The sequence below is a fragment of the Solanum dulcamara genome, chromosome 9 (genome assembly GCF_947179165.1).
Source record: "Solanum dulcamara chromosome 9, daSolDulc1.2, whole genome shotgun sequence".
NCBI classification, from domain to species: Eukaryota; Viridiplantae; Streptophyta; class Magnoliopsida; order Solanales; family Solanaceae; genus Solanum; species Solanum dulcamara.
The window spans coordinates 5,545,278-5,617,366 of record NC_077245.1 but is presented as its reverse complement, the minus strand read 5'-3'; the positions used below and the strand labels follow the sequence as shown (position 1 = coordinate 5,617,366).

General features: G+C 32.8%; 5 protein-coding genes across 8 annotated transcripts in view; 2 read left to right on the top strand and 3 right to left on the bottom strand.

The window, feature by feature from the left end:
• The window catches only part of LOC129902363 (uncharacterized), an 11,620-nt gene extending 3,626 nt beyond the window's left edge, over positions 1–7,994 (bottom strand). The window contains exons 1-8 of one of the 4 annotated variants that reach the window (XM_055977589.1): positions 7,694–7,994; positions 5,420–5,606; positions 5,234–5,299; positions 3,235–3,341; positions 2,850–2,910; positions 2,569–2,628; positions 2,406–2,480; positions 1,168–1,314 (exon numbers count right to left, since the gene is read on the bottom strand). In XM_055977589.1, the coding sequence (XP_055833564.1) occupies positions 1,168–1,314; positions 2,406–2,480; positions 2,569–2,628; positions 2,850–2,910; positions 3,235–3,341; positions 5,234–5,299; positions 5,420–5,606; positions 7,694–7,725 (735 nt within the window). In that variant the 5' untranslated portion in view covers positions 7,726–7,994. Of the gene's footprint in view, positions 1–1,167; positions 1,315–2,405; positions 2,481–2,568; positions 2,629–2,849; positions 2,911–3,234; positions 3,342–5,233; positions 5,309–5,419; positions 5,607–7,693 lie in introns of all 4 variants that reach the window. The other 3 variants (XM_055977588.1, XM_055977590.1, XM_055977591.1) reach the window with 3 other exon arrangements.
• A 4,707-nt stretch (positions 7,995–12,701) lies between these two features.
• Positions 12,702–14,075, top strand: LOC129904676 (uncharacterized). The gene is made up of 2 exons (XM_055980255.1): positions 12,702–12,906; positions 13,877–14,075. The coding sequence occupies exons 1-2, from the start codon at positions 12,799–12,801 to the stop codon at positions 14,072–14,074; spliced, it is 306 nt and encodes a 101-aa protein (XP_055836230.1). The 5' UTR covers positions 12,702–12,798; the 3' UTR covers position 14,075.
• A 15,044-nt stretch (positions 14,076–29,119) lies between these two features.
• On the top strand, positions 29,120–29,727 carry LOC129904455 (phytosulfokines 3-like). Its single transcript, XM_055980026.1, has 2 exons — positions 29,120–29,271; positions 29,482–29,727. The coding sequence occupies exons 1-2, from the start codon at positions 29,164–29,166 to the stop codon at positions 29,608–29,610; spliced, it is 237 nt and encodes a 78-aa protein (XP_055836001.1). The 5' UTR covers positions 29,120–29,163; the 3' UTR covers positions 29,611–29,727.
• Positions 29,728–33,153: 3,426 nt separating this feature from the next.
• LOC129904183 (protein PHLOEM PROTEIN 2-LIKE A10) lies at positions 33,154–35,289 on the bottom strand. The gene has a single exon (XM_055979724.1). The coding sequence runs from the start codon at positions 34,687–34,689 to the stop codon at positions 33,406–33,408; it is 1,284 nt and encodes a 427-aa protein (XP_055835699.1). The 5' UTR covers positions 34,690–35,289; the 3' UTR covers positions 33,154–33,405.
• Positions 35,290–50,912: 15,623 nt separating this feature from the next.
• On the bottom strand, positions 50,913–57,505 carry LOC129902784 (uncharacterized). The gene is made up of 3 exons (XM_055978185.1): positions 56,813–57,505; positions 52,253–52,440; positions 50,913–52,043 (listed from the first exon to the last, which is right to left on the bottom strand). Exons 1-3 carry the CDS (start codon positions 57,399–57,401, stop codon positions 51,507–51,509), a joined length of 1,314 nt encoding a protein of 437 aa, XP_055834160.1. The 5' UTR covers positions 57,402–57,505; the 3' UTR covers positions 50,913–51,506.
• Between the last annotated feature and the right edge of the window lie 14,584 nt (positions 57,506–72,089).

The window sequence follows — 72,089 nt, the reverse complement described above, 5'->3', positions numbered from 1 at the left end:
ATCATGAACGAAGAAAGGCATGAGAGAAAAGCATATTGGCTAGTAATTGTGAAGCCCTAATTCTTGACTGGAGGGGACACCAAAGGCCTCTGCCCTTCCATCCCTTGGATAGATAGAGAGAGAGGGCAGAGCTTTTGGTTTTTTCATGTTGTCAAAGAGTTGAACAATGGTTTTTTCGTGTTGTCAAAGATTTGATCAGGTCATGTAGGAACAAGGTTCAAGTCTACCGATCTGTTAGAGTGCCTCTGCTGCATACATCACTGCACTTCCACTTGACACCTATCGTAATGATAAACGGCTCGTCTTGCCGTGACGTTCTCTTGAATTCTCAAAAAAACTTTTGTCGCTCCATCCCCGCAGGGCCAGAGAACCCGTCGCTGTCTCGGCTGCGCTACCGAAAGTTCTGGGGAAGTCGAAATAGGAGATCACTCATCTTGGGGTGGGCTTACTATTTAGATGTTTTCAGCAGTTATCCGCTCCGTACTTGGCTACCCAGCGTTTATTGTGGGCACAATAATTGGTACACCAGAGGTGCGTCCTTCCCGATCCTCTCGTACTAGGGAAAGGTCCTCTCACAACTCTAACGCCCACACCGGATATGGACCGAACTGTCTCACGACGTTCTAAACCCAGCTCACGTACCGCTTTAATGGGCGAACGGCCCAACCCTTGGAACATACTACAGCTCCAGGTGGCGAAGAGCCGACATCAAGGTGCCAAACCTTCCCGTCGATGTGAGCTCTTAGGGAAGATCAATTTGTTATCCCTAGAGTAACTTTTATCCGTTGAGCGAAGGCCCTCCCACTTGGCACTGTCGGATCACTAAGGCCGACTTTCGTCCTTGCTCGACGGGTGGGTCTTGTAGTCAAGCTCTCTTCTGCCTTTGCACTCTAGGGCCAATCTCCGTCTGGCCCGAGGAAACCTTTGCACGCCTCCGTTACCTTTTGGGAGGCTTACACCCCATAGAAACTGTCCCTTGGCCCGTAGGTCCTAACACAAGGTTAGAATTCTAGCCCTTCCAGAGTGGTATCTCACTGATGGCTCGGGCCCCCCCGGAAGGAGGCCTTCTTCACCTTCCACCTAAGCTGTGCAGGAAAGGCCCAAAGCCAATCCCACGGCAAGAATTATAAATACTATTCACTTCTAGAGAAAATCAATTTCTCGAACCTTTGAAGTTGGTGCTTTTCCAGAACTTGTATCACTCCTTGAAGTATCAGCAGGACTGCAGTCTTGTCGTATTCTCTCCCTTGGAAATGCAGCTCCATCATGTGCATTTAAAATTACACAATAGCAGTGATCAACATCAGTCAAGACCTGAAGGAAATATAATTCAGTCACATCAAAAGTGAACGAAGAAGTTTGCTCTAATTTATTTTCATGTGAGTGTTAATTTAAGCGATCAATGCCGATCATCACACTTGTGCCCTTTCGTGGAATGCTGCCTTGGATTTCATGTCTTCACCCAATTTAGTGGGGGAAATCAACCTCACACAAACTTTAAGCATTATTTGTTCTTCCCTGGAGATTAGTTGGAAAACACAAGAATTAATAGCCTGATATCATCTATTCTACTGCTCTTTCAGGCTGTCATTCATGGCAACTTCACATTGGATTAACCTGGTATAGGCCATCAAACTCTATTCCAAATCAAGGTACACTAACTGAAGGAATATCCAACCTATTGACAATTAAAGCCTTAGAGAATAGGGGTTCATACTCATTGATTTTTTCTTAATAATTACGCATGAGAGATTTTCACAAAAGATTTTACAATTCGAGGTGGCAATTATAAAGTAGCCAAAAATGATTTGCAGGACTCTATGAGCATGAGGCAAAATTTGAGAGATGTAAGAAAAGCTAGCTTCTAGAATTTTGCAATGTCAAACATGAAAATAAACTAGAGGTACAAAATGCTTGTATTATCAAAGGAAGGTATGTACAGTCTGAAACTATTAAAGATACGGATTTTGCATGCAAAATGGTAGACTACCGCAATCCATCAAGATGTAATTGTTTTCTTACAGATCAAATGGGAATGAAAACCAAGAGTGATTAACATCTCTATTACATGCAAAATGGTAGACCACCCATGATCCTTCAAGAGGTAACTGTTTGCTTACAGATCCAATTCAAATAAAATGTTAGAGTAAACATGAAAACCCAGGATGATTAACTGATCTGATAATTAAATACAACAACATACCCATTGTAATCCAACAAGTGCGGTCTAGGGAAGGTGTGTATGCAGCCTTACCCCTACCTTGTGAAGGTAGAGAGGTTTCCGATAGACCCTCGACTCAAGTAAAGCACATCAAAATCATGGAAAGGTTTCCAGTACATTATGCCTTTCATATATTAAGCCACATAGCAACTTAACAAAAGTGGTCTAGGAGTTGATATATTACCACTGCATCAAAAGTGGAATCATAGTCATCAACTGCAAAACATATCTCTGGGTAGGCAGAGGTTGTTTCTACTTCCTGAATATATATTTATAATGTCATTACAAGACATTTAAATCAAGCATAAAAGGAGTCATATGGATCTCTAGATATTAGACACACTTACCTTTCTTGAGTCCAAGTGAAAATTGATACGGCTTGGAGATGCATACACAGTTTTGACAACCTGAAAAAGTATAGAAATAAAAGAAGATATAACCATATTTGCTGTTCACTAATGAAAACTAAACTAGAGAGAGGCAAGGAGCCAAACATTTCACAAAGATTCTACTTGGCTATATACAGTAATAAAAAAGGGTAGCAGGTTTTATTTAACAACTACTTGAATAGTAAAGTGAATTAGAGTAGTATGAACACTAATAGGAAGTTTCTGATCTGCCTACTTGCCTTGTATATAGGAGATAATGGCCTGTCTTTTCCAGTCTGGTAATTCTGAAGGACCTGTTGACTAGCACAAAACCAAAAAAAAAACGAAAACCACTAAAAAGAATACTAAAAGTTGTTATTATTTAGCTGATGCATAAACATATGATACAATAACAATGAGATTCTGGCAAAAGTAACAGCAGTAGTTCCTCTTTGATCAAAAATCAAATAACAGAAATATCTTGAGAAGATACTCAAAATTTTATAGACGTTTTTCTGAGTATTCCCTTATTAACCAGAGTTCATGAAAAACTCAAGAGTCATATAAACTTTATTTTTCTCATAAAACACATCATGGAACATTAAGACACCACATCATGGAACAAAGAAAATTAAGGAATAGTACCTGCAAATTGCAACCGTCACACTAAAAGAAGTTTGAGCAATTAAGTTCAAGTAAAAGGAGCGCCTCCAATCAACATCTGATGCACTTGCACCAATTAAGTCATCCAACTGACATGAAGACAGTGAACAATAGATATTTGTCACCTTTGAAAACATCTTAATCATCTGGTAAATCCAGATGAAGGTAAATAACTAAGGGGTTGTTTGATAGCTGGTTTAGAGGTGAGTTATGCAGGTACTAAATCCAGCATAAATAAATACGACGTTTCGTAGCTAGTTAGGAAGTCAGTTATTCATATATAAAACTAATACGGCGTTTGGTTTACAATTTAGAAACCCACATAACTAATACATGTATAAGTTATGAAGGGATCTATGTATTCTTTTATGCAGAATAGGTGGAATAACTAATACATAAATAACTAAATCCTGCATAACTAATACTTGCATAAATTATACGTAGATTTCCTCATAACTAATCCCTATATTACAAATACTTGAATAACTCTAACCATCTACCAAACGACCCCAACTGTTATAAATCAATCTCACCTTTAATGTGACCACAATTAAATAAAGAGTTAACCAAATCTGAATTCATTCATTTTCAAACTTAACTACTAGGTTATCGAAGCAAAGAAGCTAGAGAAACCATCATCCCTATCAATTGCATAATTTCTTTAGCAATATTCAAATAAATTTCTTAACATAAAAATGTATCATCAATGTTGGAGTGAAATATATGTCCTCTAGATAATATCAACCCAAACTCAGGATGCCCATGAATACATAAAACTTGAAGATTCCAAAGAAGACAAGTGACCATGGAATCTGGACAAAATGTTTTCTGATCACAGTATCTTTAACTTTGCAGTAAGAATTTGGCTCTTTGGAGTACTTGACCAGTTAATAAGATAATTATATCATGTAAGCAAGTAGAACCTGTTACACCATAAATGTAGGGAACTTGAGAACCCATACCAAATATGTTTTCTATTTGGCGAAATGTTAGTAGGAATAGACTTAGAAACGAGAGTGAGACAGAACAGAACTTCACAACGAATGCAAAAGGAAACAGTACAACACTCTGCACGATGAAGAATGTCAAGTTCTTCTAGTGTTGCATGATCTTACAACACATAAAGGTGGAAATTCCTCATAGCATACTGCCACATCAATGGTCACTGGCACTCATCCAAAAACATAACTAGTATACAATCTTGAAAATCCATATCCACAACTAACACATGGTCCAAGTAGAGTGATGAACTAACAAAGTGAAATCATCAGGAAAACTGAATGAGCTCTTGGAATGAGTTATGGACACGCTTTCCTGACTACTAACCAGAAAATTAGGCTACAACTTCACAATGAACTTTTACAATATTCTAGTATTTCTATCTACCAGTTGCACATTGATGAATCACAAGCCTCTATTTAGAAGGACTCCTCGTGTATTGCCTATTTTGAGAGACGACAACTCATCTCGTCATGCAAGACGGGAAAATAACAACATCTCACCATCATTCCCCAAGGTAGCATTTGGCAACAGTTAATCAAAGATGTAGTGCGTCCAACATCTATCCCTTTTCAAAATCTAGATGTAATTCTCAAGTCCCATTCACTTGGATTAGAGTCTTATTTCAGGCTTAATCTAGAATCTTGAATCACCTTGAGTTTTTTCTTTGACATGTGTAGCATCAAAATAGACCTTAAACTAAAGAAGTTTATAGTGAAACAAGGACAAAAGATTCCACTTAACCATTGAGCTGCAAATTTGCTTAAAATCCAAATTAAACTAAACAAGACAATCTACATAAATAAAGAAGAAAAAGACCAAGCTTGACGATTCATAAAATTTCCAAGTTTGTTGGCCCGTATGGTTCATAATATTCTAGTGAACATACATCATACATTCAAATGATTAACACAGTCAATGAAAGAAAGCACTTTTTTTGTGTGTCAGAGAAATCTGAATGAAAAACTTGTGCTGCTTTTACCTTAGGTCCCCACCTGCGTACAAAGTATGGAGAATTTGCAGATTCATCTTCATTTGACCCATGTTTCTGCAAATGCTACACCAAAATATATCTTTGTATTAATTCACTTTCAGTAAACTGTTGTTCAGATTATGCAGATTGCAACTTATAACCCTATAAGAAGGAGAAAGTGAAAAAGAGGTGTACCAATTTTTTAGCAAAGAATACAAGATCATCTTCCTGACGCCCCCTAGACTCCCTTCCACGAATGAAATACACATCCATAACGCCATGCCAGAAAAGGGGATCTGTTTCAACATCTGATGTTTCATCTTCCACTATGGTTTTCCCTAACATCTTTGAATTCTTCTTCACCATACATAGCAACTCGGATCTGCGTGGAGTTTGAATTTGAGAAGGCAAACAAACACAAATAGAAGCGAACAGTATAACACTCTTCACTTCCCCTACCATATCTTAAGAGATTCATAATTAGGTATCGCATAAACCTAGAAAAGAAAGAAAGAAACCACTGATGAGGAGCAAACAAAGCCATTTTGAACCTTCTTATTTATCATCCAACGCCGATGGACCGAAGTAAAAGTCTAACCATCAATTCATTTCCAAAGGAAGTTCAAATCATATCGACTTGAAAACATGGAATGCTTATCGGAAATTCATCATCTAATTACCCAATTTCAGAGGGTATACTTGCGAAATTAGGAATCTTAGGAATCGTTATACTTGCGAAATTCACTTGGCAGATTCATAATTTCATTCAATTGACAACATAGACATGAAAGCCTATCAATTTTAGCTACTTGTACCTCCAACTAAGAATTTCATTTGATAACACCAAAAGAAAAGGAAAGGGGGAGAAACAACAAGACAAACGTCACCTCCTAACAGTTAATTCCCGACACAGCATATTCCCACTGGTAATGCTAGTCAAATCAATTTAGCAGGTTCTTTATGTCTTTAATAACAAACATAATCACAAAAATCTTTTGTCTCAAGCTACTTGTATGTTGTCTAATCCAAATAGGGGTTTCAAACAGAAAAAATTTCAACTCTAACTCAGTGCCAATTCGTAATGCTAGTCAAATAAATTTAGCAAGTTCATTACTTCATTATGTCTCCAATAATAACAATAAAAACATACCCAGTGAAATCTCACTAGTGGGTCTGGGGAGGATAGAGTGTACACAGACCCTACCATTACCTCGTGGAGGTAGAGATGTGTGTCTCCAATAATAACATAACACAAAAAGTTCTCACTCTGTAGATACTTGCATGTTTTAATCCAAATAGAAATTTCAATAACAAAATTTCAACTTCTAACTCAGCATCTTTGGAATCATAATGCTTTGGATTCATAATGCCAGTCAAATCAAGTTAGCTAGTTCCTTATTCTTCAATACATAACAACAACAACGTCAACATACCCACAGAAACCCCACAAGTGGAGTCTGGAAAGGGTAAAATATAGGCAGACCTTACGACTACCTCGTGGAGGTAGATAAGTTATTTTCGAAAGACCCTCGGCTCAAGTGCCGCAAATCCGGATACAAAGAAGAAGGAGACAGTGAAGAAAATATAGCAGGTCCCAAGGAAACAGTGCAAAGTCTACCAGAAGGGAGGAACAACAACAACAAAATAGTGCAATAATCGAAACACAAGAAAAAATATACCAGGATAGATTATAGAAAACATTGATGCATATCAAAAACAAGAGCTACAGTAATACAATGACAAACACCAACCACCCTAAGCAAGACAACACTACCCTACCTACTAATCTTCTACCCTAATAGTGTCATCCACACACTCCTATCTAAGGTCAGGTCCTCGGTAATCTAAAGTTGCGTCATATCCTGTCTTATATTTTTTTCAAAACTGTCTTCTGAATTGTAATGCTAGTCAGATCAAATCAGAAAGTTCATTATTCCTTGAATACATAACATAAACACAAAATATTCTCAACCTCTTAGCTACTTGCATGTTGTCTAATCCAAATAAAGATTTCAAGATCACAAATTTCAACTCCTACCTCAATGTCCTCAGAATCATAATGCTAGTCAAATCAATTTAGCAAGTTCATTATCTCTTCAATAAATAACGTAATCACAAAAGGAAAAATAATAATCTCCAGCTTCTTGTATGCCTTATCATCCAAACATATATTTTAACAACATCAAATTTCAACTCCTAACTCTGCTATCTTCAGGATCACAATGCAAGTCAAATCAATTTAGCAACTAGCAAATACATTATTTCTTTATTAAATAACCGAAACACAAAAATTTCTTCAATCTATAACCTGAACGCAAAAATATTCTCAATCTCCAGCTACTTATATGTCCTGTTCAAATGCAAAACTCTTCACTCAATATTCATTACGACCAATCCATCGAAACCTAATTAGAGAAACGGAAGGACAGGAAGTAAAAGTATAGGTAATAATACTCAAATTAGACTCACCGACTAGGGGTTTGGGCTCCATCCCCTAGCATTTTCTTCTTCTCTCTGTGAAAACTCTCCTTTCAACAACGCGGATTTGATACCGCAGACTCCGCCGCTCAAATTGATGAAGTTTCTCCGATAACGATGCGTTTCGGAGAGAACGAAGCAATGGAAGAAGACGAAGGAAGTAGCAGGAGTAACCGAGTAGGAGGAAGACACCTGTTTTGCGTTGATATTAGGAAAGCTGCGTAAAACTTCTCTGAAATTTACAAAGGGGAGTGAAACTCGTGCTGGCTACAGTAAAAATTGAATTGGCAAGTCTTTTTTAGCTACGCTTCAATCCTCTTTTCTCGTTAAATTCAGTTTCCCCGTTTTGTGACTTCATTCAATTAATACCCTTTTCTATTAAAATTTAGACATATTTTTCTTTGGATTTTTCATCTGATACTCATATTAGAATCCGACTAATTCTGACTCACCTCTCCTATGGCTCGCCTTGATAACTCCAACTAGAAACTTCTATTTACAAAAACGTATACATAATATGTATTTTATATTAATATACATAGACTATACCTATAATATATACGAAAAATGGTCAAATATACCCCTGTACTATTGGAAATAATTTAAATATACCCCTCGTTATATTTTTGGGCTAAATATATCCCTCTTGTTATACTTTTGATTCAAATATACCTCTCTCATTATACTTTGATACAAATTCGCCCTTAATTTTAACGGAATAACACTTGAAAAATTCAAAATTAAATAATTCATTCTCAATTTTAAATATCTGATTTTTTTAGGAATAAATAAAATTTTCAAGTACTAATTTGAGGGTTTTTTTCTTAGAAATAACCGTACAAAATACATTGCATAATTCTAAGCACTAATACATGAAATTTCTAAATACTAACTTGAGTTTGTTTTTCTTACAAAATGATAAAGACAGAAAATGCTGCAAATTATTTTGAAGCATTTTCTGTCTTATCATTTTGTAAGAAAAAAAGACTCAAGTTAGTACTTAGAAATTTCATGTATTAGTATTGTATTGTCATTTCTAAGGAAAACATATTCAAATTAGTTTTTGGAAATTTTATTTATTCCTAAAAAAATAAGATATTTAAAATTGAGAATGAATTATTTAATTTTGAGCTTTTCAAGTGTTCTTCCATTAAAATTAAGGGCGAATTTGTACCAAAGTATAATGGGAAGGGTATATTTGAACCGAAAGTATAACAAAATAGATATATTTAGGCCGAAAGTAAAACGAGGGATATATTTAAACTATTTTCAATAGTACAAAAGCATATATACACCATCAATAATCAAGTGTATATATAATTCAATTATATTTGGTAAGCTGGATGGCCGAATGGTATATGTATCGGCAATTATCCCCTATTTTAAAGTGAAAGTCACATTAATTGGACATTTCTGGGGTAGGCCTAAGTTATAAAGCCCACTGGATTAACAAGCTAAGTGGGAGTAGGTATTGGGTATGGGTAGCAAGTAGCAGTGGGCTTTTCAACATTTTTGAGCTAGTGAGATGTGGGAACATCTAGAATTTTCCAGAAAATAGGTGGATCTCACACTGAGGACCGTTTGCCCATGCGATATGAAATCATAATTTGAAATTATCGTATGAAATTATGAGATGAAGTTGAAGTTTTATTTGGACATGCAATTTGGACTTTTTGTGTTATATGTTTTCTCATAAACATAAAAAAAAACACAAGTAGTAAAACTATCAAAATTGTATCAATTGTTTATACAATCTTACCAAATAAGCAAAAAAAATTAAAATCGCATTATACATTATTACAAAGCTATTTTTTAAAAAATACAATATTTATTGATTAAATCTTAATTAATTTAATAAAAAATAAATTGAACATAAGTTGTAGTGTTCAAGTTGTTAGTATCTAAGGAGATTATTTTTGCAATTAATGTCATATGCCACAGTCATTAGTCTTCTCCACTCAATATAATGATGAATTTTTTTTATTATTAAACATTGGTTTGAATAAAGTAGTAGCAAATTTGATCAAAAATAATGAATTTGGTGAATATAAATGATAAACTAAGAATTGATTTGAAGTAAAAATAAATTTTATATTGGAGAAAATAATCGTTATATGAGATATAAACGATTTTAAAAGTAATGATAAGAATTATAAATTTTATTTACATATGAAACAAATGGCTAGTAGATGTGTATAAAATAAATATGAGTTATTTTTTCAAAATATAAACTTGTGGTCAGTTTTTGTATTCGAAAAATCTCATATCATGATTTGAAATTCACAAATCATGATTTTTGGTGAATTTGGGATTTCAAATCATGAGATGAAATCAACGTAAAATTGTATGTCCAAACATTGATTTCATCTCATGATTTCATATCAAGAGATGAAATCGCATGGCCAAGCGCCTATTAAATAAAAACCAGATTTGATATGCGCTCTTTTTTTAATTTTTCATTCGGTATTTGAAATCCGCACTGAAGCCTCAGTTAAATTCGGATTGTGCACTGCAGGGCTTATTTGTGGATAACACTTTTAACATGATTTTCTCTATACACAGGACTCGAATTCAATACATCTGGTTAAGACTGAAATAATTTCATCACTGCACCATAAATATGCGCAATAAAAGATAATTGTAGATCCAAACTTTGACTGTTGAAGCATTGGTAATACACTAACAACAATAACATCAATAATATATTTAGTGTAATCCCACAAGTAAGATCTGAAATGAATAATATATACACAATATTATTCATACCTTATCAAATAGAGAAAAATTATTTTTGACAAACAATATATTGACTAAGTAAAGCATAAAATGAAAATACAGGGGTGGTAATACACTGGCTACACTAGGAATATTTTACATTTACATTGACCAATGGTTGTTTGTAAATTAATTAAAGGTAGGAGCAGAATCAAACTCATTCATGAATGAAAGAATTTTTTTTAAAAATAGTTTTCTTTTAATTTGGTTTTTAATTATAAATTCAACGAAAAGGGTCAAAATTACCCTTGAACTATTTGAAATAGCTTAAATATACCCTTCAATTATTTTTGAGATTAAATATACCCTCGTTGTTACTAAAAGAGACCACAAATACGTTTTCACTTAACGGTTGACCGTTAAAGCTGATGTGGCAGTGCCACATGGAAAAAAAATATCCACATGAACGGTCACGTCAGCCTCTTTCCCTCTTCCTCTTTAGTTCAAGTGTATTTTTGACCCCTTTTTTATAAAAAAAATTTTCTAAATTTTCCACACCACCACATACCCCCTCCCTCCATAACCCCACCCACTTTTTTTTTAATTATTAATTATTATTTTTTATATTTTCTACAACACCACATACCCCCCTCCCAATTTTTTTCTAAATTTTCTACACCACCACCACATACCCAGCCTTCCACCCCCTCACCCAAAAAAAAATCTGAAAAAAAGTTTTAAAAGTTGTTTTTTGAATTTTTACACCACCAATCCCATGATCCCTCCCCCCACCACACACTCCACCATCCCCTCCAAAATTTTAAATTTTTACCCACTCAAACTTTTAATTTCTAAATTTTTTTTATAAAAGGTAAATTAAATATGAAATAGATTGAATTTTTATTTTATTTTTTACCCCTCGAGCCCTTCCTCCACGACAGATACCCCCATTCCTTTAAAAAAAACATTGAAATTTTTTTATTTTTGATTCTCTATACCCATTACCTGAAAAAATGTAAAACTTTTAAAAAAAATAAAATTGGAGAGGGTTGGGGGGGGGGGAGTATATGTTGTTGTACAAAATTTTTAAAAAATAATAATTAATAATTAAAAAAAATGGGTGGGATTGTGGAGGGAAGGAGTATGTGGTGGTGTAGAATTTATTTTTTTAATAATTAAAATTGTAAAAAAGGGGTCAAAAATATCCCGGAACTAAAGAGAAGGAGGAAGAGAGACTGACGTGGCCATTCATGTAGATATTTTTTCCATGTGGCACTGCCACATCAGCTTTAACGGTCAACCTTTAAATGAAAGGGTATTTGTGATCTCTTTTAGTAACAGCGAAGGTATATTTGATCCCAAAAATAGTTGAAGAATATATTTGAGCTATTTGGAATAGTTCGAACACAATTTTGACCCTTTTTCGCAAATTAAAAAAAAATGAAATATCTAGTATATTCTTGTTGCATTCTGCTTTTATAGGTGATTGGGGGTGTTCGAATATCTCAAAAAATTATATAACTGCTATCTTAACAATGATGGTTCATTATTTCAATCATGTAAGTTGAATTTAGAAAAAAAATATTTAACAGATTTGACACTATTATTGTTGCAACAGTTATTTTTTTGTGTGTTTTATTCAAATATATTATTTGATTATATTATATTTATATTGTCTTTTATAATGAAATCGAAAAATCAAAAAAAAAACTCCGTACCATTAAATAGACGATATTTTCGGATTGGGTGAATTTTTTCAAAAACAAAAACAAAAATATCTAAATCAAATAATACAAAATTTAATCAAAAAATTAGCCGGGGAGAGGTGGGCCAGCCGTTGGTAAATTAAAGGACAAAATGAACTTATATATGAAAAGTTATAAGGGTAAATTACCCTTTTACACATATTCCCCTAATATATTTACTTTTATTCTCATATACACCAAAAAATTTCCAAATTCCCTCTTTTTCCTTTCTCTCTCTATACCTCTCTGATACATCCGCCTATTCCTTTATTCTTGCCCTAATTTGCTCTAGTTAATTTGTTACTCTTCATCTGTTAATCAATTTCAAGGTTCCAAATAAGGTATATTTCAATCTTTCCTTATATGAAATTTTACTTCATCCTCATTCAATCTGATTTCTCCTAAAATTTGTATATTTTGATTTCTTCTGAAAATCTTTGAAAAATCTTCTAAATTTTTATCATTTGTTTTCTTCTGTAAATCTTTCTGTTTTTGTTTCTCATTCTTTCAATGGAATCCGTTCATGGTGTCAAACAGTCCACTAAAAATCAACGAATTCTTGTTTCTCCTGGTTCTGATTCGTCTTGGAAAGGTTACGACGAAGTTAGATCCAAACATTGTAACGATCCAACAGTGATGAATAAGCTACGTGAGAAATTGAAGTCGAAAGCTACAGTTAAACATGCACCCAAAGAAATAGACAACAAGATTGAAGGGGTTACAACACGCCCTAATCTCCCAAAGGTATGTGTTCAATTACGTTTTTTGTTTTAGAATGAAAATTTTGTGAAGGTTTTAATGATTCTGATACATATCATTTATGTATCAGATTCATAATGTATTTTTAAAAGAAATTTTTTTTGGAGATTTTATATTTCTGATACATCATGTTTAAGTGTCAGTTTCTGTTGTTTTAATTTTTAATGATTCTGATACATATACATTTATGTATCAGATACATAATGTCTTTTTCAAATGTATTTTTTTTTGAGATTTTCTATTTCTGATACATCATGTTTAAGTGTCAGTTTCTGTTGTTTTAATTTTTAATGATTCTGATACATATACATTTATGTATCAGATACATAATGTCTTTTTCAAATGTATTTTTTTGAAGATTTTCTATTTCTGATACATCATGTTTAAGTGTCAGTTTCTGTTGTTTCAAGTTTTAACGAAGCTGATACATATCATTTATGTATCAGATACATAATGTCTTTTTCAAATGCAATTATTTGAGATTTACAATTTCTGATACATTATGTTTAAGTCTCAGTTTCTGTTATTTCAAGTTTAATGATTCTGATACATCTATATTTATGTATCAGATACATAATGTCTGTTTCATATGTAATTTTTTGAGAATTATTATTTCTGATACATCATCTTTAAGTCTCAGTATTTGTTATTTTCAAGTTTTAATGATTCTGATACATATATATTTATGTATCATATACATAATGTTTTTTTCAAATACAATTTTTTGGAGATTTACTATTTCTGATACATCATGTGTAAGTGTCAATTTTTGATGTTTCAAGTTTTAATGATTCTGATACTTCTACATTTATGTATCAGAATATAATATATAATTGTTTCTGATACATCTTCTGTATGTATCAGATTCTCATCTCATGCATCAGATATTTTAATGCATATGATACATCATATTTATGTATAAAGTTCAAGTTGTATTTAACCATTTTCAATGCAGGGAATGAAATACGTCATCAAGAAGATCCCGTCCCACCCATTGAGATTCGGAATGGCATATAGGGCTAATTTTCTTGATGATTTTGAATCATCAATAGGTGGAAATATTGTTGTCAGAAGGCCATGGATGGTTGTGTTAGCGATAACGACGATCCAAAAAAAACTAGGAGAGACATCTCTCCAAACCAAGGAGAACTGATTGATGTCCAATAGTTTTTTTTTGATAGTAAACATTTTAGGTGATTCTGATTCTTTTAATGTATCTGATACATAAACTGTAATGTATCAGATTTAATATGTTTTAATATTTTCATACATCAGATTTACTATGTTTTTCTCTGGTGTCAAAATCGAATATAAAATCAAAGTTTATGTTTTATATTTCTACTGTATCAAACTTGTATCGAGTATAATATTCATAAGTGTCACATTTTGTGAATTCTGATACATGAATCAAGTTTTATTTATTATGATACATCATGCACATGTATCAGATTCTCATTTCTCAATATTTAATGATTCCGATACATTAATTTTTAAAATTCACGTACATAACTGTCGCCTTCTTTAATAGATCAGTAATTGATATAAAGAGCCAATCTTTTATCCATAAATAGCTGATGTGCATTAACTATTCTATAGCTAAAGTTATGTATCAGATACATAACTTATGTATCAGCAAAAGTGAAAAAATATCTGAAATCAAATTCGGTATGAATTGATGCTCTGTTTTTTCCATTCGAGACGACGCTCTGTTTTTGGCTTGAATCTTCATGGACATAACAATTGATTTTTTTAACAATTGATGTATCAGATACATAACTTATGTATCACCAAAACTGGAAAAAAAATTGAAATCGAAGTTGGTTTGAATTTATGCTCTATTGTTTTGGCTTGAATCTTCAACTTCACAACCGTTATTTTTTTAACCAAATTAATCCCATTAATTAGATTAGTAATTGATTTAAAGAACCAATCATCCCTTATATTAAGATATTATCCATAAATAGACGATCTTCATTAATTACTCATTAGATAATTGATGTATCAGATACAAAATTAATGTATCAGAAAAGTTGAAAAAAAAAGGGATATCGGGTAATTTTGATACAATGAGGAATGTATAGTAATTAGACTTTTTCATTATGGGATTTAGGTAAAGTTTACAAGTTATAATGGTCTACAAGCCAATATTTTTTCTTTTAGGTTTATCATGCATTCAGTATTTGAAACTCGATTAATTAAAAATTAAAATTAAAATTTAAAATTTTTAAATATAATTTTTTTTTAAAATATTTATAACTCCACTTATTTCTAAAAGACAACATGACAAGTAATGATTGGAAAAGTAAATCTAGTGAATAATTAAAGTAGCTTTAGTTTTGCTTTATTTTACAAGTGTTTACTTTCGTTACAAATTGTTAATAAAAATATCGACAAGCATGATCTGTTATTGCTGTCCTTTTGGTGCCTGAATAGTCCAGTAGGTTGACCTCTTCCTCGTATAAAAATACTTTTTAAATTTTATTTAATGTGATAATAATATTTGATTGGATATAAATTTTTAAAATATCTATTTGAAAAAAGAATCTCAAAAATAAAAAGATCCAGCCATATTCAAAGAACAGAGATTAGTGGTGGTGGTCTAATAGATCTATCAATGATTCCAAATCTTGGACCCATTTTACTTAGACCAGACTCGTGAGAAAGAAATTTGAATAAAAATTAATGTAAATAATTAGATGAATTTGACAATATATATGGATATTAATTTAATTTGCTTCCAGGCATTAATAGACGCAAACAATTAAAAAAATGCTAATTGCTTCTTCTCTGAAAAAATATTAAAAGTAATTGTTACTTAAATTCTGATTTTGTAATTCAAAATTCAGCTTCTAAGGAACCCCTCTGAGGGAGGTTTAGCCTAGTCTTCAGGTCCTATAAAAAAATGGACCTTATCGATTTATGGAATTAAAAAATAGATGTGTTCGTGCTCCACGCACTTCACTCCCTCAAGAAGACACATAAAATTACTATTTCGATGTTGAAGGAAAGAGGAACTCATGAATTTAGTTGATACAAAGCTTTATGATAGCTAGTTTTTTTAATTTCTTTGTTGGTATATCTATATTTACATCACGGCTAGCTACACTAAGAATACGCTTTCTAATCTCACTCCAATCATATTTTTTTAGGATCACACGGATAATACTTAAATTCTAAATATAGATGCTCATAATTGATTCTTACCCTTCTAAGATTATGGACATAGTAAATTATACCGATTAACGACTGCTTCTTTATCATGTGCTTTGCTTTCCTCTTTTTTTTTCGAGGAAGAAAGAGATTGATTCTTTCTTGATGAAATAAGATTTTACTTTTGCCTCCATTTTCAACAAGATGGAAAAAGTATAATTAGTAAAAATCCAAATGAAACTTGATCTAACTTCTTGGCAAAATCTCTTGTATGGGCGAAGTGTAAGATTGTCAAGGATCAATTATTAGCTTTGGGAGGGATAGAATTCTTAATTAAAGTTCTCAAAGTCCAATTCGGAATTTTTTTTATTAAGAAACACCTCTTTTGATTTCGACCCCGATGAAAATTAATATCAAATACTGAGTAAAAAGTTTATATTGTAAGTACATAACTCCAATAAAAAGGACGTAAAATTCAAAAGAACCATAATTAATTATAATAGAGTAACAGTTTCAAAACTTTCAATTATATTCACAAAACATGAAATTGATTTTCCATATTCAAACATATTTATATCTAGTAGGAGTAATAATATAAAAAAAGCAACATACTTTTTCCCAGTTGCATCAACTTAATTAATTACCAAAACACAACAAATTTGTAATGCATGGTAAAATATATACTAATAAAATACTTCATTATTTTTCTTTGCTTTAGTCATCAATATTGGCCTTCTGCTGCTACATGAAGTAGTACTGCTGGAAATTCCATAATTGCCATCATTATACATCAAGGGTAAATCATTAGCATCTTCACCTTCATCCTCATGAGTAGCAATGCGGATGCAAGAACAACGTTGTAACGACGCGAAAAACGCGGCAGATACACCGTTGACGAACCACATCGCCATTCCATCGAATTTTCCGCAGCCAGGCGCAGGACTGGCTGCGGAAGACCGAATCCTCGGTTCGATAGAATTTGATCGGAAGCTGAAAAAGCTGCCACAACTACTAGTGGTGGTAGCTGCCATGATTTTAGAGAGAGAAAGTGTGGTAGAGAGAGGTGTCACAAGAATTATAGGAAGAGAGTGGGTGACAAAGGTAGCTTTTTATAATTTGTCTAATTTGCCTTTAAAGATTTTTTTAAAATAAATAAATTATAAGGAACATTTTAGTTGTTACATGTTCATCAATCATCATTACAATTTTAATATTTACGCATGCCCTTCTTCACCTTTAGCTACCTTTTTTTTACATTTATAATTTTATTTTTTTTGACGAAAACACAAAGAAGGGAATATTGGTATTTTGGTGTGAGACACATTAAGGGATAAATATTTACAAACTTTAGCACATATGGTCAACATCCAACTTAAGGGTTGGTTTACGCAAATATCCCTTTTTACGTCACTATTCAGATTTTATTTTTATTTTAAAAAAATATGAATATATATAAATTGAGACCGGCAAAACATAAAAAATAAAAAATACTCATTTACTATGCTACTATCCCAAAAAAGCCATAAAGACACAACCTCCAAAAAAAATTTGCAAATTAAGTGACAAAAAGGATTAAAGAGGCTCTCTAATTTCTATTTTAATTTTATATCACATAATTAAAAGGAAAAATTATTAGAAAAAATACTTTTTAATAAATAATTACTGATTTTAGCGATACTTTTTATTTATTATCATTTATAACAATATATAGCAATATTATGATATATCTGTCATGTATTAAAAATGAATTATGCATGCAATATAAATGTATTGTAAGCGTTTTAAAATTTATTATACTTGTTTGGTAAGAAATTGACACAATGTATTATAAGTGTATTAAAGTATGTGATAAATATATTATCCATGAATAAAACTTGTATTATATGAGTTTTATAAATTATTCTCGCTAATATGTATTAAAATTGTATTATAATTGTATTATAAGTGTTCAGTGAAAAAAATATTATTGCTATAAATGGTAAATATTTTCTTAAATTAGTATATTTATGTAAATTTCCTAATTAAAATATGATATATGACTCAACATGTATTTGAGCTTTATTAATTAAAATGTGTGGTTTTGATTCATTTAGGTAGGATGTATATCATATTTGAATTATATATCTTTAAAAATATATTATCCTCTTAAATGTGAAGTAACAATGGGAGTATCACGTAACACATGCGTAATTAAATGGTGAAATGTTATAATAATTCTAATAATTTGTAAATATTCAACTAATCATGCTCACATTCCATCTCTATCGAATTTGAAAATTAGAATAACACACAGATATAATTAATCATAATTTGATAGAGTAGATCCGCCTTAAAAAAAGAAAAGAAGAAGATGAAAAGTGCATATTTTAAGTGATCCACAAGGATTAGAATTTGAATTTATTAATAACCGGTGACCAAAAATTCTATTAACTAAAGAACTTATCTTTATATTTCCCCTTTCCTGGTATATATATTTTTAACCCTAAACAATTTTAGAGGAGTTTGTAGATATATATTTAATAAAATATGACACATATATACCTCTTACAGAATAAAATAATGAAAGACATGAAAATAATAATGGTGAGAATATGGACAGTATAGAGCTAGGCCTTGGCATGTTCAAATGCAATTATGAAACCCAAATGTGTAAAGATGCATCATCATCATTAATAATAATTCATACCTTTAAATAATTAGACACTAACCTGGCCTACACTTGATATTTTTTTTTGATAAGTCCAATCCTTTACAGAACAAATAATAATAGAATCTCTTATGTTTTGCTCTATTTTCAAAGAACAAATTCAAATTATACACTCTTCGTCCCATATTAGTTCACTATACCAAAAATGATCAACAACAACAACAACAATCCAATTTGATCCCACAACATGGGGTCTGGAGAGGATAAATTATACGCAGACCTTATTTCTACCAAGGTAGGACGGCTGTTTTCAGAAGACCCTCGGCTCAATAAAGCATAAAAAAGACGTTAGATAAGGCTAAAAAGTGGAGTGGTCAATAAGTTCAAAGCTATATGATAAAGCACAGAACGGAGACGCTATAAATAAAATAGAGTAATCAAAGTACGAAAAGTACGTTAAGTAAAAAGTAATAAGATAATAGAAGACATCAGAGAACAAAAAAAAAATTATAGTGTGCTAAAGCGTCTACTAATACGACAGACTACCGTGACTATGTACTAACCCTCTACCCTAATGTGGGTCCTCCACACCCTCCTATCTAAGATCATGTCCTCGGACAGCTGCAGCTGCGCCATGTCTTGTCTAATCACCTCTCCCCAATATTTTTTCGGCCTACCCCTACCTCTTCTGAAACCATCCACGGCCAGCCTCTCACACCCTCCGCACTGGGGCATCTGGGTCTCTCCTCTTCACATGCCCAAACCATCTCAATCGCATTTCCCGCATCTTGTCTTCCACCGAAGCCATTCCTACCTTGTCCCGAATAGCCTCGTTCCTATTTTTGTCGCTCTTGGTATGCCCACACATCCATCTCAACATTCTCATCTCGACAACTTTCATCCTTTGAATGTGGAAGACCTTAACTGGCCAACACTCCGCCCTATATAACATGGCCGGTCTAACCACCACTTTGTAGAACTTACCCTTAAGTTGTGGTGGCACCCTCTTATCACATAGCACACCAGAAGCGAGCCTCCATTTCATCCACCCTGCCCCAATACGGTGTGTGACATCCTCGTTAATCTCCCCACTTCCTAACCTTACAACTGGCACTGAGACTTTCCTTTTTCACTTCTGTTTACTCAGACGCCTCTTTCTTATCGAAGACTCTGGCAGCTGGAACTCATCGGCAGCGACTCTTACCACTGCAACTAGTCAAAGGACAGCCTGCCTTATTCTTCTCCCGTTCGGGACCCCTATTTTCTCGGAGATAGCCTGGTCTCTGCCTTCTTAACACGCGGCACACCAACTTGAAGTCTGATTTGAAAATCTCTCTCTACCTTCACAAAACTTCTCGCGCCCTAAGCAGAAGGTTGCTAAGTCAGATGTCTAGTGAACACATTCGTAATGAGTATGGGTCTAGTAGGTGTACTAGTAAGGAAGCGAGGTACTGAGTTTAGCGTCGACAAGGCAAGTAGTGGATCTTTATTATCGAATGGTTTATCATCATCAGAACAAAGATCAGTCTAGGTCGAGATATTTAGTATTTCGAATTTTATTTAGAAATTTCTAAATAAAAAAGACCCAAGGTACTTGAAACTACTTTTCTTTTGGATGACCTGGTCTTCAAGCCTAACTTTCGCGCCCGCTTCCTGAGGTGTCTCACTAAACTTGTACTCTAAGTACTTTGTCTTAGTCCTACTCAGCTTAAACCCTTTAGACTCCAGGGTATGTCTCCAATCCTCCAATTTAGCATTAACTCCACTACGAGTCTCATCGATGAGGACTATGTCATCCGCGAAAAGCATACACCATGGCACCTCACCTTGAATTTGTCGTGTTAATCCATCCATCACCAAGGCAAATAAAAACGGACTGAGAGTTGATCCTTGATGCAACCCCATCACAACTAGAAATTTCTCTGAGTCCCCTCCTACTATCCTTACCCTGGTTTTGGCACCCTCATACATGTCCTTGATCACCCTAATGTACGCCACCGGTACATCTTTAGCCTCCAGACATCTCCACAGTAACTCTCGTGGAACTTTATCGTAAGCCTTTTCTAGGTCAATGAATACTATATGCAAGTCTCTCTACCTCTCCCTATACTGCTCCACCAATCTCCTCATAAGATGGATGACTTTTGTAGTTGAGCGTCCTGGCATAAATCCGAACCGGTTCTCTGAAATAGACACTCCTCTCCTCACCCTCATCTCTACCACTCTTTCCCATACTTTCATAGTATGACTTAGAAGCTTGATACCTCTATAGTTGTCGCAGATCTGGATATCCTCCTTGTTTTTGTATAGGGGGATCATTACGCTCGACCTTCATTCTTCGAGCATCGTTGCTATCTTAAGGATGACTTTAAATAGCCTAGTCAGCCACTCCAAACCTATCGAGCTTGCACTCTTTCAAAATTCCACAGAAACCTCGTCGGGTCCGATCGCTCTACCCCAGCGCATCCTACGAACAACATCCTTAACCTCCTCCACTGTAATACTCCCGCAACACCCAAAATCGTGACGCCTCCTTGTATGCTCCAAATCTCCCAAAATAATTTCTCTGTCCTTTTCTTCATTCAAGAATTTATGGAAATAGGACTGTCATCTCTATTTAATGAGTGTCTCATCTACCAATACTTTTTCATGCTCGTCCTTAATGCACTTCACTTGATCTACATCGCGTGCCCTTCTATCTCGCGCCCTGGCTAGCCTGAACAATTTCTTATCCCCATCTTTCTCTTCTAGTTCAGCGTAAAGGCATTCGAAAGCTGCTTTTTTTCGTCAAAACTGCCGACTTCGCCTCCTTTCTTACTATCTTATAAACCCATTCGGCTACTTTTCCACCTCATCCTTGCTTTCTGTCAACTTCGCATACGCCATCTTCTTTGCTTCCACCTTCCTTTGTACATTTCCATTCCACCACCAGTTCCCTCGATGCCGACTACGACTATCTGTCGAGACTCCCAACACTTCCCTTGCTACAACCCTAATACAACTAGCCGTCTTAACCCGCATACTGGTCACATCCCCACTACTATCCCAGGCCCCCATATCCTTCAATTTCTCAATCATATCCAGGGCACTAGCCGTGGTAAATCTCCCCCATTTGATCCTAGGTCGGTCATCTCCGACCCTCTTCTTTCTCGTGATCTTGATCCCTAAATCCATCACCAAAAGCTTATGTCGGGTTGATAGGTTGTCGATCGGAATGACTTTATAATCTTTGCACAGACCTTTATCGTCCTTCCTAAGAAGTAGAAAATCTATCTGGGTTTTAGCCACTGAACTACGGAAGATTACCAGATGATCCTCCTTCTTTGGAAAACACGAATTAGCTATCACCAGCCCAAATGCTCCTTCTTAACAATAATTAATTAACGATAATAATTTCATTATCGCTAAATATATATTCTTTTAGTGACAATACTTTTTGTAAATGTCTCTAAAGCCTATAGCGATATTGTATTCAATGACAATTAACCAATATCAGTAAAAACTTTAGCAATCTTTATTAATGTGCATGTTTATTGCCGCTAAAAATTATTTTTGTTGCAGTGATTGTCCACCTTTCCTATTTACATGTTCTTGAGAGATTATAAATAAGAAGAACAATTTTACTGATTTACACTTAAAAAACTGTTTTGGAACTTTACAAATTATTTGCACTTTCAAAAAATGAATTAATTGTAGGGTAAAAATGAAAAAAATTAATTAATTCTGTTTTAATTTTGTAAAGTGCTAAGTAATTCGGGACAACTATTTATAATAAGATGAATAATTAATTAAAGCTCCCGCTATGCGCAAGATCCGGGAAAGGGCCTGACCACAAGGGTCTATTGTACGCAGCCTTACCTTGTATTTCTGCCAGCTTGGTCCATCTTTATTCCATTTCATATATGTCTGAGGATCCGCATAGCCCTCTCGAGCTTGAAGTGAACGAACGGAATACTTGAAGTGAGTCTAACTAGTATAACAGAGGCTGTTTCCAAGGCTTGAACCCGTGACCTCCTGGTCTCATGGCTGCAACTTTACCAGTTACTCTAAGGCTCCTCTTCATAGGATTCATAGAATCCAAAGGCAAAAATAGTGGGTGATTTTTTCATACTTATTAAGGAGTAACTGAGTTTTAAACAACAACATTAAAAGCGGCTATTTGTGCCTTACAAAATAGGACAATTATCGATTTAGAGCCCGTTTAGATGGGCTTAAAAAAGTAACTTTTATGTATGAAGTGTTTTTAGAACTTTGAAATGTTGAAAGTTATTTTTATAAATAAGTAGTTGATTGTTTGGATAAAAGTGCTTAAATGAGGAAAATAATGTGAATTTTAGGGTTACAAGAATAAAAAGGGTAGTTTGGGAATTTAGTTAAAATATAAGGGATATAAAAGTAATTTCCATGGTCAAAGAAAATGACTTTAAGCACTTAGAAAAAAAAAAGGTTAGGAATCCTAACTTTTCATTTTTGACTGACTTTAAGAACTTTATAGCTTAAAATTAGCATTAGACAAACACGTGCAAAAGCTAAAAAGGGCTTTAATACGGGCTCTTAAACCCAAGTTGTAAAAGAGAATAGGATGCAATAACTTTGAAAATAGGTGATTTTAACTTTTTATGTCGACTTATCTCTGACGAATTTTCACGATCAAAAGTAAAAACTTATTACACTTAAAATTTTATCGACGAGGCAAATGTCAAATGACTCGAGATCACCGCACCTTCAAGACTATTTTTGCAAAATCACCCCCAAAAAATAGGAATTCTGTATGTCTACTTTAATTGGGCCTCATAAAATGGTCTTGGCTGATTTTCTCAAATAGCCCTTTTGAGGTACTTTTATATTTTGTTGATGATAAGATAGATGACAAAGATAGTGAGCAAAATAAATACTCTTTTTATTTTAATTTATTTGTCTTATTTTTTATTTTAATTTATTTTAAAAAGAGTGCCACTCAAATTTAGTAACTCTTTACACCCAAAATCTTGTATGACATAATTAAAAAATAATAATTTCATATATATCAAGTCAAAACTAAAAGAAATAAATTAAAACGAATCGAATAACACACCGTCAACATGTTGCAAAAGACAACCAAAGATAAATGAAGTGGAAGAGGTTGGGGGATGATAGGTACTACTATAAACCTCTTATTTACTTTCTATTTCGTAATGCATTTGTCACATAAAGTAAATGAAGTGTTCAACAACCCTATTCATAACTTAAAAGAATGAATGTTAAGATACGGTAACTTGCATCAAATTTGAATGTAATCCATATATTGTAAATACAGGTATAACTATTCTACCGTAAAATAATATATAAATTCTTACATTATTTACATCAGCATTTTCAATACTTACCCACACATAAATGATGAATATTTATAATAAACGATATTGAATGACATTACTTTTTAGGTGTTGCTTTTGGTATTTTATTGTAAAAATCAATACAATTGTGCCGACTTTTCTCCTTTATAGGCACAACAAATGTGCTATAACACAATAAATTGAATGTTTTAAATTATTTTCGCTAAAATTTAAGCAATGATTAAGTTGTCTTATGACGTTTAAACTAATTGTAATTCTTTATGTCATAAAAAAATCTGATTATCATATTTTTCTTCATGATGTTTAAAAGTTTTATGTGTAACGATATAGAATGATATCATTTTTAGGCGATGCTTTTGATTTGGTAAAATAAGAATCAATACAATTGTGTTGGCTTTTCTCCTTTTATGGCACAAATATGTCGTAACAAAATAAGTTGGTTATTTTAAATCCTTCCCGCTAAAATTTAAGCAACGATCAAGTTGTCTTATGACCTTAAACTAATTGTAATTCTTCATGTCATAGAAAAACTTGATTATCATATATTTTTTTCATGATGTTTAAATATTTTACGTAAAAAGATATTGAATGATATCACTTTTTAGACGACGCTTCTGATTTGCTACAACAAGAATCAATGTAATTGTGCCGACTTCTCTTTTTTTTATAGGCTCAAATGTGTCATAACACAATAGGTTAGAATGTTTTAAATCATTCTCGCTAAATTTAAGCAATGATTAAGTTATCTCATGACGTACGTTTAAACTAATTGTATCTTCACGTCATAAAAAAGTCTGATTATCATATTTTTCTTCATGATGTTTAAAAGTTTTACGTGAAAAGATATTGAATGATATCACTTTCTTGACGACACTTCTGATTTGCTACAACAAGAATCAATGTAATTGTGCCAATTCCTCTCCTTTTATAAATTCAAACGTATCGTAACATACTAGATTGAATGTTTTTAAAATCATTAATTCCCTCTGAAATTTAAGTTGCGGCTAATTAAGTTATCTCATGACGTACATTTAAACTAGTTATATCTTCATGTCATAAAAAAGTATGATTATCATTTCTATATGATGCTTAAATTTTACGTGAAAAGAGATTGAATGATAACTTTTTGGATGATGCTTCTGATTTGCTACAACAAGATTAATCAATGCAATTGTGCCGACTTCTCTCCTTTTATAAACTCAAATGTGTCCTAACACTATAGGTTGAATGTTTTAAATCATTCCCGCTAAAATTTAAGTAACGACTAAGTTATCTCATGACACACATTTAATTAAACTAATTGTATCTTCACGTCATAAAAAAAGACTGATTGTCATATTTTTCTACATGATGTTTAACTTTTACATGAAAAGATATTGAATGATATCACTTTTTAGATGATGCTTCTAATTTGCTACAACAAGAATCAATGCAATTGTGACGGCTTCTCTCCTTTTATAAACTCAAACGTGTCGTAACACACTAGGTCGAATGTTAAAATCATTAATTCCCACTAAAATTTAAGCAAGACTAAGTTATCTCATGATGTACATTTAAACTAATTATATCTTCATGTCATAAAAAAAAGTCTGATTATCATTTTTATATGATGTTTAAATTTTAAGTGAAAAGATATTGAATCATACCACTTTCTAGACGGCGCTTTTGATTTGCTATAACAATAATCAATGCAATTGTGCCGACTTCTCTCCTTTTATAAACTCAAATGTGTCGTAACACAATAGGTTGAATGTTTTAAATCATTTACGCTAAAATTTAAGTGACGACTAGTTTTCTCATGATGTATATTTAAACTAATTGTATCTTCATGTCATAAAAAAGTCTGATTTTTTTTTCTGCATGATGTTTAAATTTTACAAAAAAAGATATTGAGTGATAATACTTTCAAGACGTTGCTTCTGATTTGCTACATCAAGAATCAATGCAATTGTGCCGACTTCTTTCTTTTTATAGGCCCAAACGCATTGTAATACAATAGGTTGAATATTTTAAATTATTTTTGCTAAAATTTAAGCAACGACTAAGTTATATCATAACGTATATTCAAACTAATCACAATTCTTCGCATAATAAAATAGTTTAATGTATAATATTTTTCTTGAAGTTAACATGGACTATGAGATGCAATTCAACTTGCATATCACAATTTCAAATTCTAAACGTGGAGTTTTCTCGATTTTCTTTTTAATTAGGTGAAAATAAAACCAAATAAATAAAAATCAAAACTTACAATATGACGATCATATCAATTAAGCGCACTTTCATTTAGAGAAAAAATCTAATCAATTAATAAACCAAGATTTTTAAAGGGCAGTCCGGTGTACTAAAACTTTTATTATGCGTAGGGTTCGGAAAAATATCTGACCATAAAAGTCTATTGTACGCAGTCTTACCTTGCATTTCTGCCAGAGGCTGTTTCTAAGGCTTGAACTGTGATTCTTGATTAAGAATCAAATTAATTCCTTTGCAATTAAACTTTGACCAAAAACAGAAGATAAGGGTCTTCTTACTTAAGAATCAAATTAGATACTTATCTGTGATCATCAAATATATTGTCACGATCCAAAATGGGCCATAAGTGGCACCCACACTTATCCTTCTAGATGGGAGAACCAACGCTAAAAACCCCAACTTATATTAGTGGTTCAACTTATGGAATACTACAATAATGCGGAAGCCCAACTTACGAAATTAAGAAACCATAATCCACTAGGGTCTATGACATATCATTCCCAAAATCTAAAAGTTATCACATCAAGGACATCAAAATTCTAAATAACTAAATCTGCAAATATCAAACACTAGAATAAATAAATAACATAATGTGTCCGAAAACTAAGGACATCATGCCATGACCGAGAGAATCCAACATGAGCTAGAAGGAATAGCTCACCCTGGAACCTAATGTGCTGGATATTAGCTATAACTGAGGGCGAATCGAAGTCGAAGGTACACTCGGTACACTTCACAAAATAAAATAAAGAAAAATACAAGTAGGAGTCAGTACAGGGCAACATGTAGTGAGTAGGTAACATCGGCCGACTCGAAATAGAAATCAATATGCATAAAGTAATAGCAAAAAATCACCCATAGCACTTAACAGGTGACAACAAACAAGATCAAGATCAAGTGACAACACAATGAACAATTACATAATCCGTCAACAACATCAGGAGTATACATGAGGACTCAGGCCTCCACACCACGATCTTTTGGAAAATGAGTTATTTAAGATTAGATAGTATTAAGTCATTTTAATATATTTTCCTTTAATATTACCGTGTCGGAATGTGACATCCGATCCAATACTATCGTGTTGCTTCGTGACATCCGATTCAAATATATTGTGTCGGCTCATGACACCCGCTCCAAATATATTTACCGTGTTGGAACGTGACACCCGATTCAATAATATCATGTCAGAACGTGACACCCGATTCGATAATATCGTGTAGGCTCGTGACACCCGATCCAAATATATCATGTTGGTTCATGACACCCGATTCAAATATATAATTAATTTATCATTCTTTATTATCACATTCCACTTCATTAACAATATTTTATCAAACCTTCTTTATTCAAGACATCACTTTTGTTAGGGCAAGTTCAAGATTATGGATTTCACGGTCTCGGGATTGCAGACCAATAACAACAACATATCAACCATTCAAACCACAACAATCAAATGCATAGTAAACTTCACACATTACTCAATGACTATCAATTGTTATTAAGAGACTATCTATGATATCGAATAAACCATAACCTACCTCAACCAAAGAACCAAAATCAAGCAAGCTAATCCACCGATGTCTTTCCTTTCTTCAATGCCTCAAACGTTTTTGATCTATCAAATATACAATATTCGTAAGCAAATGAGTCCGTAGACACCCATATTAGCCTAGACCCAACAACTCACCCAACTCTATAATCAATTCCCTAAAATTCAAGCCTAGGGTTAAGCCTCAATTGCTCCGATTTCACAACTCTAATGGTATTCATATAATATATTATAATATACCTAACAGTTAACTACCTATTTCAATATATCAAAACTTGAATTATAATATGATAAACCGCAAGAATTTCTCTTAACCGAAACTAGGTGCCCAATCACTTTATATATGGAAACAACATCCAGGACCTATAAATCTATTTTATAAATAATAATATATAATTCCTAGTGATTAATTAATCAAGTGTCATTGTTATCATTATTCAATGATGATCATTAACTATTTTGTCCTCTAATATTGTTTTCAGTTTCATCAAACATCTCCAAGGTCCTATATTAAATAACGGTGAACAAAGGAGAGTCAACATTTTCAACTAATCAAACTTAACAAAGCTAAAGTAAATGTTAAAAAAACAACACAATGATAAATGAATAACAACACTTGTAAGTGGTTGAATTGCTTTTATACCCCCAATTCTAAAACGCAGTAGCAGTAGATTGAAATTTGATTTCTTCTTTCTCAACTCCAATTGATAAATAATATCCTCTACCCATATATAGCATTACAAGAATTAAAGTTTGGTTATATATTTCCCCTTTTTCTGGAGCCTTCGGTCGTTCCTTGTTTTGCTTATGTCGGTGTGTTGGTTCTCTTCGTCTTAGGGTAGAAGTTCACAAGAAAATATCATATCATATTCTACTTCAATAAATATGGGACAAGTACTATAGAGTATTAAATAAATTATCAACTTATTTTACCAATTAATAATCAAATAGTCCAAAATAGCCTTTAAAAATTTACCAAATGAGTCTTTTATGAAATAAAAAGCTCTAATACTCAAAATGATCTAATGGTTCGTTACATATATTTTTATTAAGGAATTCATTAATTAATTCCTCATTTGTTGCATGTACAAAGTTGGTTACTACTTCTGCTTGCTAACCAATTTATGGCCTTATCAACACATCAACAATTTAATTGTCAAAATCCAATAAAATCTTGACAGGAGTTATAGTAAGAAATCTCCCTTTTTGCCTATAAATTCTCTTGTACCATCTTTTAAATGATCCCAAAAAGAAGAAAATTAAAATAATTCAATTTCTTTGTTGTTGGGAAAGTAGAGGAAAACATGTCAAAATTGTGCACTATTTTTGTTGTGGCATTTCTTCTTTGCTTCAATACTCTCACATTTGCTGTTCGTCCTGATTCCTTTTCTGTGCCCAACCCTAAATTTCAGGTAAGATCTGTTTGCATTCTATTCTCCCAAAATTCTACCTATAAAATTTTGAAATTAAGATATAATTGATTCTTTTTAAATGATGTGTAACGTTCAGACAGATATGTCCTCGATCTAATGACTTTGAATGCAACTTGTATTTAGAGACTTGATGGTTCGCGGGATTCTGCTAGTCACACCAAATTGATTGCTAATTGTTTTTATGGGCAGGTTGCAAGTGAAGGAAAAGTTGAAATTAATGAAGCAAAATGTGAAGGAGTGGGGGAAGAAGAGTGTTTGAAGAGGACACTGGCTGCTCATCTTGATTACATTTATACTCAAACTATTATTAACAATTAAGAACTTTTTTTGTGTTTTAATTTTCTACTCCCCTTTTAATTAGTACTAATTAAGTAATTAACTATGAAAGGGTTGTAATGGCAGTCGGTAACAATAATAATAAAAAGAATAAAAATACTTCTGCCTAGTTTCTCTGTATTGGTGCCCTTGTTTATTTTTTCTCCTCTTTTATCCCTATACAAATTTAACTACACTTTTAAGTTGGGTAAAATTGAAATCTCATTTATGTATGTGCTAATTATGGGTCATTTGCACTTTTTGCTCCTATTTTCTGTTGCTTTTTAATTTTTTTCTTTCGCAAAATATTAATTTATATTTTCATATCATAATATTTCACAAATTATATTTCGGGTCCTTAAAGAATTTATGTCCCATCAAGCATAAGTTCAATTGTTGAGGGGGAAAATTAAAAACTTTGAAGAGCAAAAGTGTAATTTTCAAAAACTATTATAGGGCGATAAGTCATACGAAAATGAAAGATATACTTAATTCTTTTAAGTAATGTAGCCCGTTTGACCAAATTCCTAAGAAACCAAAAGGGCTTTCCTGGTAAACACTTTTGAAGTCTTGGTCAAACACAAATGATCATAAGAAGATTATCAGAATTCAAACTTATGATATTGTAATTAATTCAAATTCTGATATCTTGATTATTTTTGTCACCTTGAAGATAGTGAGTGGTGTATTATTTCAATTATTTAAAATGATAAATCCAACAAGTAACATTCCATATTGATTGTGTCTTTTCCACCTTTGTAGCCCCCTCCCATCCCCACCATCCCAAATCCCCATATTGATTATCAGAATTCAAACTTATGATATTGTAATTAATTCAAATTCTGATATCTTGATTATTTTTGCACCTTGAAGACAGTGAGTGGTGTATTATTTTAATTATTTAAAATGATAAATCCAACAAGTAACATTCCATATTGATTGTGTCTTTTCCACCTTCGTAGCCCCCATCCCATCCCAACCATCCCAAATCCCCATAATATTTGTCCAAATTATATAAAAATATTTTTAGAATAATATATTTTTACTTACGTACTGAACACAAAAAAATAGGTAAGAAATCCACTTATTTTGTTGAAAAACATTGTTCTTACATAACACACCCTAAATCCAAAAAAACTTAGCATTTTACATGAAGTAGAATCTTTGGTCATGCACTTAATTTCCTACTAAAAAAGGATTTTATTATATATGTTACTACTGTTCATGAGTGTGTCCCTCATAAATTCCCAGATTCTATCAATGTAAACATAAGAAGAAATAAAGGAAGATACCTTTTTAAAAACATCAGAAATTTCCAATCTAAGACTTTGAGAAGACCATTGTCTCCGGTCAAAAAGGTAGGTAGTTAAATAAATTTGAACATTCTGTTCTTCACATTCTTTTCATACTTTAGCTGGTTAGTTTCAAGATTAGGAAAGGAAAACTAGCCAATCCCTGATAAGAATGTCCCACGCCGGACAGGGACAAGATCCCGAGACTCCTTATATGGATTGGGCAATTTTTCCCCATTGAGCTAACTTTTGGAGTTAAGTTAGACCATAAGTCCATTTAATAGTCTCATAAAACTAGAGTCGATTGAAACTGATGAACATTGACACTAAATTTTGGCATAATTGTGATTACTTTGTACCCTTTGCTGTTGTTTCGTGATGATAACATCAAGGATTGAAACTAGTGAAAATTGGCACAAAATATTAGCATAATTGTGACTACTCTGTACCTGTTGTGGTTGTTTCGTGATGATAAAACAACATTAAGAATACATGAAGAGAACAGCAATGGGATCGCTATGTCCTGCTTAAATGCATCTACATGTTCAATTTCACCAATCGGATTAGTGGCAAAGAGTTCATTTAATCTCTTTGCCATACCCTTATCTGTATTAACATTATTTTCGGTTCTATGTTCTTAGAAAAACATCGAGAGAAGAAGCTTTACACAAATGAAGCATATACGAAATACATATGATATATTAGCCACAGTGAAAGAACACTTATCTCTATGTTAGCACTATCAGCGGAGCAATAAACTTGGTAATGAAGGTGAAACTTGCTATATGTGCAATTTCAGGCTTGATTAGGAGCAGCAGATGCTGCAACTGATCTTCTGTGGAATGTGACCAGAAGAAAAAGAGCACCAATCATATTGGGGCAACGAAACTTACCCTCGTTGACGTTTGTTCATTCTGCTATGCTCTGGACCTTTTGGTAAACCAATACACACTTTAGAAACATCTTCCATTTATTCTTCTTTAAGTGACAGCAGAATCTCTTCTGATATAAGTTCACATAAAATGAATGATTGTTCATTGTATCAACTCCATTTAGCTTCCTGGAGAACAAGGGGGGAGAGAGAGAGAGAGACAGAGAGAGAGAGAGAGAGACAGAGAGAGAGAGAGAGAGAGAGAGAGAGAGAGAGAGGTAACTACAGCCATGAAGAACTAAATGAAGATACATTAAAACAATAATGTCATGTACAAAAATCATGATGAACAAGGTTTTCGATTTTTACCAATTCCAGCTATGGAGAAATTATTATATCAAACATCTCAAAGACAAAAGACTAGGCTGCTGCTGCTCTAAAGTTTAAACTAGAAGTAAACACCATGTATTATAACATCTTCCCAGATTGTCAATCAAACAAAACAATTATATCAACGAGAAAAGATCGTGCATCAGTTCCTTGTCTAGATAACGGAAGAACTGGCAGTGTCTTATGTTTGAAATTTCACAATCCAAATTGCTTATTAAGGAGTCACCAGATTGTACAAAGGCTTGATGCAGATAAGAGATAAATATCTGTTAGATTTCAAAGGTTAAAATCTGTAGCCTCCATGATAGTAATAAAGTAGTAAACAATGAAGGATATCAAGAAAAGTAAAATAAAACAACATTGAGAGTTAAAAAGTCATTCATGCAAGACGACATTTTGATATCCTCAGCAATGGAAACTTACACTGGGTTCCCTTCCCAAAGAAAAGAAAAAGGAAGGAAAAGAATATCTTGAGGCCAAGCACAAGAACATCAATGATATAGGAAACTCTAAAAGCAATCACATCTTCATAACTAATATGATGTGAGGACAAACTACCCGATGTCCATACATCATTTTCCTTCATTGAATTTGAAAACAATGGTTAATGTGTAGTAACAAGTGCCAAAAATAATGAGCAACAACTTCAGCTTTTCACAAAATAGTATCACAGGAGCAACAGAGAAATATGTTGACCAGCTTGTGCTCTCCCAGGTACTACAACAACAAACAATAACATAACCAGTGTAATCTCACAAATGCCCTACCTTGTGAAAATAGAGAGGTGGTTTCCAATAGACCCTCGGGCCAAGTAAAGCATATCAAAAAACCATGTAAACAAATACAGTAGAGAAGAATCTGAAGAAGAGAACAGTAGCAACAACAAATAGCTAGTACGATAACTGAAACAAAGGAAACAACAAGTAATACTTAAATCGGAGAATAAAATAGTTGGAGAGTACTAATAACAATACTGATAAAAGTAGAAAGTCTGAGAATAACATGAACATTTATCTCCAATTTAACATTATTTGATCAGATAATGAAAGATATACTTCCAATATCAAGGTGAACATGTGCATCTGGAAGATAAAAGAATCTTCCCCGGAAAATTAAACAGAATAAAGGACAAAGTGTAGATAAACTGTCCTTTCAATAATAGATATGACGAATGCATGTACATATTTCCCAGACTACAGAACATATAAGCTTCTAAGACTATAGATCTAAGGAGATCACTAACTTTTAGGCAGGCAATAAAGCTTGAGTACTGCCAAGGATATGTAAAAATAATGCAAGGCATACTGTAAGAATTACATAAGATTTAGCATTGATGTGAGTAATAACATCCAGCCCTCTCTCCACAACTTCTTCATGAACAACATTAACACTTCTTTTCAAGCTGTCCGATAGCTTCCAAGTGAAAAACTCCACGATGGATCTAACGGTTTCAAATGTCACCCGGCCAGTCACGTCAAGTACAAACCTCCTATTGCTTGGAACTGCCAGTGTTGATGACACACTAGTCAGCCATCCATTACTTTGTAGATCTATCGGTTGACTGGGGTCTTTAATATTTCTTGGAGGAACTTGCTCGAGTTCCTTTTCACTTGCTTGAGTTAAATAGTCACTTTGATCAACTATTGAACAAGCAGAGTTCAAACTCAAATCAGAATCAGATCCAGAAGCTGTCATCACTTGATGAGATGTCTTCACAAGTGTTTCAACAGCCCCATTACAAATGGAAACTAGAAAGTCCTTCACATTAGCTTGATTCTTCGGATTGGTCATCCCAGAAAACATCTCATCATAAACATTTATATGCATTGTTTTATCTAGGTAAACAGCAACAGCAGTGCTCACAAATGTCTGGATACAATCAGCAATCATTAGCTTACATCTATCAGTACAAACCACATCCACCCATCTTGGCACTTCTGATGAATGCGACTTCATATACGAGACCCCAGATTGGTAATTCCCATTCAACCTCTCATCCGACCCACTGTTCGGATAGAAACCCAAAACTAAGTTCCTAGCAAAGCTACCAACAACAACAGAAACAAACCCAGTCCCAACAGTACTCATCATTCTATCCATCACCTTATCAACAAGACTTGAACTAGCCACCTCTTCAATCTCAACCTTACTTTCACCCCCATACCCCCTTAAAATCCCAACTGTTAGAGCCTGGGAAACTCTAACCACAGAATTGGTAAATTCCTCAGATCTTGCAAGTTTAGATAACTGCCTCAAACTCCTAGGAAGTTCATCAGAATCAGACTGCAAAAACTCCTTTAAATCCTTAGACACAACACTAAGAGCTTCAGAAGAATCAGAGACCATTTCAGCCATTGAGATAAAAGCTCCCAACAGCCTCATAACCCTCTTCCTTCTCTTTACCACAGAAGGCATGTGATATACCCTATATGCACCATAACTAGATAAACCAACTAATCCAAGAAGAATAATCCATTTCCTCTTCTTTTGAGCAAAGTTCAAACTTTTCTTCAACACTTCAAGATCCATATAAAGATTGGAACTTTACAATCCTAAGCAAAGCCCACTAATAAACTTCAATCACTGTTCTGAAAAACCCAAGAAAAATCCTTTTTTTTTCGCACAGTTGAAAAAATTCAAGAAAGCTCCCTAGAGCTCAAATAAAGGAAACCCCACAGTGAAAAATTGAATCTTTAAAGATACCCACAATTGAAAATATAGATATAAACATGAATTTCGAAAATCGAGGAACCTAGGGTTTCGTCCAATTGAAAAATCAATGTCCAATTGATTATGGCAATGATTTTTCAATTGATTTGGAGAAAAATATTGAAATGGTCGTTAGGGAAACTGACCTGTGACGATTGTAAAAGAATGGAAAATCGGAGAAGTTGAGTGGCTGTTTAGATTGACCAAGCAAATGCTGAGGAGGCTATTTTTGTTTGTTTGTAAGAAATTTAATTCCGTCCAGAAATAATGAAAAAAATATATATGAAAGGGAATTGAGTGGAAATTAGGATTTTGAAAAGAAAAAAAAAAGGAAAGAGATTTTTGGGACATTCAGAGGAAAATTATGGGAAATTTTATCTGCTTTTTTGGGTTGTGGAATCCGAATATCACCAGGAGCAGCGTCTTTTTAACTACCCAGCCGCCCATATTTGCACGTGACATCCACGTGCAATCACATTTTGAATTTCAAAATTCAACAAATTTTTTATAATAATTTGTCATATACATTTTAAAGATTATTAAGGAAATTGTTCAACTATGAAACTATTCTCCTAAAAAACTCTAAAGCTGTTAAAAATCTCATAAAAAAGAAGGATAAATATGTAAAAGAAATATCCCAATAATTCTCTTAAATTTTGAAAAAATTACTTATTTTGAACTATAAAAATAATTCACTTAAAAGATTTCTTGTTTAAAATCATGATCAAAATTAAATTATTTAACTTTTAAAATTATCCTACATAAATAGAAACTAAGAATTTATTATTTTATGACATAAATTCTGGTCGGTTCTTTTGTTCATTGCTTATATCAGCAAACTTTTAGTTAAATGACATAATAGATTTCGGATGTCTTAACGGTCGTTTATTAGTTTGGATACAGGCTAAATTATATTTATTCATAATTTTAAAGAATAAGTTATTTGTTTATGAAAATATTCTTCCTTTTATTTATTTATTTTTTATATATTTTTTTGTAAGTTTTAGTTATTTATTCATAAAAATAAAATTTTCATCTTATTTAACTTAAATATTTTTATTTATGCATTTCAAGGATTGTGCCATATATTTTTAAAATAAAACTTTCATCTTATTTTGCTTTAAACAAAATTTTTATCTTATATAACTTTAAAATAAAACTTTCATCTTATTTAGTTTAAAAATAAAACTTTCATCTTATTTAGTTTAAAAATAAAACTTTTATTTTATTTAGCTTAAAAATAAAACTTTCATTTTAAGTTTATTAAAGTAAATGAAATTTTATTATTAAAATTATCTATATTTTAAAGTTATCTATATTTTGATTGATATATAACATATCATTTTTAAGTTAGTAATAAACTATTTCATTAAAAATATGTAATTTAGTAGTGGAGTGAACATTTTAAGAGAAATCAAAATATAAATAAACATAAGAATTAGACAAATAAATTCAACTTATAATATATTCATAAATAGAATTTATATTTATAATATGTAATTTTTAATAGAAAAATATATTATCATAAAAAAACGATTAATTAAAGTTATGAATGTTATTATAAATGTTGTTAAAAATTATGTTAATATATATGAATGTAAAAGTGGTGTATAAAAGAGAGTTTAAAGGGGTATTTTTGTTATTTTACATTTTTATTCCAGGATAAGTTATCATGGGATTACTATTCCATTCTCGGGAGGGATAACTTATCTCAGTACTAATTATTAAATTCGGGATAAGTTATCCCTGCCTTAGCAATCAAACAAGGAATTAAAAGCCACTCAAACATTATTTCAAAATTAACTCTTCTTATCTATCACATCAAACGATTAGTCTTTTTTTAACAAACATACTAAAAAGAAAAAAATATTTTAAAAAATCACACGTGATAAAAATTTATTTTTGGGTTGTTAAAAGATTTAAAAGGACTGGAATTGAAGTTCAAAAAAGATTATATTAACCATTAGTTTATGAAAACAGCCTTTCTACCTTCTCAATGTAATGATAAGATTTGTTATCGTAGACAAATACAATTAGTTTACTGAAGATTTACTGAATGCTGAAATAAATTATTTATAATATATATTAAATCATTTTTTTTAAATATATATTAAAAATTTGAATCAAAATTTCTAGGTTCAATCAACAATTAATAACGAGAATTCAGTTTAGTCATTCAACAACCTAACAAAAAGTTACAAGAATTAAATGAACTCCAACAACTTGGGGGAAAAAATACGGACTAATTCTCGTCCCTTCTGAATCGCCTTCAAGTAGAAAAATAATGTCAGAAAAATTAAAGAGAATAAAAACAATGCAAGATATAACGTGAAAATTCAATGCGGAAAAAATCACGGACTGTCCAAAAAAATATTCATTGTATGAAAATTATTATACTATTATCAACCAAGTAAAATGGTTGTCCACTTAAAATGGTGGATAGTCCATTTACTTTTTAAGTGGGTAAATTGCCCACTAATATTTTCCTCCACTTGTAAATATGGCTATAAATATAGCCTTAAACTTCAATGTAAAAACACACAAAACACATAAAAGAAGAGAATTACTATTACTCTCTCTATATTACTACTCTCTCTATTAATACTTTCTATATACATATTCTCTTGTTCTTCTTCCTTTATAAAATTGTCAAGTTAGTTAATTTATAACACGTTATCAGCACGAAGCTCTAATTTTTCAGAAAATTAACTTCTATATCAGGTATATCTACTAAAGAAATTTAATTTTTAAGTTATCTTTGTTACTTTCAAATTAATTTTCATCATGTCAAACTTGTCAAAATTGGAATTTGGGACACTTGATATTTCTGGTAAAAATTATTTGTCATGGGTACTTGATGTTGAAATTCACCTTACCGCTAAGGGTCTTGGTGATGCTATAATTGAAGGAAATACAGCATCAAGTCAGGATAAAGCAAAGGCTATGATTTTCCTTCGTCATCATCTAGATGAAAGCCTAAAAATGGAATACTTGACAGTGAAAGATCCACTTGAATTGTGGAAAGACTTAAAAGGGAGGTATGACCACCTCAGGGCAACGGTATTGCCAAGGTATCGTTATGAGTGGATGCACTTACGGTTTCAAGATTTTAAAATCGTAATTGAGTATAATTCTGTTGTATTTAGAATAACTTCCCAATTAAAATTATGTGGGAAAAATATAAATGATGAGGACATGTTAGAAAAGACACTAACTACTTTTCATGCCTCTAATGTAATATTACAGCAGCAATACCGTGAAAAGGGTTTTAAAAAATACTCTGAATTGATAGCATGTCTTCTGGTGGCTGAACAACATAATGCCCTTTTAATAAAAAATCATGAAGCCCGTCCCATTGGAACTGCTCCGTTACCGAAGGTAAATATGATAAAGGCACATGGCCAGTCTGAAAGAAGACAAAATAAAAATTATGGCCACAATAATGTGCGTGGACGTGACAATGACAGAAGACGATTTAATAATCGTCGAGGTGGTGGTCAACATAAAAGGGAGAACAATATCAGTTCTCAAAATGACCCTTCAAAATGTAACTGTCATCGTTGTGGCATGAAAGACCACTGAAAAAATGAATGTCGGACGCATGAGCATTTTGTAAGACTTTATCAAAATTCTTTTAAAAGAAAGGCAAATAGAGGTGGTGCCTCTTCTTCTAATGCTCGGATAGAGTCACACTTGACGTTCGAAAATAATGTTGAGGCAAGACCTTTGAATAATGATAATATTGAAGCAAATCTGGCCTTAAGGGGTGATGATTTTAATGACCTCAATGATATTACTCATTTGGAGGTTGAAGATTTTTTTAAGGATCTTAATTGATGTTTAATTTCATATTTTTCAATATGTTATCATGTACTTCGAATTATTGTGTTTTTACGTTTATGTATTTGAAGGAAAAAAAATAATAATCAAGGTCATATTTTTATGATAATTGTATATTGTTTATTACATTGTGCTATTTTACAATGTTGTAATTAATTACTATTAGTGTGCTATTATTTAATCTTAATATCATATTGTTACTAAAAAAAATATTCGCCTTATTTAATATCATTATACTAATTGTTTATTCTTGTTAATGTTTTAGATATTAATAATATATAATGATTGTATTATTCTTGTCAATAAACAAATTATCTATACATGATGAATAATATTATATTAATGTTTTATAATATTTTATATTTGTTTTTAATACTTGTGTATAATATTTATTTAAGGTTAATAAGTATATAATTCCATAAACTAAATTATTGTAACATTCATCATAATTGAATCATATAATTTTTTAAATTCTAAATTACCATAATTTAACTTTAAAAAAAAGGGACTTATGTTTTTCTAGCAAAATTGTTACTTATTTTATTTTTTACAATGCATTTTTATTTTATGAAGATAAATAAATTTATCAGTCTTCAATTAGATTCAAGATGAATAATGGAGATATGTGCATTTTGGATAGTGCCACAACTCATACGATATTAAAAGAAAAGAAATATTTTTGTCTTTTGATTATGAAAAAGGCCTATGTCAATACAATATCTGGTAGTACAAAATTAATTGAAGGCTCTGAAAAAGCAGCCTTATTACTACCTGGAGGAACGATATTGATAATTGATAATGCATTATATTGTAGTAAGTCTCAAAGAAACTTGTTAAGTTTCAAGGTTATTCGCCAAAATGGCTATCATATTGAGACTGCAAATGAAGGAAAGGTTGAATACCTTTATATTACTACAATAAATATGGAGAAGAAAATTGTGCACGAAAAATTACCTGCACTTTCTTCTGGGTTGTACCATACAAATATTGGTACTGTTGAATCACATGCCATTGTAAACAAAAGGTTTACTGATTCTAATGATTTTATCATTTGGCATGACCGGTTGGGCCATCCCGGTTATAATATGATGCGTAGAATTATTGAATATTCACATGGACACACTTTGAAGAATCAGAAAATTCTTCAATCTAAGGAATTCTCTTGTGTTGCTTGTTCCCAAGGAAAATTGATTATCAAACCATCAGCAACTAAGGTTGGGATTGAATCCCCTGCGTTTCTGGAACGTATACAGGGTGATATATATGGGCCAATTCACCCTTCATGTGGACCATTTAAATATTATATGGTCTTGATAGATGCATCTACAAGATGGTCACATGTGTGCTTATTATCAACTCGCAACATGGCTTTTGCGAGATTGTTAGCTCAAATTATAAGGTTAAGAGCACAATTTCCAGATTATGCAATAAAGACAATTCGTCTTGATAATGCTGGTGAATTCACATCTCAATCATTTAATGATTATTGTATGTCGGTTGGAATAAAAGTTGAGCATCTGGTTGCTCATGTACATACTCAAAATGGTCTAGCAGAATCATTGATTAAACGCCTCCAATTGATAGCTAGACCATTGCTAATGAGGACAAAACTTCCTATTTCAGTATGGGGGCATGCTATTTTGCATGCAGCAACACTTGTGCGCATAAGGCCAACAAATTATCATGAATTTTTCTCATTACAGTTGGCGTTTGGAAGGGAGCCAAATATATCCCATCTTAGAATATTTGGGTGTGCGGTATATGTCCCAATTGCTCCACCGCACCGCACAAAGATGGGTCCCCAAAGAAGGTTGGGAATATATGTTGGGTATGAATCTCCTTCTATTATAAAATATCTGGAACCTATGACTGGAGATTTATTTACGGCAAGATTCGCTGATTGTCATTTTGATGAATCAGTATACCCAATATTAGGGGGAGAACATAAGCAGTTGAAAAATGAGATAGATTGGAATTCGTTGTCACTATCTCATTTAGATCCTCGAACAAATCAATGTGAGCAAGAAGTTCAAAAGATGATTTATTTGCAGAATATTGCAAATCAACTGCCGGATGCATTTACTAACCTTCCACGGGTTACTAAATCGCATATCCCAGCTGCTAATGCTCAAGTTCGAGTTGATGTCCCGGTAGGACAACTTGTTCAGGCAAATGAGTCTATAACACACTTAAAACGTGGAAGACCATTTGGTTTTAAAGATAAAAATCCTCGAAAAAGGAAAGGAATAAATGATCAAGATGATCATAATTTGGAGGCGAGTGCTCAAGAAGAGCCCAGAGACACAACAAATGGTGATACCACCGAAGAGGTCCAAGTACCTGAAAATAATGAGAATGAAGAAATCTCAATAAGTTATGTCTCGACAGGAAAACGGTGGAACCGAAATGATATTGTGGTCGATAATATTTTTGCTTATAATGTTGCCATTGAAATAATGCAACAAGATAAGGATCTTGAACCAAAATCTGTCGATGAATGCAGACAGAGAAATGATTGGCCAAGATGGAAGGATGCAATTCAAGCAGAGTTAACTTCACTTGAAAAACGTGAAGTTTTCGGATCAATAGTTCGAACACCTGAAGGTGTCAAGCCAGTAGGGCACAAATGGATTTTTGTGCGTAAACGAAATGAAAAGGGTGAAGTCGTAAGATATAAAACACGACTTGTAGCCCAAGGTTTTTCGCAAAGACCTGGCATTGACTATATGGAAACATATTCCCCTGTGGTGGATGCAATTACTTTCAGGTATCTAATGAATTTGGCAGTTCATGAAAAGCTTGAAATGCACTTAATGGACGTGGTCACTACCTATTTATATGGCTCATTGGACCACGACATTTTTATGAAAATTCCCGAAGGGTTTAAAGTGCCTTAAGCATACAAGGATTCTCGAGAAAATTGCTCAATAAAACTTCAAAAATCCTTGTACGGGTTGAAACAATCAGGGCGAATGTGGTACAATTGTCTTAGCGAATATTTGCTAAAAGAAGGATATAAAAATGATCCAATTTGCCCTTGTGTCTTTATGAGAAGGTCTGGATCTGAATTTGTCATAATAGCAGTATATGTTGATGATTTGAATATTATTGGAACTCCAGAAGAACTTTCAAAGGCAGTAAAATGTCTGAAAAGGGAGTTTGAAATGAAAGACCTTGGAAAGACAAAATTTTGTCTTGGTCTACAAATTGAACATTTTACAAATGGGATATTTGTCCATCAGTCAACATATACTGAAAATATTTTAAAGAGATTTTATATGGATAAAGCACACCCATTGAGTACTCCAATGGTTGTGAGATCTCTTGATATTAATATAGATCCGTTTCAGCCTTATGAAAATGATGAAGAACTTATTGGTGCTGAAATACCATACCTTAGTGCAATTGGTGCATTAATGTATCTTGCCAACAATTCTAGACCAGATATAACTTTCTCAGTAAATTTGTTAGCAAGATTTAGTTCTTCACCAACACGCAGACACTGGAATGGAATTAAGCATATATTCAGATACCTTCGAGGTACCATTGATATGGGATTGTTTTACTCAAATGATTCCACGTCACAATTGATCGGTTATGCAGATGCGGGATATTTATCTGATCCCCATAAAGGTCGGTCGCAAACAGACTATTTATTTACATGTGGTGGTACAGCTATATCATGGCGTTCAACAAAGCAAACTATGGTTGCCACTTCCTCAAATCATGCAGAGATAATAGCCATTCATGAAGCAAGTCGAGAATGTGTTTGGTTAAGATCAATAACTCAACACATTCAAGAAATATGTGGTCTTTATTTGACAAAAGACGCTCCAACAATATTGTATGAAGACAATGCTGCATATATAGCTCAACTGAAGGGAGGATACATCAAAGGAGACAGAACAAAACATATTTCACCAAAATTCTTTTTCACTCATGATCTTCAAAAGAAGGGTGAAATAGATGTCCAACAAATTCATTCAAGTGACAATTTGGCAGATATGTTCACCAAAGCATTGCCAACTTCAACCTTTGAGAAAATGAGATACAAAATTGGAATGCGTCGTCTTCGAGATATTAAGTGATATTTTCATCAGGGGGAGCAAAATACGCGCTGTACTCTTTTTTCCTTAGTCAAGGTTTTGTCCCACTGGGTTTTCCTGATAAGGTTTTTAATAAGGCAGCACTCAAGGCGTATTATCAGATGTGTGTACTCCTTTTCCTTCATTAGGCTTTTTCCCACTGAGTTTTTCCTAATAAGGTTTTAACGAGGCACAACATCTATGGATGTTCAAAATAACAATGTATATTATTTTATTTTTTTGTAAAGTTTTAACGAGACACATTTCTCGTGGACATCCAAGGGGGAGTATTATCAACCAAGTAAAATGGTTGTCCACTTAAAATGGTGGATAGTCCATTTACTTTTTAAGTGGGTAAATTCTCCACTAATATTTTCCTCCACTTGTAAATATGGCTATAAATATAGCCTTAAACTTCAATGTAAAAATACACAAAACACATAAAAGAAGAGAATTACTATTACTCTCTCTATATTACTACTCTCTCTATTAATACTTTCTATATACATAATCTCTTGTTCTTCTTCCTTTATAAAATTGTCAAGTTAGTTAATTTATAACATATACCATACAATATACAAAAAAAAAATCTCACATACACCAATTTCTAAAATACTATTCTCAAAGAGATTTTCAAGAGAACTATCTCTAGACCTCTCTACTATATAAAGAATTGAATTTTTAGTGATGTAGTAAACCAAATGAATAAATCTCATTTTATAAGTATAGGAACAATTCGTTTTCTTTTCTTTGATGTGGGAGAAAATGCCCCTTTAAACTGTTTCTTTTTTTTTTCCTTCAAAAAACAACATCAACACAACCGAGCCAAGTGATGGGAAATTAGCTCATTTCATACTAGGAAAAAAAAGTACATTAAAAGTTTTACTTAAAAATGAAAGAGCATTGAATAAACTTACCTACTCTTCGAGTCATTGATACTCCTTCCGTTCCTATTTACTTTTTAAATATTTTTTAATTTGATTTCTCTTTTTATTTGTCAATTTTAATAAATCAAGAAAAGATAAAAAAAAATATTCTATTATATCCCCAATTTATTAATATTGACTAATTTCTATCTCTTCCGGACCGCTTTTAAGCAGAAAAATAATAATAGAAAAATTAAAGAGAATAAAAAAGACACAAGATATAATGTGAAAACCCAATACGAAAAAAATCACAGATCACCCAGAAAAATATTCACTATATAAAAATTATTACACCCTACAATACATAATATTTTTTCTCACACACCCTAATTCTTAAAAACTATTCTCAAGCAAATTTTCAAGAGAATTATCTCTAAACCTCCCTTCTAGTATGTAAAGAATTAAATTTTTGGTGATATACTAAATCAAATGAGCAAATCTCATTTTATAAGCACAAAAAGTTGCCTCTTTTCATTTCTTGGATATGGGAGAAAATGCTCCTTTCAACGCTTTCTTCTTTTCAAAAAACAACAACACAACCACGCCAAGTGATGGGAAATTAGCTCATTTCGTACTAGAAAAAAAAAGTACATTAAAAGCTTTACTTAAAAATGAAAGAGCATTGAATAAACTTACCTACTCTCTTCTAGTCATTAATACTTCCTCCGTTTTTATTTACTTTTTAAATATTTTTTAAATTTTTTTTTTAATTATCAATTTTGATAAATCAAGAAAGAATAATTTTTTTTTCTATTATACCTTCAATTTATTAATATTGACTCAATGTCTTTGAAAAATATAGTGAGTAATATGTTTTAAAACTCTATCAATTAATAGGGGTAAAATGGTAAACTTACTCTACCAATCATTATTTTTTTAATAGGTGTGCCAAGTCGAAATTTGATTAGTAAAGAGGAACGGAGGGAGTACATTAGTTGGAGATTTTTACTTCGTCCATGTTTACTTGATTATATTTAACTTGACACATATTTTTACATTTTATTTGGATTATATTGTATTGTATTATTTTAAAGTATAATTAGATGATTCTTTCCATCAGTCCTAACCTAAGTAGACAGAGCTATCTGGTACACGTCTTTGATGGGAGGTGGTAGGCATCCCGTAAAATTAGTTGCTACTCCACCAGAATGAAAATTCTGCTTGAAAACAAGAATTCTAATTTAGAATTTTTTTCTGATGTGGAAGATCTGACGAAGAGGATACTAAAATTTCAAAAAAAGAATTATTCCACACCAAAAGTTCAGATATCACTTGCTGAGAAAAAAACACTGACTAATTAAAAAGAGAAATTAAAGAGAATAAAAACAAAACAAGATATAACGTGAAAATCCAAAGCGGGAAAAACCACGAATCATTCAGAAAAATATTCACTATATGAAAATTATTATACCATATAATGCACAATATTTTTTCTCACACACCTCAATTTCTAATAAACTATCCCAAGAAGATCTTCAAGAGAATTATCACTAAATCTCTCTTCTAGTATACAAAAATTTAATTTTTTAGTGATGTACTAAACTAAATAAGTCAATCTCATTTTATAAGTACAAAAGAGTAGCCTATTTTCATTTCTCGGATATGGGAGAAAATGCTCCTTTCAACTCTTTCTTCTTTTCAAAAAACAACAACACAACCACGCCAAGTGATGGGAAATTAGCTCATTTCGTACTAGAAAACAAAAGTATACTAAAAGTTTTACTTAAAAATGAAAGAACATTGAAGAAACTTACCTACTCTTCGAGTCATTAATACTTCCTCCGTTCTTATTTATTTTTTAAATATTTTTTAATTTGATTTTTTTATATATATTAATTTTGACAAATCAAGAAAAGACAAGTTTTTTGTTTTCTATTATATCATCAATTTATTAATATTGACTTAATGTCTTTGAAAAATATAGTGAGTAAATATATTTAACATTCTATCAATTAATAGGGGTAAAATGGTAAACTCACTATACCGATAATTGTTTCTTAATAAATGTGTCAAGTCAAAATTTGACAGGTAAAATAGAATGGAGGGAGTACGTTAGTTGGAGATTTTCACTTCGTCCATGCTTACTTGTTTATATTTAACTTGACACATATTTTATATTTTATTTGGATTATATTGTATTATATTATTTTAAAGAATATAATTAGGTGATTCTTTCCATCCATCCTAGCCTAATTAGACAGAGCTATCTGGTACCTGTTTTTGGTAGGAGGTGGTAGGTATCCCGTAGAATTAGTCGAAATGCACAAAAGTTATTTCGAACACTACCGTCATAAAAAAAGGTACAATTTTTGGATGGTACCGTTCTCCGTCATAACATAATATCATAGATCAACAATTTGAATAATAAACCTACAAGAAAATTAGGGTACGTGGTAGAGTTACTATAAAAAGATAGGATAAAGAATAAAATAAGATTATTAAAAAATAAGTAAAATAAAAATGAGAAAAAATATTACGGTAACTACATGATCACACCAAATCGATAGTTACACAAAATGAGACTTTTTCGTCATTACATATCGATGCCTTTAAATGATACGTTACGATAAAATTTAAGTAACAATAAAAAAAAACATGATACTTAAACTAACAATATAATACAATGGGTAGCAACCATCCAAGCAAGGTGTTAAGCAATAATAAATAAAATAGTAATTATATTATATCACCCTTAATTATTATAAAATATCTAAATGTAGAGAAATAAATGGTAATTAATAATAAAAGTAAAATAGATATAAAATAGTAAATTATTTTTTAATTTTTTAAATTGAATAAATAAAGTTAAATATTTATTTTTAATATAGTGATCAAGTAAAAGTAGAGTGAATATAAAATTTCTAAATTTGGTTCCCGAAAAATTTGTTCCATCCCAATTCGTTTGACGTGTCCAAATATACCTTGTTTACTTTCTTGAACAAATTCGGACTAGATTAGTACAATTTCAAATTGAGTATATCCTTTTAGAAATTATACAAAAAATACATCTCCTATAAGATGCAATTTCCTTGTACCAAATAGACAAATGAGTACAATTTCCTAGAAACTTCAATTTATTTTACTTTAATAAAGCAATTGTCAAAGTATTTTAATGTTTACAGTACTACCTATTACTGATTTACCATAATAATAATAGAGTCAAATGGTGAATAGAGCTGCTCCCTTCTTGGTTGATAGGAGGTGTGGGAGGGGGCTTCTATTGACGAGTACAGACAAAAAATTATCTCCGGAAAATGTTAAATAGTCACTCATAACACAGACTGTCAAACCCAAAGGGACAATGGCACATATTTTGACTAATTTTGTTTGCAGATCCTTGTTACTAAGCATATGAACTTGAAAAACTGAAAAAAGTATGCAAGTATAACTTTTCTTTGCGGAAGTGTGCATTTTTAAATCTATGCTGTTTTTTCAATGAAGAATTTGTGTAACTACTGTTGTATGTTTGATTCACTTTAAACTTGCTCCGGTTGACGATTCTTTATATCACAAGTAAAAATCACAAAAGGAGTTGTGGATTGCAATGACCCTCAAGGTCATTTTTGGCATTTTTGTAAAATAATTATTTTACCCCTTCTTTTAGTTGCTCCGAGTCATTTCTGATTGGTACTAGGTGTTGATTTTTAAAAAATCCTATGAAAAGCTAAGTCTTTGGAAATTTTGAGTTTTCAAAAGCTTTAAGTATTAAAAAATGGTATTTGAGGTCAATCGGAGCTACAGGTATCGAAACGGAATTCCGTCGATTCCAACAGCTCCAAAATGTTCAAATTGGCTTATGAGACTTTACGGAATCAGTTTTGGAGTTGTAATGAAGATTTGAGGACTTTAGTTGAGAATTTGAGGAATTTTAAGCTAAGGTTTGACTTTGGTCAACTTTTGGAGTTTCGATGCTCGGAATGAAATTCCGATGAGTCCGTTTGATTCGGGAGATGATTTTTGGTCTAGAAGAAATGTTGGTTGGATTTTTAGAGGTCCCGAGTCCGTTTTGATATTTTGAAGGCCTAAGTTGGTTTAGTTGCGACTTTTCGAGTTTCGGGTCAACGAAACCCCAAATTCAAATTATGAGGGTTCCATCAGCTCCGGAATAGCCAAATTAGGCTGGCAACATAATTGGCATGACTATCGAGGCAATCGATACGAGTTTGGGGCCATTTGACGCTTTTGACTTTGAAGGTTAGCTTATGGTTGACTTTGGTCAACATTCTTGAAAAACGCACTCGAATAAAAATTTTGACAGCGCGGTTAGTTTTGAAATATTGATTTTGGTCTAGACCGACCCTTCTTTCACTTTTCGAGGCTTTCGATCTAATCTCGAGGCCCGTTGTGGAATGTGGCTCAGAAGGGCTCTTGGGTGTGGGATCCACTTTTTATTAAAATGACCCCGTATGATAATTTAGAACGGGCCATTGATTATGGAACATCGAATTTAGTGGGGTAGCATATCTGATTTATTTTTATCAGATTTCGAACAAATTTCGAGCATCCCGTCGGAGATTTTGAAATTTTCCAAAATCTGTTGCAGTAGCAGTAGCAAGACCATTTTTGGGTTTGGTCTCAACTTTAAAACTCCATAACTTGAGCTATAGAGCTCCAAATTTGATGATTCAAGGGTCTAAATTCAAGAGAATTTCGTGAGGAATCTCTTGGTGAGCTCATAAACGCGAAAGAAAGCTTCGTTTGAGGTAAAAATGCGTGTTTAGTCACTGATTTAGTTGTTTTTGGAGCTGCTTTTTGTTGATTTTTGGTGAATTATAACTTTATCATATGAACTCCGATTAGAATGATTTTTGAGGCTAGAATGTGAGGTTTTTCGCAAGAATCATTGTAGTGTAATTTATTCAGGTTGGAAGGGTCTCGTTTCTTCGAAATTAGCTGATTTTGATGCTGTTATTTTTGGTCTTTTAGTTGGAATTCATGAGTTTTGGTTGCATGCTCGTCCCGCGTAGTATCCCACCCCGAATTGTGTTATAAATCTGATTTGTGAGCCTGGGGTGACGTTTAGAACCTGTTTTTGGAGTCAAATTCAAAATTCTGTATGTAGGTCCCACATTTTCCGTTTTAGACCCCGAAATTAGTCCGTCTCCAAAAAAATATGAAATTAATGTCTAAACGACCTTATCAACATTGTGGTTTTGTTTTTGACAGCTTGACAGTGTTTCAAGGCCGTTCGTAAGGAAAAAGTTCTAGCACAGTAATTTGGAGCTCGCGTATTTATCCTACAGATAGGCTACAATTTTTCTTTCTTTAGATTGAGTTGGAATGTGTGAAAGCATGTTGAAATAGTTGAAATTTGGGTTGGATAGCTTAATTGTATATCTTTGGTGTTAGAAATCATGCTTTAGGCTTTTTATCTAGTTTTTCGGGTATTTGGAAGCATGTGTATCTTGTTGTTATTTGTTAGTATTGTAAGGAGAGTTGAATGAGAATGTTGTTGATATTATGGAGTTTGTTGGCTTAGTATAGGATGTAAACTTGCTTTAGATGCTCCGACGTCGCTCCGGTGAACTTAGATTCTTGTAGGATGGTGTAGCGGGCTAGTGCCTGATAGTTTGGCATTAGCTAGGCAATACCCTTGCTCTTAATAACACCCTCATCCATAACTAGGTATAACCATGACTTTGAGATGCGTCGACAATACTAGATTTTGTGACCATTTGACTTCGGATTCGGCTCAAGTTTTGGCGGCATATTAGTTAACACATTGGGAAGGAGATCCTCGGTACTGTTGTAGCTTAGTTGGGAAGAAGAATATTCGGCACCATGGGATAAATTATCTGTGAGGATCCGGGTACCCAGTCCCGGCCTCAGTTCTAAATTATCGAAGAGCATTCGGGTACCCAGCCCCGGTCTCTACCGGCTTGCTAGTATGACGAGCATACGAGTACCCAGTCTCGGCCTCGATCATATCGATGTGTTACGGCGAGCATCCGGGTACCCAGTCTCGACCTCGACCACACCAATGTGTTATGACGAGCATTCGGGTACCCAATCCCGACCTTGGCCATGTTGGACATTCGAGCGAGCATCTGGGTCCCAGTTCCGGCCTCGACCCCTAAGGCACCCTTAGTTCATTGACTCTTGGAGATTCTGGGTTTGTAAATGATACAGTTCTTCGGTTTCTAACATTGCAGATTCTTGGTTCCTAGCCTTGGTAGTTGTAGCTATTCTGTGTACTCGACGGGCTTATGAGGGTTCGTCTGGGTTTTTATTTAACTTGCGCACGAGTGTCCTTGGGCTTATGGGGGCCATTTGGGTATAGTTAGTTGTAGCTCTCGTAGATAGTACTCTTTTCACTTTAGATGCTTATGTTGATTCCTATTTAGGCTTATTCCTCTTTTTCATATTGTTTTCACCTTTTCTTCTCAGTCGGCTTATGATGCCTACTGGGTACTTGTTGTCTTGGGACTCATACTACACTCTACATCTACTTTCGTGATGTAGGACCGAACACCAACTACCGACGTGGATAGATCGAGCCTGTTGCAGTCAGCTTCAGAGGCTAGGGTGAACACTTGACATTTTTGGATCATTTCTGTCTCCTTCAGTATGGATGGCTTGTCTTTTGCCTTATGAGACTAGCCAATTGTTGTATATATTTTCGGTCCACTTTCGAGACTTGTACTCGTCTTTTATTTTGTAGCAGCTCTATACTTGTGACTTCCAGGTTCTAGGAGGGATCTTTAGTTGTATATATCATGTTTTGGTTCTTCCGCTTATTCTTTCTGCTTATTTTTATAATTCGCCACTCTTGTTTAGTTTCTGCCCTCAAACCCAATATTTGAAGTTCCGGGTTGACGGGTTGGCTTACCTATTGGTGGGTTATACTAGGTGTCATCATGACCTAAAAAATCGGGTCGTGACATGGATAGTGAGAACATTCAGTATAAATGAAATGCAAACTGTGATTCTTACTACAACAAACAACATACCCAACAGGTGGGGTCTAAGGGATGGAGTTACGCAAACCTTACCCCTACCTTGTGAAGATAAAGAAGTTGTTTCCAATAAACAGTATGATTCTTATGTTTTACCAATTTGAAGGAATGATAGATAAAAGCAAAAGAGACATGAAAAAGTTTCATTCTCTTCTCATTCACAGTTACATCTTTGATAGTAAGAAGAGCAGGCCTACAGATGCATGATAACAGGATAGATGCATTTTCAAGAAGACTTGACGAAAGATGAACAAGCCAAATTGGGATATTCTTCAATATGCAATAACAAAAATATTCTTTTCCTGGGAGAGAGATGTCACACTTCCTTATATGACACCCCCCACTATATCCGTTACCTTGTTACAGGGCACGGTAAAAGCTGTAAGAGACAATCATGTATATGTACAAATACAAACAGAGTTTTGAGAATTAGCTATCATGCTCTCCCTAGGTCAAGATTAAGCTATGACCTCAAAACACACACAAAAAATGGAGATGGATACTGTGCAAGTAAAGAAGCATCTTCTGATCAATTTTGTGAGGTTCAAGAGACGATGAGAATCTGGGATGACCAACCTCAAAGGCTCAAACATTCAGAACGCCAACTAGTGACAACCACGAGAAGTGGACATTGCACAATCACTACACAACTCATGAAGTGCTAACTTCTGCAAGCCAGAACAGGTTAAAGATGCAGCCTATCATGCCTGAACCATGGAGAAATTGAGAATTAGAATTTTCTGCTAGGAGCTCCAGAGTACACAGAGGTTGACATGCGGATGGGTTCACTCTTAAGTTAAATATGAATCTCCTGGCAGCTGAAGATAAATTCACGAGACATTAAGTGTTGTGCTATAATCTATTGACACTGATTTGGGTTTTATAGGCATTGTACAATCAGTATCATCTTCAAGATCACTAAACGAAACATCCTCCTCATTCACAATAGAAGAACCTGTGTAACCCTCTAACTCTGAATTGTCTTTCAGCCAGTCATCCTCATGCTCATCATAATCGAACATTGGTGGTTTAAAAGATGGACCAGTTACCACTTCCTTTTCAATGATTATGCTTGAAGGATCTTCTTCAATAACTGCCTTGTCAATAAATTTGATCTCTGTATTTTCAATTGAGTGTTTCTCGGTTTCAGTGTCCGAAGTGGTGTGGCAAGTTGAAGGTTCAAAAGAAAATGTTTTTGGGACCACAACATATCTAGAGTGAACATCTTCAGATGAGTTGGATTCAAAGTCTCCACGTGGTGAATATGTGCTGTCTTTTGCTTGAAAGGCGCCTATGCCAAACCAATCTGACTCTGGTTTTGATTTCTTTTGCAGCTCTTGCATCCACATAGCCCTTGCCTCTACAAGCTAAAGAAATGACAAAATAAAATTAGTGCGATAGATAGCTCATGTAATCAAAGGTCTTGTATATAGAAGTTGCATCTCTGAAACTGCTTTCCAGATACCCCCTATTATTAGTTCTCTCTACCCCAGGAAAAGGAAAAAATATTCTCATCAGGAATGTGTAACGCAATGCAATAATGATTCTGTAATCAGGCAGCGCAATATTAACAAACCTGAGGTGTAGACAAAAGCTCAGCGTCATGCTTTTTCAGTCTTGAGTAAAGCAGAACAAAATAGACCATCCAAAAGAAACCACCACTCAAATGAGCAGGGCAAAGTTCGAATCTGAGAGCAGCTAGTCTCGGCGTTAGACGTTCAACAGCATATGCATGCCTCTGTTGGGCATCAGAGAGCTCAAAATCTAAAAAAAGGAGAGAGAAAATCAATGTAAATCTTCACCTTAAGATCCCATAATCATCACTACTAAGTGACAAAATAGTATCAAACAATATATGCCTTAAAAAGTTTTCCTTTGCTGCATGATTACCAAGTATTAACTCCGCACAAATTGATATCGCACACTAATAATGATATTTCAAAACGTAAATAAAGACATGTAATATCAGAAACTCCCTCTTCGTCACATTTTTTTTTTGACAATATTGAGTGGATATGCAGCTTAACATGTTACTGAGTTAGTTTGATAGAGAAAATATCGTATCAAAGTCTAAAATTGAACAGTTAGATGAATTTGAACATGTGCAAGTTGTCTATACTAATACTAATTTTAAAACGGCGTTGAACACTCTAACACGTCCCAAAATAGGAAGAATGCCATAAAAATTGTGATGGAGGGAGTAAAATTTTACACAATGTTCACAAAACTGAAAGTATAAATTCATTTAACCATACAAATTAAAACTTTTATGTGATATTTTCGGTCAGATAAAGTTTGTAGCTATGACTTTAACATTTTCTTTCAACGGTACTTACAAAATACACATGCCAAAGATGAAGTAAAACTTTGTGGTTCGTGCGCTCTCAACTCTATCACATGCTATGTGATTTAAAACGTACCAGATACGAATTCCTACAAACAAAAGAAGTTATAAAAACTATCTACTAAAGGCGGTTATCTTGACTACTTGATCTTTGGAAGAAAATCAAAACCTCCATCCAGACAATGGCGTAATATGTAACTGCTTTGATGTTTTAATTATTTCAAACAACTGCATAATCAACTTAAGGAGTGCTATAAGCTCCTCTCCCAATTTAAGTGGACCTACTTCTTATTTTAGTCCGCCTAAGAAGAATGACCTCTTCCCTTAAATGGCACAGTCTAACACATTCAATATGTCATTCAACATGCATTACAGTGTTATATAATGTGAATTTGATATGAGACCGATTTCACATTTTCAAATTCTAAAAAGTTTCATACTTCTACCGAACTCAAATAAAAAAAATCATCCAAGTCGTCTTCTATAAATTATTAATCTTTGTGAAAAGGTTGTCAACCAATTTGAGACCATCACTTTCAATAGAAGTACCCAATCTGCACCAAACACTGCCTTTACTTGCGTCAAAATTTGTGTTTATTTAAATTGTCTATTGTTTATAGGCTTCTTTTTTTCCACTTCCATTCTAAGTTATCATCTCTTCTTTTATTCTTTTTCTAATTTTGACCCCATGAGATGTACAAGACAAATCATTACTTGTTTATAACAATTCACTATTTTTTTTGTGAGCATTGATGTTCGGTCCAACTTGTGTGCACCTCGACAATTCCACCAACTACCTGTTAACTCCCACCAGAACACTTCCAAGTAACTCTTCCCACGAAAGATAGACAGATGAGAAAAATCAACTAGTGTTTTTTGTCTCAGTCAAGATTTGCATCCTCTTCATTGACCAATAGGCCACACCCATGGCCCATGGGCGCCCAAAGAAGTTCTTTCAATGGATGGTGCTTGTATTATGGCAACAAAAGTTGCCCCCCCCCCCCCTCCTCTCTGAGAAAACTGTAACAACAAACCTCTCTTGATAGTACAAGTCACAGCAAACACTCAGAATTTTTGTGTAGCTCACCTTGTTCACTATACTCATTCTAATCTTTTTCACCCCATTTCTAGAAAATTGCTGCTGAAGGTTTGTTGCAAGAACTGGATTTCTATTACACAAGTTGTTCCTAGTAAATTTAGGGTGCACTTGTATTGATTGTAGTTATTGCTCTTCTAGGAGGAAATTTGTTTAAGTTGCAGCAAGAATACGGATCAAGAAAGCCTTTCTATAAATGCAAATATAATGCGCGAAACTACAACAACAACATACCCAGTGAAATCCCACTAAGTGGGGTTTGGGATGGTAGAGTATAGGCAGAGCTTACCACTACTTTGAGGAGTAGAGAGTTACTTTTCGAAAGACCTTCGACTCAAGTACATCAGACCCAAGTAAAAGAAGAAACAATGAAGAAAGCATAGCCGTCAATAAGAAAGGCAATGTAAGGTCTACAAGAAAGAAACAATAACAACAGCAAAATAGTGTGATAATCGAAAAACAACACACAACATAAGGCAAGATATCACTTCACCCCTACTAACCTTATACCTTAATACGCATCCTCCACTCCTTCCTATCTAGAGCCATGTCCTCCGTAATATAAAGTGCGTCAAATCCTGTCTAATCACCTCTATCCAACATTTTATCGGCCTACCTCTACTCCTCCGATTACCCCTTACAACCAGCCTCTCGCACCTCCTCATTGGAACATCAACGCACCTCCTTTGCACATGTCCAAAACATCTCAGCCTCACTTCCCTCATCTTGTCCACCACATAGGCCACTCCTACCTTCTCCCAGATAACTTCATTCTTAATCTTGTTATATGCCCACACATACATCTCAACATGCTCATCTCTACAACATACATCTTCGAAACATGTGAGTTCTTGACTGGCTAGCACTCCACCCCATACAACAAGGACGGTCTAACCAACACTCTTTAAAACTTCCCTTTAAGTTTAGGTGGTACCTTCTGATCACACAAGACTCCAGAGGTAAACCTCCATTTCATTCATGCCGCCCCAATGTGATGTGTGACATCACTGTCGATGTCTTTACTACCCAAGAGTACAGACCCAAGATACTTAAAACTTTCTCTCTTGGGAATAGGTTGTGTAGCAAGCCTCACTTCCACATCCGGTTCATCTAACACAACACCGAATTTATACTCTAAGTACTCAGTTTTGGTCTTGCATGAAACTACTATCAGATATTGAAAGATACGATCACTTCCTAATATGCAGGGCAAGGTATCTCTGCTGTTGAATTTTGCATTATATTCAAACTACACACTTCATGCTTTCTTCAAGAAGACCATCTTGAGGAACCCTGTTACTCTGTTATGCTGGGAGCTTTTGATTCATCTATCTCCCTACTTTCTTTGCTTGCTAGTAGCACAAACATTCTTTGCTAGCTTGTAGGTGTAGCACAGACATAACTTCAACAGTTCCGAGTATTCTTATGAAATCTAGCCCAGGAAGGAGGAAGAGGACTTCTCCCATTTTAGTTCTCTCACTCTCTCTCTCTTGGTTTTCTTTTTAATTTTAGTAGTTATTCTTTTGTGTGTTTTGGGTGGGCGACTGGGTGCAGCTATGGGATTAAATCACATGTTAGTTTCCTCCAGTTTATTAGAAAGAGAATAGAATACAACAACAACAACAACAACCCAGTGAAATCCCACAACATGGGGTCTGGGGAGGGTAGAATGTACGCAGATCTTACTCCTACCAAGGTAGGACGGCTGTTTCCTGGAGACCCTTGGCTCAGTAAAAGCATAAACGCTCAGTAAACGCATAAACGCAGAAAGAGAATAGAATGATTTCATTAAATTACCATATATTTTCAAGCATGAAGTGTTCAACATCGGCGAAATGACACATGTATAGTTCAGGTCCTTACACGTAAAGAAGACGACAAAACCTTTGAGCTAAGCTTTTGTAAGGGGCAATACAGACTACTCACAACAAAACAAGAACTTTGCACATAGGTGCAAGTTTGGCATAACAGAGTTGTACGGTTAGTCATAAATTCAAAAACTTTAAAAGCTAAAAGTTCTAGGTTCTAGTTAAAACTGACTCCTGTAACTTTACTCGAACAAAAACAAAATTCAAGCTTTACTTCAACTCCTATAAGTTCTCGAAAAACGTACTTCCTCTTACACAACAAAATTATCGATCGACTCCTATTCCCACATCTTAGGACTGACCAGACACATTATTGAACGTCGTAATTGGATATATGATAAGTCCTAATCAGACCAAAGCAAAAACTTTCACAAACAGCAATAAACCAGATGATACACTTATCAAGCGTGTCTAGAAGTTCAAGTTTACTACTTCACATAATTTCTAGACTACAAAAGAAAAAGTCCTCTATACACGATATTACTGCCTATATTCTCAATCAGTGGCACTACTAGACTATGCTAAGCCCTAAATTTTCTTCCCGGCTTAAAATGAGCCAAAGGATCACCCTCCTTAATCAATAAAGTGTAACATGTGCTCGTTGGAACTTCTAAAATTGGGACTCAAACTAGCAGAGCAACATCCAGAGTGTCCCATAACACCGCTACTGAAGTTGACACAACTCACATCCTAATCAAATTTCATACAGTGTATGTACCATGTGTTTTAAGAATATCTTAAACCAAAACCTAAACAATTAATTAACATTTCAGCCAAAACCAAAAATGTCATAAAATGAGTAGCAGCGCTCAAGGAAGATATACAAACCATCAAATTCCTCCTCATCAGCTAAAGGAAAATCCAACCAAGTCTCCGGATGATGAGCTATATTAGTAGCGAAAGCTAAAACTTCCTCTGTCACTCCAACAGCATCAATTTCACTCTCCTCCACTTCATCCAAATTCTCAAAATAATCACTACCATCTCCAACATATTCCCCCTCTTCCTCCTCCGATCCATCAATCAACCCGGATTTCTCAATCCGATCCCCATCCACAGCAAACAGATCCGATTTCCCCGGCGGTAATGGCGGAGGTGGTGGAGCGAGAAATGAAGCCACTCCCCATAATTGACGCGTTAGGGTTTCTTTCAGTTCAGATAAATCCTCCTTCACGCCGCGATTCAGATCATCATCATCATCATCATCGGAACGGTGATCATTATCGTTGTTGGATCGTTCATCTAAATCGATTTCTTCGTAGGTAGATGTATCTTCGTCAACGACGTGAGAAGCAGTTGATGAGTTGGCAACACGCGTTACGACGTCGTTTTGGGAGTTGCGTTTAAATTCTACTTCTTCGTCATCATCGTCGTCGAGACGGAGAGTGTTGGCTATGGAACGAGCAAGCCATGACATGGCTAAGCTTTAAGAAGCTACCGTATATGATTGGATCGAGGAAGAAGGAGGAGGAAGGAGAGTTTGTTTGAATTTTGAAAATTGAAAAATAAAATAATATAAAATTGCAGTAGGTGATGATGATTGATGGTCGATTTGCCCCCCTTTTTTTTTTTGTTTTTCTTTCAAGTTTGGTATTGTTAGGACGTGGATTTGGGACCCGCATCTAGTCATGTTAAAAAGGAAAAAACATAAATTAACCTATCCAAAAAGTCAATTACACATTTAAATTATGATGACAATCTATTACATATTTTTTTTATTGAAAGTGTAATTAATATCATCTTCAAACATACAAAATCATTCATCCAATATAGCATAGTATGCACATGCCTGTCATATCTGAGCAAGCCTACAGGCGTTTTTTTTTCTTCATTTTTTCCCAACCATTTTTGCATCTATCTTTTCTCTTCTTCCTCACCTCAATAACTCCATTTTTGCCTTTATTTTCTCTCATCTTCCTCACCTGAGTAACTTCATTTTTGTTTTTAAGAAAACCACCTACAATATCATTCTCTTCTTTCTCCATTATTCATACATAAATTGTCTTTATTTTCTCTAATCTTTCTCACCAGAATAACTAAATAACTTCTTCTTTTTTTCAAGAAAACAACCCACAATAGAATTCTCTTCTTCCTCCATTATTGATACATAAATTAGCAAAGCCAATCAATAACTTTATCCAGTTTAATCTTCTATGTTAATCCAATTGAAGTCATTGAAGCACCATGTAAATTCTCTTCTTTACCACTCTAGCAACTAAATCAACACTTAAATCTATGTCAACAGCTATCAATGTCTTTTCGATTGTTGTTTTCCTCTGAAGTTGAAGAAAAATACCGTGTAATTGTTATTCAAAAGTTTAAAGTTCATAAAAAATCCTAAACTGATTATTTTGTTCAAAGGAATATGCAAGAATGGATTTTTTCGATTAAGGTTCGACGGATGGATAATAGGTTGGAAAGTTAATTCAGATCATGGAATTCATCAAAATTAGTGAGAAATTTCTCAGGTTGTGATGAAATTAAGTGAGAGATTGTAAAATTGTGATAAGAAAAAAATGAAAGAGAAGAAGTGTGAAGGAGAATAAGAGAAGGACAACATGAAGAAGAAGTAATAGAGGGGGGGTCACGCTCCAAACTCAAGGGGCGCAATTGACACCTAATGCCAAATCTCAGGCCCGAGCCGACCCTCCAGAATCATTTGCTACTAACGCATGACAGCCACCCATAATCAAGGATACAAACAGGTATATCTCGGCTTAAAATCACGTCCTCAGCCAGCAAGGTCCTTGTCAACAACCCTATAAACGAAACAGATACTCCTAACAATTCATATAAAGTAATAGCAACCTAACACACAATTCTTAATTGGGTCGTCGAGGCCACCATAATGTCTATACCAAAACTAAGAGCAGGTATATATAATGATAATGCATCAAACAACTAACAAGCCTCAGTAACCCAACAAACTAGACCAATATGGCCATAACGTAGCTATACAACCCACACACTAGTCAGCAAGCCTCTAAGAGTAGTAAAGCTTAGTGGGACAGAGCCCCAGCCTACCCAAATAGAATATCTACAACTAAAGCTAACAAACCTCCAAACTCTGATATCTTTGAAAGAAAGGGGCTAGTCAACCTGTTAGAAGTCAACTCTGTTGCTAAGGAGGTCTATCCAGTCGTCCGTCAGGACCTACATGCATGAATGTAGTGCCCCCAGGAAATGGGGCATCAGTATGAAATAATATACCGAGTATGAAAGACGATAAACTATGAGTAGGTATCATAATATACTGAGAGTAATCAGATAAATCAATCACGATTAAGATAAGAGCACTAACCTATTTAGAATCTAAACATACCAAAAATAATCAAACAATAACATGACTAAGCCTTCATAAGCTCGGTAGGTACAAATATCAATCAACGCCACCTACCTAGGCACCCATAAGCCTAGAAGGTGCCAATTCGATTTATACACACCTATCGGTAGTCCCCTAGCCCTCTTAGGAAATAATATAGCCTCGTAGGTAGCACATAGCCCTTTTAGGCATTAATATAACCTCATAGTCAACTCATAGCCCTCTTGGAAACAACATATCCCCGTATGCAACATATAGCCTTCTCATGCATTAATATAGCCCCGTAGGCAACTCATAGCTCTTTTAGACAACACAATAGCTCTGTAGGCAACATATAGCCCTTTTAGGCAACGATCACATTCCTGCAGCTAACCAAAATAGCCCCAAGGAAAAAAATAACCATTCAATAGGCTAAAGCCGAGTAATTAAGCTATAAGCAACCTATACAAATAATTTCTAAGTTGTGTCGAAGATAGGGCTACTACTAACATAATATGAATTCTGAAAAGAGAGGATTACAACTACTCAGGCATCCAACAACCAACAATCTTGCCTACAAGTATAACAATGATAACAACATCTTCTCATATTGCCTCTAAGCTTTACGAAAACATGTTGAAAGAAGGAAATAGCCTTAACATACCTTTTTTGATGACTTTACATGTCCTATTGACTTTTTTCCAAATTCCTCCCTAATACTACAACATGACATGTTCACAATCAGCTCACAAATATAAGGTACCACAACAATCCAACAAAAGATATGATTTTTTATTGCAAATTACTCTTTGCAGCTAATTAAAGTTAGAAACAATAAAAGAAAGGTCTTACCTTGATCTTAAGCTCGTAATACACCTAAAACCCTTAAAATATGGCCAAAACCTTGCTTCCCCAACACCAAAGTGTGATATGCTATGAAATTGATAAAATAAATTATACCACGATGACGAGCTCAACGAGTAGAACAACTTCCATCACGGACTTAGGTCAAGAAACTAACTAATATGAGTGATCCATGAAATGGTTTGAAGGTTTTTCTGGTTCATTACTGAAAAAAATGAAGAAGAAGATATATATCTAAAGTTCCACCGACTTAGGGGGCCGCTTCACATGCCTGCTTGTGCAGTGTTACAAAAACGTGAATATCTCTCTATTCTAAAGTCGTATTGATGACGGTTTGATACGTTGGAAACTAGACTCGTAGACCTTCGATTTGATAGGTTACGAGCCTCATAACTCTTTATGTATTGGGAGAAAACCTCAGAGATATTTTGCATCCTACAAAACTTCAAAACTTAAGTTACGCACCTTGAACACTTAAAATGTGACATACCACATAATTTTAATTTATTAATCACTCTCTTGTCTTGTCGTGAAGGTATGAGCTAATTTAGACATTTTGAAAAGTCGGGGTGTTACAGTGAGGGTAAATTTAAAATATATTTTAACTTTATTTTTGACTCAAACACGCCTATTTTTTATATATATTTAATTTTATCTACACATCAGTCCTGGGGTAGTATTAATTACACTTTCAACAAGAATAAGTATGTAATAGGTCGTCATGATAATTTCAGCGTGTAATTGACTTTTCGGGACAAGTTCAGGAGTGAACTTATGCCTTTTCCCTCATAAGTTATGCGTATATTATATTCTCGTTAGAATCTATTAGTGGATTTTTCTCTATATATTGTTATTATTATATCTAGGCATATTGATCATATAGTTAGTATTTCCCTTTTTTATTTAGTAATATATGATGTGAATCTCAATTACTAAAAATTCAATCGGTGGATACTAACACATACTAGAAAATCAAAAAACAATGAATTCAATTTCATATACAAGAGAGAGATGGGAGCAAACTTATTTTTGGGTAGGGGTGTGCAAAAATAATTTAACAGATAAATCAAATCGAAACAAAAATCAAAAAAAATATATGATTGGTTTCTAATTTTGATTTGGGCCGGGTCACTTTTGGACCAGGCCCTTGTAAATAAATGTTCTTGCTTTTCAATAATAGGGCCTTAGAGCCCATCTTTAATTAAAAAAAAGTAAAAATTTTAGGAATCACATGGTGTAATGAGCAAATTACATTTTATCCCTATTCTTTTTTTTAATTACAATAATCCTTTTATTTTTATAACTTTCGGATGCAGATACATAATATAACAAGTTGTTACGCTAAAAGGGGGGAGAATAGAAAATTCCATAAATTAAGCAAAACAAATTGATATCAATCTAATAAAAAATGGTAACAGATTCAAACAATTCAATTTTTAAAAATTCCATCAATTAAGCAAAACAAAAAGATATCAATCTAACAAAAAGTGGTAACAGATTCAAACAATTCAATTATTAAACTTTCTTCTCTCAATTCTCTCTCAAATCTTAACAGATTCAAACAACTCAAATTTCAAATTTTCATCTCTCAATTCTCTCCGAAATCATAATAGGTTCACACAATTCAAAATTCAATTTTTTTCTCTCAATCCTCTTCCAAATCGTAACATATTCAAAAAAATTGAAAATAATAGATGATACATCATGAATATATCTATCTTGTTAAGATATTCCGGAATCTGGAAAAGTGAAGTGAGATATGAACGATACAAAAGTGATGAAATAGTTGTTCGACAAATAATTTCTTTCATGAATCTCAAATAAGCAATTTCAGCTGAATTAGAGATCGATGAGTTGAGGAAAATTTGGAGATCCAACACATCGCAGAGGTAATTCATCTCCAATGATCATTAGGAATGACATACGAGTAAAATTGTATGTTGAGGTGACGAAACAAGAGCCTGAATTTTCAATGTATCCGTTATGCATTGATACAAGAGACAAAAATGATGAAGAGATACATAACTTTGATGGATAATCCATACCTTTTATAATGTTATGTAATCGTTTTTTGAATTGTGTTTTCGAGATGGATAGATTTTTTATGATACATTACTATATATATATATATATATATGTATGTATTTTGTTTAAATTGTTAAGAACTGTATTTTTACTAGATACATTAAATAAGTAATTGTTGCTCACAAGATGTTAGGTTTGAGATTGATAGATTACTGTGTAACAGTTTCTATGTACCAGATACATTTAGTATAAGTTTGAATTTATGTATCATGCCCAAAAAATTAGTGCATGATACGTTATTATTTATATATCTTATTTTGTTTGAGAAATACTATATTTTATAAAAGGTAAATTTATACATGTAATTGTTTTCAATAACATTTTTTGTGTGTGATACATAACACAGTGGTGAGTTGATATGTATATGATACATGTAATAAAATTTAAAAACTGTTGAATTTGATATATATTATGTATCATGTACATATCAATTAATTTGATTTACAATGTTGTAGCTATAAAACATTAAGATTTATGTATCAAGTGTCTTTATTGGGTAATGTGTGCATACACATAACTTTCTACTTTGAATAAGTCTGAACAAAAATTAAAAACTACAAATACATAACAACAACTGATACATGATAAATTATACAGATTGTAATAATTATGTTTCAGATAAATAATTAAAGGCATCAGGCACACTAATTGAGATATGAAAATAGACGAGAACCCATATATATCAGAAAAAAATTAACAATAAAAAATCAAATCAAATAAATAAATCAACCAGTTGCTCTATCAATATTATGTCATATACATAAATATGAATATGATATAAACTGATATTTTTATAAAACGTTAGTGTTTAAGTATCAATAATAATATTTGATAATGTCTATAAATACATAGTTTTCTTGTTGAATAAGTTTGAGCGTATGTATCTGGTATTAAAAAGATAACGAAATTTGTAATAGTATAGGTATGAACATGGTACATACTAATTTGTATTTTAATAAATTAAGCTGATGTATCAAAACGAGTATTTGAACACGATACATTGTGCATGATAAAATTATAATGTATCATAATATTGAAACGAAGGCATTATACATTAATTTAAGAAACAAAAACAACTAGATATATTAAAAATTAGAACACATATGTATCAGAAAAAGATAACAACCAAAAATTAAAGAAAAAAAAAACAATCTGATCTATTGAAAATTAAAAAAAATGATAAAAAAATTCTTTGACACTTTCTCCTTTGCTCTGTATCAACTCTCGTAGCCTTTTTTCACTTTCAACAATGGCTTCACTCATGGATCTAGACCCAAAGTCCTTACCGGAAGTCACCAACAACTTGATATTTTTCTCCTTTTTTGGAGCGTTTTTCCCACAATCGATTTTGAAAACGAAGATGCATCCTTCTTGACTAATCATTGAATTCAAATCGTGATACATTGCTTAATGGTTCTCTTCCTGTATGTGTAATGTATCAGAACATTGAAGAAACTAACATAGACAAAATTAGAAATCAACATAAAGTAAATACACCAAAAATCAATACCTTAGGTAGTGTAGGGCGACAAATTGCAGATCCAACTTTTCTACTTTTTTTTTTGGAATTTTTTTCCACATTCACTTTAGAAGTTGAAGGTATATCCTTTTTTGACTTCGCCTTTTCCACACTCTAATTCTTCATTGATAATCAACCGTGCAATCGTTTGGATCTATTTTCAAGAAAATCATCGTCATTAGAATCATAAACACGACCAATATTAAGTGATGCATATGGGTAATTCAAATACTAAAAAATGACCTTCATCCATATGTATCAAAACTTTGTAGATGAATATTTTTTTTAAAATATAGAACAAAAAATCAATGAACTAAAATATAGTGAAGAAGAAAAACTACCTTGAGGAAATTGATATAGATTGACTGGAGAGAGAACAAATTTGAAATTGTGGGAAATAACTACTGAGATTGAGAGAGTGAAAATAGGAAGAGATTGAAGGAGTGAAAATAGGAAGAAAAACGTGTAGAATGGAGTTGAGGAGTTATGTATCTGGATCAGTGAGATTTTAGGGGGAAAAGAGGGATTTTTGTAATATTTTAGAATGGTAGAGAATAATAGAAAATATGGTACAAATGATGTGTAGATAGGTAATTTTTCCTAATTGAAAAAATATTATTGGATTATTGGTATTAAGTTATTGAGTTGATAATTTTTTAACGATTTTGTAAAAAAAATTATTGAATTATTGATTCGATTTGCGATTTTATTAATTTTGATTAATGGTTAGCCTAATAAGATTATGTTTAAATTATTGTATTACTTCTAATTATATAACGACGACTTTAACATGTAATTTTTCTAATCCTATTTTCTAAATTTTAGTATTACTTTTGGTCATAAACAACACAAACTAGCCTCTTTGCCTTTCTTTTGTGACACCTTCTTTCTTCTCTACAAAACATAGTACTCTATTATATTCCCTCTTCTCAATTTAGATTTGATTGTGACAAAGACATACAATAAATGTTATTCCTGCAATTTATTGCACGAATTTTTATAAGAAATTTCGAACAATTCTATCTTAAACAAAAGTGACTAACGTGAAAATTTGTGATGCACTTCTATTTTTTCTACTATTTCTATTTTATAAAAATTGCGTATATATAATTATATGAATATTTTTATATTGATTAAATTAAAAATTGAATTATTAATAAATATCTCCCAACAAGGATTTCCCAAAAAAAATTGTATTATTTGCTTATCCCTAAGTGGCGTTGATTTTATTAGTTATTGGGAAAGACCTTGAAATACAGAAGAGTTGCGACCTCACATTGCCAAAAGGGGCAAAACTCACTTGGTGTCGTTTGAGCATAAATATATTTAGGAAAATTTTGATTTTTTTTTTTGAAAAATGATGTTTGGTTATATAATTTGCTATTACTTATTAAATATATTTAACAAACATCTCAAGTTTTCAAGTTTTAGAAAAAATTAAAATTTGGGCCAAATTCTAATATTTGAGAATTTTTAAAAATTTAAAATTTACCCCAAATTTTATATTTTATAAAACCATCTATCATCTATTAATTCCAATTAATATATCTACAACAAACTCCATTAAAAAGAACAAGTTGTTTTTAATAGGTTATAATTTATCCTGAATTAGTGACAAGTTTAAGTGGTGATTATTGTATTGCTTTTGCCATATTGTTGTTTTTATCGTTATTGATTTTCATCATTTATGTTATAAGGTTATTTTTTACCGGTACATGTTCATTATATAATAATAATATAAATTTATGAATAATTTTAATATTTTTTATAACTTATAAGTATAAAGTATATTTTTTTAAAAGCTAAATATTTCTTCCAAAATCTATAAACAAACGTATGATGACACTTCACATAAAACTTTACCCAAAAATAACTTATCAAAAAACTTAAATATTTGTGATGCTATCTACTAATGCAATTTATGAGTTGCGTTTGAGACATGCAACTTCGCATTTTCGTTTTTTGTTGCACATGGATGTTGATTAGTTTTTTTTTTGTAGTTTTGGTTAATAATGTTGAATGATTTGATTTTTCTGGTGTACTTGTGTCTTAGGACACTACCTAAAGTTATTGTTTTTAGTTTTTATTTAATTTGAAAAACAGGTTGATAGTTTTCTTATATATATATATATATATATATATATATAAAAGAGAATCTTCAAATCGGTGGTGATGTAGTGTTTCTTAAGACTAAGCTGATTATTTAACTTTTTAAATATATTTTTTGTCATTTTAAATTAACACATTTAATTGTTTAGACTAGAAAACTCTTTGGCTTTCGGTTGAAGAAATATAAAAGCCGCTAATGTTGCATCTGTTTCTACTCTCTACAACTCTTGCTTTTCATCTATTCAATTGAAATTTCATTAATAAGCCAGTCTGGATTGACACTTAGTCTTCACAAATTTATGTTGTCGTTGCTTTCATATTGTCCATTTTATTATTATCTACATTTGTTGTGTCCTTTGTATATTTCCAAATATTTTCAGGTATGTTTATATTAAGTACATTTATGAGAGACGTTTGTTAGACTTTCAATATGGAACAAACAGTAAGCGGATATTCTTAGTTGCGGTTTTGATTTAACTTATACACAGTATTAATGTGAAGAATTTTTCTATTATAAGTGTATTTTAACAATTGATAACAAATTGTTACTGCATTTATCTTACCAAACTAGAATTACTAATAACGACGTTGTTGAACAAAAGAGCAAGTATTTTTGCAACTAAGATATTTTTTAATGTTTCTCTAACATATCATACTATGGCTTGGATTTAACTTATATATACATTAAATAGTGTAATTAATTATTGTAATACTTCAATCTACTTCTTCAATGTCACGACCCAAACTGAGCCGTGAGTGGCACCCACACTTAACCTTCTGGGTGGGAGAACCAACGATACAAACCCCAACTAGTAACAATAACGCGGAAACTTAAATAAATATATTTTTCCCCAAAATCTGAAAGTCATCACATTAAGGACATCTAATTTCTAAAACTAAGTCTGGAAGTATCAAACACTAAAATAAACAAATAACAAAATGTGTCCGAAAACTAAAGACACCATGTCATAACCGGGAGAATTCATCACGAGCTAGAAGGATAGCTCACCCTGAAATCCGATGATCTTGAGACTGACTAGAGCTGAGGTCGAGTCGAAGTCTGTGGAACACTCGCTGCACTCCACAAAATAAAACAAGAAAGATACAAGTAGGGGTCAGTACAGGACAACATGTACTGAGTAGGTATCATCGGTCGACTCAAAATAGAAATCAATATACATAAAATAATAGTGGGAAATCAACAACAACACTTAACAGGTGGCAACCAACAAACAGTTACATAACTGGTCAACAATATCAAGATCACACATGAGGACTCAAGCCTCCACACCACACTCTTCGAAATATGAGTTTTTGGAGATTGGGTAGTATTAAGTAATTTTAATTTATTTCCCTTTAATATTACCGTGCCGGAACGTGACACCCGATCCAAATATACTGTGTCGGAACGTGACACCCGATCCAAATATACCGTGTCGGAACGTGACACCCGATCCAAATATGCCGTGTTGGAACGTGACACCCGATCCAAATGTAATTAATTTATCATTCCTTATGATTATATTCCACTTCATTAACAATATTTCATCAAGCCTTCTTTATTCAAGGCACCATTTTTGATAAGGCAAGTTCAAGATTATAGATTTTATGGCCTCGGGATTTTAGACCAATCACAATAACATATCAACCATCCAGACCACAACAATTAAATGCGTAGTAAACTTCACACATATTACTCGATGAATATCAATCACTATTAAGAGTCTATCTATGATGTAGAATAAAAACCATAACCTACCTCAACCGAAGAACCGAATCCAAGCAAGCTAATTCACGAATGTCTTTCCTTTCTTCAAAGCCTCACGTTTCCAATCTATCAATTATACAATATTCGTAAGTAAACTAGTATGTAGACATCCATATTACTATACATCTAGCCTAGACCCAAAAGCTCACCTAAATTTATAAATAATTTCCTAAAACTCAAGCCTAGGGTTAAACCTCAATTCCTCCAATAACATAAATCTAATGATATTTATATAATATAATACACCTAAAATTAATTACCTATCCCAATATTTTAAAACTTGAATTATAATATGATGAGCATAAGAACAATTTCAAATCAAAAACAAAATTACGTAAATTAACACTAAACCACATAATAAAATAATTTTAAAAAAAAAACATCTAACAATAACATTGTACACGAGAAATCCGGTTGAATGCAGAAAGTGTGCTTCACATTACAATATCCCTAATATGTATAACTTGTAATCATTACTCATGACCCCACACCCCAATTCCAGAATGCTATTAGCTATTCACAACTTTAAAATTGACATTTTGACTCCTTTCATTCTTAACTTCACTAATTAAATAATATCATCTATTCAACTATTGGTTATATACATATATATATATTCATTTACCTGCAGCCTTCAATGGTTTTGTTTCGTGCTCGCCGCGCAGGTGAGATTTTCTCTTCCGTTTTCTTTTCTTGTCTTCTCTAATTTATTAAGTCCTAAAAGTGGGTAACCCTACTAACTTTAATTTAATAAATATGGATAAGTGGTATAGGGTATTAATTAAATTACCACTTTAACCCATTAATTTAATTAGTTATTTAAATTAATCCCTCAACTAAATAATCATACTTATGGAAAAATCCAAAATACCCAATTAAAAATTTATGGGATGAGTCTTTTATGAAATAAAAATTCTTAATACTCAAAATGACCTGATGGGTCGTTACATTCAAGTAATTAAACTCCTTTATATGCTGAAAGATTAAATTTAAGTTGATTGAGTGCATCATGTGAACGCGAATAAATTTAAGTTAATTGAGTGCATCATGTATCTTCTTTTGTATTTTAACGTGTTGAAAACAGTTTAGTTCCACCGCTTCTTTGCTCTTTATTGAAAATAGGAATGCAAATTTTTAGATATATATTGTTCAACTTCATGCCTCAATGTTATAGAATTGATGTGCTTTTTTCATTCCCTTGTATATTAGATTGTTCATGAGTACAACTTCAAGTACCAAATTGGTTCTTTCATATACCTGATTGCTATATTTCTTTAAGTAAATCTTTTTATTCTAGCCAATTATTTTTAAATACGTAATTTTAGATGGCATCAAATATTGTTCGCAAAAAAAGCTTGAAATACGAAAGATCGAGTTTTTAAATCTGGTGAATTTTATATTTGTTTTCAATAGATCAAAAATCTAACAAGAAAGTTGCATATAGGATAAGTGAATCACTTATCAGTCTTGATAGAAAAATTTATGTGTATTTCAAAAATTACTTTTTTATGCAGAATTCTTATCAGTTATGGTGGAACTCTTTATGTATGTTTAAAAAAGAACCTTTTTCCTTTGATTTTATCTCTTAATCATAAAAGTAGCCCAAGTATAGCTTCAGTTCCACGAGAATCAAGAAAAGCGAGGCTTCAACATTATTCTCATTCATAAGATATGTCTTTTTTTATCCTCATCTACATTCCTTCCCTGTTTTTAGTTTTGTATGTCTGTATGCTTCATTTGAATGCTTTACCTATTTTTCATGATTAGATTTGCTTTCCTAACTTTGGCTTTAAGAAGATTTATGTAGATAAGTACAACTTAATAGGGTAACACAAGATAAATCTTTTTCATCAGCGAAAATGCGAGATTGCAACTTACGTTACAATTCCAGATTTATAGTTGTTATGAATTTTTGATTATTTTTTATTATGCTATTGGATACTGAGATTGACCTTCTTTTCCACAATATTTATCTCCTTAATAGGTAAGTTGACATTGTCTAATAGTATTTTGGATGATATCCCAACGTCTTTAATATCCCTCATATTCATTCTTGCAGGTGTGAAAGAAAAAAAAAAGAATAACATTGGGTGAACTAAAAAATGTTGATGACCTACAAATAAAAAAGCTACCACCAGAGAAATTTGGAATCTTCTTTGCTTGAATGGAGTTGTTCATAGGTGAAGAACCTTAAACTCCATAATGAAAGACTACTTTGTATGTGAGTATTGTTAATAAAAATGAGCTTCAGGAAGAAGTTATTGCCACAAAGTTTGAAAAAGAGAATCAATGGGCTGCCAATATTGTATTTATGCCTAACAAGATAACTTTATGAAAGTAGGTTTACAATATTTGAAAAAATTTCAGTAGCTTATAAGTTTAAAAATGACGGATGGGAAGCAAATAAATTTTTTGGTGGATCTATTGGCTTCAAGTTTATAGTAATCACCTAGCAATCTCCTGAAGTATACAGATTAGCAGTTAATAAAGGTATCATGGTAATTGATTGATTTTCTAAATAGGGTTGACATCTTCAATTTAAACTGAACTTTTATGTGAAAGTTGAACAATATAAATCTTTTACTCAAAACGCTATAATATGTGATGTTGGATGAAAACAAAATATATTCCAAGATTTAGTTAGCAAGTAAGTCTTGATTATTTTCTCTTAGTAGCTGATATAACTTATTTTTTAAGCAGGTTGAGAGTTTGGAAGATGAATGGCCGTGAAAGTAGATTTTGAAGTCAAATGTTCCACCTAAAGTCTCATGATTTTACTGTGCAACAAATGTCTTCTTGAAGGTAATTTGGCAGATAAATACAGTCATATATTTTGTGCAATGTGGATTCACTTGATTGTTCATCTCTCTTATTGAATTAGTTTAGTGCAAGCTATCAAATACCACCAAAGGCCAAAAAATATTAATCATGTTAGGTGAGACAGAATGTGAACAACAGAGATAAATTAATCTAGAAGACTAGCCTCATGTGCATCATTTAAAATACACTACTTGACAGCAACATCAGATCCTTTTGGAAGAAAAAGTTGAACACATTTTTTTCTGTTAAGTTTAAATGCTAACAAAAATTGTATTTTCGGTGCAAGAAAAATACATTAACGAAAATGGTATAGTGTTTGGTTTGTTTTGGACTCTTTGAGTCAATAGTATAAGTTCAGCGACTTTAAATTTTATTTTGTACCATCTCTTGGTACGAACAATAATATTTTCATTACTTTATTAAAGAAGTATAGGGCCTTTGAATCCCTAATGTTGGTTTGTATCTATGCAGAAATGCGTTCAACCTGTTTGTTTATCTATCTCTTTTATGTCTACAAGTCTCTTTACTTGCCTACTTATATTACTTAGAAGTTAAGGGTCGTTTGGTTGAGAAAAAGTTATCCAGGATTAATTATTCTGAGATAAGGTGGGATAACTTATCATGCCCTGTATAGGGATAACTTATCCCATCACTATGGTATAAATGATTCAAAAATTTAAAGAATCATTTATTACCGCGCGAAGCGCGGACAAATTACCTAGTTAAAACATAAAAAAGGAGAAAAGGAGGCTACCCCCAAATATTTAATAGTTGCAAAACTAAAAGTATAATAAAATTAGGGAATATGACCGCGCTTCGCGCGGGCGTTAAAATATATGTGATAAATTATTATTATTTTTGATTAATTATATTGTTCGACCGTATCATTATCTGTTGATTTAATTGTATCATAAAGATTATTTTGAAATGATAAAACATAGTAAGACTTGTCAAATTTAGCATCTATTATATGATGAATAACGCATTCTCGATGAATTAGTCAGAATATATGCTATGTTAATAAATTATTTCATTTCTATTGCACTGAATGAGCAATCGATAGTATGTTTTGATGGCCCTTCGTGCTTTTTATTGGGATACCAATGAGATTGAACATTAAAATTGTAATATCTATCATAGGTACTTTTCGTGAATGTGTACGAAATTTTTTTCAATATAAAATAATAATAAATTAATAAATATATACATCAACAATGTCCTATCATTCTTTGTCAGATTGATCGATAGAAAATATATTCTCTAATAAAAAAATTATTTCATTTATATTACATTGAAACCAGTACTTGAACAACGTCATGTTATTTTTGTTAGATTGATCTACCAATAAATTAATAAATAAATACATCAACAATGTCCTATCATTCTTTGTCAGATTGATCTATAGAGGATACATTCTCTAATAAAATATAATTTTATTTATATTACATTGAAATCAATACATGAACAATCTCATGTTATTCTTTGTTAGATTGATTTACTGAAACTCCTTTGTATATTTTTATGAAACTGCCAATATGTCTTTTTGTATGAGGAGAACTAATATTTTATTTTAGTCATATAGATATCAATGTAATTTTTTTCATAAGTCTTGCCTAAAAAATACTTTTTTCACACCCTA

What these genes read in the sequence shown, in the direction of transcription:
- LOC129904676 (XM_055980255.1), top strand. Translation starts at nt 12,799, where the DNA reads ATGAATAAGCTACGTGAGAAATTGAAGTCGAAAGCTACAGTTAAACAT. An exon ending in CACGCCCTAATCTCCCAAAG is followed by an intron (nt 12,907 to 13,876) that starts GTATGTGTTCAA and finishes TTTTCAATGCAG; the next exon opens with GGAATGAAATACGTCATCAA.
- LOC129902784 (XM_055978185.1), bottom strand. Translation starts at nt 57,401, where the DNA reads ATGTCATGGCTTGCTCGTTCCATAGCCAACACTCTCCGTCTCGACGAC. An exon ending in TGATGAGGAGGAATTTGATG is followed by an intron (nt 52,441 to 56,812) that starts GTTTGTATATCT and finishes TCCTTTTTTTAG; the next exon opens with ATTTTGAGCTCTCTGATGCC. An exon ending in AGCTTTTGTCTACACCTCAG is followed by an intron (nt 52,044 to 52,252) that starts GTTTGTTAATAT and finishes TCATTTCTTTAG; the next exon opens with CTTGTAGAGGCAAGGGCTAT.
- LOC129904455 (XM_055980026.1), top strand. Translation starts at nt 29,164, where the DNA reads ATGTCAAAATTGTGCACTATTTTTGTTGTGGCATTTCTTCTTTGCTTC. An exon ending in TGCCCAACCCTAAATTTCAG is followed by an intron (nt 29,272 to 29,481) that starts GTAAGATCTGTT and finishes TTTTATGGGCAG; the next exon opens with GTTGCAAGTGAAGGAAAAGT.
- LOC129904183 (XM_055979724.1), bottom strand. Translation starts at nt 34,689, where the DNA reads ATGGATCTTGAAGTGTTGAAGAAAAGTTTGAACTTTGCTCAAAAGAAG.